This window comes from Panthera pardus, unplaced genomic scaffold, assembly GCF_024362965.1.
Source record: "Panthera pardus isolate Hobbes unplaced genomic scaffold, ASM2436296v1 HiC_scaffold_6, whole genome shotgun sequence".
NCBI classification, from domain to species: domain Eukaryota; kingdom Metazoa; phylum Chordata; class Mammalia; order Carnivora; family Felidae; genus Panthera; species Panthera pardus.
In genome coordinates, this window is record NW_026526991.1 from 18483181 (window position 1) to 18555269 (window position 72089).

The 72089-nt window shown below is 40.9% G+C and overlaps 1 long non-coding RNA gene across 1 annotated transcript; it reads right to left on the reverse strand.

The window, feature by feature from the left end:
* Nucleotides 1-13277: 13277 nt before the first annotated feature.
* On the reverse strand, nucleotides 13278-41012 carry LOC109265424 (uncharacterized). The gene is made up of 3 exons (XR_008419547.1): nucleotides 40308-41012; nucleotides 18402-18433; nucleotides 13278-17814 (listed from the first exon to the last, which is right to left on the reverse strand). It is a non-coding gene; the product is annotated as an uncharacterized LOC109265424 (long non-coding RNA).
* Nucleotides 41013-72089: the final 31077 nt, after the last annotated feature.

A 72089-nucleotide genomic window follows, 5' to 3' on the forward strand; every position in this document is an offset into this window, starting at 1 on the left:
GGCTGCACGCATGTCTGTACTCCACGTGGCTCTCCTTCATCACATCCAGTAGTATTGAAATTTCGTGTGGTTCTTTGGGTTCTAGCTTCTGCCTTGGACTCTAATCTCCTCAAGGAAAGGAAGTGGTGGACAATTGCTTTTATGGTGTCTAGACATTTGCCAGTGTCCTGGTAATAGGTCTGTTAAGGTATTGTTGTCATGACAACAGGCTCCTCAGGCCAATAAAAGACTGAGGCACAATTTTAGCAAATATTAACCACCCAAAAAAAGTGAAGAACCCTGAAGATTGTGACTAATTCAACAAAAATAGTATCAAATTGAAGAGCAAAAGTATGAAAATAAATCCTGATGTTATCTTATTAAAGTTTGGTATTTTAATATTAAAATTACAAGATTCCCTACCTTTGTCATATCCTCAGGGGTACCTCTTTGGACTCCTGAGTGGACCTATTGTGAGTATATTTGTATCAGTCAGGTTTCTGCTCTGATCATTCTGCATAACAAACAACTCCAAAATCAGCGATTTTTCAGCATGAGGCATTTGTTTCTTATTTATGTTCACTGGTCTGCATGTTGGGCTTGGCTCTGTTGGGCTCAGCTGGGATCGCCTCAGGGCTGTGGGTTGGGGTCTAGTCTGTTACATTTGTCTCCTGGGTCTAGGAAGAGTAACTACTTCGGGCATGTTTTTTTTTCTCGGTAAGACGGAAACACAAGAGGCCAAGGCAAACTCTGCATGTGCATTTAAAGCCTCTGCTCATCTCACTGGCTAGAGCAAGTCACAGGGCTTAGCTCCACATCAATGAGACAAAGAAACATTCTTCATTTACTCAAGCGGGAAGTACTTCAAAGCCTCCCGGCAAAGAATGTAAATGTTTAAATCTATTTCATCCTAATACAGTATAATGTTCTTAAAATACTTTGTCTTTCTCATTCATGCATTTGTCACAGTTGAAAATTTGCATTTATTTGTATTATTCTTTAGCCACTACCTGTGTTCACTTCTGGACTTTTGAAGGTAGGGATTTGTGTCTGTCTGCCTTCATGGTTGATCCCCTAGCCCCTAGCACAGTGTTCTGGACAATATCAAGTACTCAACAAATGAAGAACCATTGTTCAAATGAATTAGCTTATGATCTACCTAAAAATCATCTCATAAATGGAAATATATCTTTGTGAAAATTACTGAAGTGATACTAAGTGCCTTGTAGCAAATCTTTCAGAAATCCTCTTTTGCTATATTCCCATGGTGAGACGTGCAACCCTCTCCCATGCAGATGTGAGTTAGCAGAGGGGGACTGTGGAGTTTAATTGTTTGGGGTTCAGTTGCTTGATACATGGGAAAATATGTTCCTTTATATCTGTTTTTTTTCTTTTTTTTTTTTTTTTTTACTTTTTAGCTGGGAAGGATTTTTTTTTTTTTATTTCAAAATAAGGAGAATATTGAAACACATCCTATGGAACTTTGGATCTCTGTCTGGGATTTACACTACCTTTTTATCCTGTATACACAGATATGTATCCTGAGAAAATAACATTCATTTGATAAACAACTGGCTTGTATCAAACAACTAGGAATCACAGCGCATCAGGTGTATGTGCAGTGCTTGTCCGTGGCACAGTGTGCGGAAACTAGGACAAGAGTTCTATCTAAAATAAGCAATAAAAATAAACAATTGAGTTCATTCATCATGCAAAAGGCTGACTGGTCAGTGATGTTCTCCCCCATCCCACCTTGTACCCACTGGTTCCTAGCGCTCTCCTCACGGTGAGAGCCACAGTGAGTGTTGCTACAGCGTGCCTATGCATGTCTATAAATGACTGCAGTGTGCACATGGAGATGGTCGCCATGGCTGGCCTGTCCAGTTGTCATGGAGCTGTGGTAGCTTCCCAGGTTTCATCCTACCAGAGCTGTGTTTACAAAAGCAGGATTGGAAGAGAAAGAACCTTTCAGCCAACACTTAAATTTGCATCCTAGGGGCTCCAGTTGCCTTCCTTTCCTTCCTATTTACCACGGAGGGAATGGCAATGTCTTTTGGAGAAGACCACAGAGCTCACTGACACTGATGACATCCCAAGCTCCGAATTCCTGCTTGCTGAAAAGTAGCATATGGGGACTGCAAATAGGATTCAAGGGCAGAAATCCGGGGATGCGGGACATCATATTTTAGGAGTAAGGAAAAAGACCAGAGGGAAGGGGAGAAACATAACCTAGTTGAAAAACATGCCCTGGTTTTCTAACTGTTCTTATACACCACTAAACTGCAAGCACAGGGATCTAGACAAATAAGGCAGCTGAAGTATGCCGTTTCATCCCTTATTTTTCCATTTGAATTTCAGGCAGTTGACCTCTTAAGAATCTTTGCAACTAAAGGATTTCATGAGTCCCACTGTGTTGAGGACGGAAGAGACCCCGAGAGAGTCCCTGCACTGCTGTCACTCCACCACTAGTACCTTAAGGCTCCAAGAAGGCAAAGCTTTGTGGGAGGGGACCAGGGGCCCATTCACTTGACAAGCAGTGACGCAAGTCACAGTGAGGATCGGAGGTTGTTAATTAGCTTATAGTACAGACACGTAATGCCTCTCAAGCTTACAGACAGGTGCCACCTGGGCACATACCGCCCTCTTCTTCCTGCAGCTGAAGTGAGCACCGGGCCACCGTGAGGTCAGGGACTTGGCACCAGCTGGATCCTCTTTCAGATTGTTTTATCCCCTCTTTTTCTCTTCCCCTTTTTTCTTTCCACGTTTGTGTGATTTCAGAGGAATTCTAGAATAGGACTAGAACATTTTAAGATTTGTGTCTTTAAAAGATTTTCCTATTATTTGTCACTGTCTGTTTTATATTGACTATTATATGCTTTATTACCTATTATATATTATGTGTTCTATATTGTGCGTTGCACATTATATATTATATATAACATACCTTATATAATAGGTTGGGCATCCTGTCTAATATATGGCCATATATTATAGATCAAATGGTCCATATTGTATATGTGTGTATTCTAATTTTACACATTATATATTACATATACTGGCTGCCTTTGGTCAGGAGTCTGTTCTGAAAGCAACAGTAAAGAAAAACTCTTTACCTTCTAAGAGCCTGTCAGATAAGGAGGAATATAACCAATGGAAAATTAGCAAACAAACAAACAAAAATAAATCAAGTAATTGCAGGGAGTGAAAACTGCAATGCTGTGAAGAAGGTAAATTGGGGTAATCACGTCAAAGATTAAATGGGTGGCAGGGAGGATGTGGCCTTAGCGAGGGTAAGGTGGTCTGGGTAGACTTTGCAAAGAGGTGATATTTGAGCCTCGTCCAGAACTATGAGAGAGAGACACCCAGGTGACATCCTGGTTGGCAGAAAGTTCTTGGAGGCGCACTATTTAAAGCAGAAAGAGCAACCCGAGACAGACTGGGCTTAGCACATTGAAGAGTGGACAGGATGTGAACGCACTGTAGTGGAGAGCAAAGGAGTGGATGAGATGGTAACAGGAGCCACTAGATCACACGGGGCCTCACGGCCGATGAAAGGAGTTTGTCTTCTATATGCAAGGCAGAAGCCATAATGAGAGTTTATTTTATAGCAGGAGAAGAAATAATCTGAACTTCTTAAAGTTCACGGGGCACTGAACACAGGTTGAATTTTAGGGAAATAAGAGACCTTGAATCCAATAAAGAAGTTACTGGAATATTCCAGAGAGGGGAGATGGTGACTAGGACTAGGTTTGTAGCAGTTGAATGAGTTGGAGGAGGTGGTTAGACTTGAGAAATATTTTGGTAGTGGAGCTAATAAGACATATGATCGAATGTGGGGTGTGAAGAAAAGAATAATCAGGGAAGGCTTTTGGATTTTTGCCTCAAAAAAAGGATGCATGATAGTGGAGGTGGTAGGAATCTTGAGAATAGATTTTTGGTGGCAATCATCAGTGGTTGCATTTGGAGAATGCTAAGCTTGAGATGCTTAGTAGTTAATGTCATATTAGTTAGAACTTAGTCTCATGGTCAGACCTCACTGCAAGAGAGGTGAGGGAATGTCCACTAACTGGGCACATTGTGGCTTCAAACTAGTGCTCTATTACAGAGGGAGAGCAGAGAAAGAATGTGAGGGTGGGTGCCTAACAGTATCTGCCCCAGAAATAAGTAATAAAAATATGACCCACAATATGGCTTCCAAAAATAATTACGTCGGAATGATTCATAGGTCAAAGAAGAAATAATGACGGAAAAGAAGGAAACTACTCAGGATTGAATGATAATAATTTTAAAAACGTGAGATGTAGCTAAAGTGGTTCTTAGGGGATAGATTTATGCCTTAAATGTCATATTAGAGAAGAATGGAGGTTGAAAATTAAAGAGTGAGGCATTCAACTTAAGAGTTACTCAGACAACAAAATGAATTCAAAGGGAGCAGAAAGAAGGAACTAATCAAAGTAAGAAGAAAAAATCACTAAAATAGAAAACAAATGCAACTAAAGATAATTTAAAAAGCCAAAAGACTGTTATTTATTGGAAGGGGTGTATAAATGAGATAATCCAAGCAAGACTGGTCTAGAAAAAAAAGAGAAACAATATTATGAATGAAAAGGCAGATATAAGTACAAATACAATGGAGACTTATAAAATCCAGAGTCAATACTATATAAATAACTTGTGTCAACAATTAAAAACACACTACTGAGTCAATATTCATAAATTTCCATACCTTCAAAAATAGCATGCTAAGAGTTTTGTAGCCGAGTTTTATTAAAATTTCAAATGTGAGATCATTCTTATTTGGAGAAAGAGAAGAAGCCCCCTAAGTTAATTTTTAAAGTTAGCAAAACATTTAAAATAAAATGGGATAAACTATGGCTCAATCTTATTTATGAAGAATATTAAATTAAGAACTAGCCAAATTATATTCAGCAATGTATACAATAAAATACCAAGTAGAATTTATTCTAGGGATGCAAGAATAGTTTCATGTCAAAGCATCAATTCGTGAAATATATATTAATAGATTTACAGAGTAAAGTCATAGAACCATCCCAGTAGATACTTCAGCATTAATTTATGAGAGGAAAAAAATCTTTTTAGAATACTGGAAATAGAAGGGAACCTCCCTAACTCGAAAAAAATCTATAAAAATCTACAGAAAAAATAATTAGATTTAATGGTGTGTTTTTGGAAACATCTACATTAAAGTAAGGGAAAACAAGGGGCTCCTGGGTGGCTCAGTTGGTTAAGCATCCAACTTCAGCTCAGGTCATGATTTCACTGATCGTGAATTAGAGCCCCTTGTCAGACTCTGTGTTGACAGCTCAGAGCCTGAAGCCTGCTTCTGATTCTGTGTCTCCCTCTCCCTCTCGGGCTCTCTTTCTCTCAAAAATAAATAAACGTTAAAAAAATTTAATTAAAAAAAAGTAAGGGAAAACAAGAATGTTTACTCTCTTTGCTTCTATTCAAAAATGTCCTGGGGGCCCACGGCAATGAAATACAAGAAAAAAAAAAAAAGAGGTGTAAGACTTTTTTGGAAAAAAAGATAATATCTATTATGTACCCTCAAAATCTAAAATTATACTCATATTACAAAACTTATAAATTATTAAAACCAAAAGTATAAATTACTTTGGAAAAAACCTAACAAAATGTTTGTAAGACATACAAGGATGAAAGTACAAAGCATTACTTAAGGATATACAATGGAGGGTCTGAATACAGGAAGGGATGCTATGCTAATGAATGAAAAGATTATCACGGTACTTTGATGAAGTTAAAGAGCTGATCCTACAAGTTACATGAAAGATAAAAGACTAAGAAGAAAGAATTATGAAGAATAAGATATGAGAGCTTATCTGACCAGATATCAAAATTTTTTATAAAGCTACAATAAGACAATGAGCTATTGGCTCAAGAATAAGTTGATGGAATATAATAGAATACATATATCTGATGTGTGAAAGAAGGGACATTAGAGACTAATGGAGAATGGAAGTACTACCTAATTAATGGATCTGGACAACTGACCATTCCTACACAAAAAAAGTGAAATTAAATGCCTACTTCACACTATATAGCAAAGTAAATTTGGAGGGTTCCTGGGTGACTCAGTCAGTTGAGCATCTGACTCTTGATTTCGGCTCAGGTCATTACCCCAGGGTCATGAGATCGAGCCCTGTGTAGGGCTCCGTACTGAACATGAAGCTTGTTTGGGATTCTCTTGGGATTTTTGATAATGGAAGATTGAAAGGACATACATGTCCATTAACAGGAGAATGGATAAATACATTGTGGTCTATTTATACAGTAGACTATTGCAAGTAGCTTAGAGGAATGAATGAAAACTACATATATCATCAAGGATAAATCTCAATAACCTAATGCTGAGTGGAAAAATCAAGTTATAGAATTAACTCCATGTTTAGTGTGATAGATACTGTCATTTAGGGGATAAATTTATACGTCTTTGCTGTCCCTTCCCAGTTCAGAGTCATTTGAGATGTAGACTCACAAATCAGACAGATGGTGGTAAAAATATATTCCAGGTCAAAGATGGACTTAAGGACTTATTAGTGTTTCCCAAAATATAAACAGATCATATCATCTTCTGTTCGCAAACGGCAAATGGTCTTCGATTTCACTTCCAATAAAATCCAAAGTCTTTATTATGACTCCAAGACGCTATGCAGTCTGGGACCCACTACCCTTCTGACCTTGTCACTTACCCTTTTCTCTCCAGCCATTCACGACTTCAGCCCTTCATGGATACTTCCCTCCTAGTCCCTTTGCACTTATTGTTCTGTCTACCTGGAATGCACTTTGCTCCCTCCCTTCTTTCAGGGCTTGGCCCCACTTGCCTCAGAACCAGCAGAGCCTGGTCTGGAGGGACATGCAGGGCTGGTGCTCTCCTCGGTGAATGGATTTGAAATTACCCACCTGCTAGTCTGTGCCCAAGGATCTAAAATAACTGTGTCCAAATTTTAATTGCAAACTCTTAGCAATGAAAGAAAAGTTCCCATTTCCAATATATTTATATTTATTTATGTAACATATTCTACTCCATTCATTGGAATGTTATAACTATATTATAAATATATTATAAAATACGTATCCCATCAAATTTAAAAATAAATGGGACCAAAGTCAAAGCGAATATTATTTTTTCATGTCTGATCATGATCATTTCATACTACTTTTAATTAATATGCCAAGAAATATTATACACAAGGGTCATTGTTAAAACAGGATATAGAATCTTTATATAAAGTCTTCAGTAAGTCTTCTTACTAAATTTCAAATATTTTGGCCAACTTCTTGACAACCCATTTGAGATCATCATTTTTTTTTACCCTGTAATGTGGTGGATGAAGACATTATACTAGAAAAAAGAGAAGTGCTAACACAGCCATTTTCTTCAACTGATTAATTCAACAAATATTGATTCAAGGCCTGCTATGTGCTAGAATGTAAACTTTGTAAGGGCAGGGTGTAGACTATTTGTTTTACTTTTGGTTGTATCTCCTTACTTTTGGTTGGACGCCTGATACGTATTAGATGCTCAGTTGGTATTTGCCGAATAAATGAGTGAATGAGCTGGGCACTCTGCTGGTGCTGGAGATAGTCTGGTGAGCCTTGGTCCCTGATTTTCTACTGCTGTGTTTAGCTGTTGTTTCTAGCATGACCTTGCTTTGCTTTGCAAGCTCCCCCATCTGTACCACCACTTCCACTGGTCTTGTTTCCCAGCATGTAACCCCACACTAGATGGGATTGTTCTACAGGGTATGGAGTCAGCCTCAGTTGTTGCGTCCCTCCTCAAGGCATGGGGATGGAAAGGGGATTCCATCCAAAGAGCTTCCCACCAACTCCATCCTTCCAATGCTTGCTTTTCCTCATAGCATTGTTGGGATACAACTGTTGGTACTTGTGGAAAAAATTGCATTGCCTTCTGGAAAGTATGGTTTCAAGTGATTCCACATTTTCAACATTTAGCCAAATCAGTGATTGCACGCTAAGCACATATTTTAAAGTTATGTGCAATTCAAGGCTTGAATACAAGCTGTGGTGGTTTCGAATGGGAAAACATGGAGGAGAGTTGGTCATAAACAGGTTAGTAACTTGGAATGCATCGTTTCCATTGCAAGTATTAGGAATGAGCCAGGAAGTAGGTATGCCGTGGATGAGCTGAGGGCTGCGAGAAGTAAGGTAAATGTAGGGCAGGTCATGACACTTGTGACCTAGAAAAGAGCATCAGTTTCTCAGCAGGTGTGAGTCAGATTTGCACAGGAAGACATTTTCAGATCTTCTGTGAATGAGTAATTTGAGAAGTGGAGTGTCTTCATCTCAGCATGCCATGGTAGCAAGCTTGTTCTCTATCTCCTGTGTGATTTCGGCAGGAAATTAATCCTGCTGTGTCTGAGATGGTCTGGGGACACCTTTTATATTCAACTAAGTGCTTCTCCGGACGTTTAAGTGTGGCCCCTGGATGATTTTAGAAATGTTTGGCTTTTCTAATATCCACTATGAAAGTCTGAAAGGAAAAGAGAGGAATGTCCATTCACTTAGACCCAAAACCAATAGTAATTGGCCCAGATGATAACTGGCAAGTCAGTGCCCTACAGAAATGACACAAGGAGCTTATCTGCATCCCTGGAGGAGGTCCCACTAGAGACTCTGCTGGTGTCCAGGAACTGTCTCTGTCTGGATTCATAGGGTACGAGTTGCGTTGCAGGGTGGAATCATTGGCATAGAAACCAAATGAACACCCTCAGTTTTGCCTTTTAACAGACCTGAGTTGTTGTCAGTGTTAAATGAGTTGACAAGAGTTAGATGTTTCATTCATCCAACAAATTGCATTAAGTGAAATATGTACCAGGCATGGTTTTAGGCAGCTAGCAGTGAACAAAATAAAAGACTTTGACCTCATGGAGATTCCATTTCAGTGTGAAAGTCAGATAGTACATCAACAGGTCAGACAGTGGTAAGTACTATAGAGAAAAAGTAGGACCAGAGAATGGGTGCATGGGCCATTGTTGATAGTGTATCAGATAGGATTCTTATCTGCACTCAAGAAAAGCTAACTCTGGTCAATTAATCAGAAAAGGGAGTGAGCAAAATGAAACTGGGTGGTTTACAGGATCTTCAGGAGGGCTACGGAACCAGATCCAAGGGTGAGCTTCCAGGAACAGTGACTCCAAGTCCACTGCGCAGAACTGAGCTGATAATCTGCTGTCACCTCCACGCTTCCACAGCTGAGAACCAGATGCCCAGACCGCACTGCCGTCACTTCCATGCAACACTCTAACTTGCAGCAGAAGGAGAAAGAGCTTCCTGCCCTTTCTTTGCATGTTACTAGCTCGTGAGTCTGGCTGCTGCTGTCAGTGTCTGTGCCTTGACAGTGTCGGTTAGTCAGATTTATTTCAAGATCAAAAGAGTTAGGGCTTTCTCTGCCCGACCACCGCTGCACCGCCATCAGGGTCATGAGCCGTGTGCAGCCTATCAAGTTGGCCTGGGTCACCAAGGATGTGTGGCAGGACCGGCTTCCAGGGACAGTGCACGCAGGTGCACATGCAGTTCATGGACGACAGGAGACACTCCATCATCTGCAACATGAAAGGCCCCATGTGTGAGGGATATGGGCTCACCCTTTTGGAGCCAGAGTGAGCAGCTCAGAGGTTGCACGAACCTGTGGCTGGGTCCTGGATGTCTGGGTTGACCACTTGGCTCACAGGGATGATCTGTGATTGTTAATAAAGTGTTTATGTTGTACGTTAAAAAAAAAAAAGGATCAAATAAGTTAGGGTTAATAAACAACTTCAGCCAGGCTGCAGGACACAAAATCAACCAAAAAACCGGTTGTGTTTCTGCACGCTAGCAATAAACAATCTGAAAAGGAAATTAAAACAATTCTATTTACGTATGTATCCATTTACATACTTAGGAATAAGTTTAACCAAGGAAGCTTAGGTTTTATATGTTCAAAATTACTAGAAAATGCTGAAAGAAATTAAAGAAGACCCAAATAAATGGAGAGGCATCTGCATTCATAGATCAAAAGGCTTAGCATTACTAATATGATACCACTATCCAAAGCGATCGAGAAATGTAATGCGACCCTATCAAAATCTCAACTTTTTCTTTTAAGAAATAGAAAAAAGTCATCCTAAAATCCATGGAATCTCAAGGGACCCCAAATAGCCAAAACAATGTTGAAAAAGTACAAATTAGGAGAGCTCACACTTCTTGATTTCAAAACTTACTACAAAGCTACAATAATCTAAACAGTGTGGTACTGTCATAAAGACAGACATAAAGACCAAAGGAATAGAACTGACAGCCCAGAAATAAACCCTCCCAGATATGGTCAATTGATATTTGACAAGTATGCTAAGACCATTCAATGTGGAAAGGTCAGTCTTTTCAAGAAATTGTGCTAGAATAACTGGATATTCACATGCAAAAGAATGCAATTGGACCTTACACAATATATAAAAATTAGCTCAGAGTGGATCAAAGACCTAAACGTAAGAGCTAAAAAGGTAAAGCTCTTAGAATAAAACAGGGAAAAATCCTCATTATTCACCCTCATTGCCATATTTATGGCCATGACTTCTTAAATATGATATTATGACAGGCGATAAAAGAAAAAATGAGTTGGACTTCATCAGATTAAATACTTTTATGCATCAAAGGACACTATCAAGAGAATGAAAAGACAACCCACAAAATAGGAGAACATATTTGCAAATTTTTATCTGATAAGGGATTAATATCCAGAATATGTAAAGAATTCCTACAACTCAACTACAAAAAACAAATAATCTGATTAAAAAATCGGCAAAGGACTTGAATAAACACTTCTCTGAAGAACTTATACAAATGGCTAATAAACATATAAAAAAGATATTCAACACCATTAGCCATTAGGGAAATGCAAAAACAAAACCACAGTAAGATATTACTTTATACCCATTAGATGACCATTATTAGAAAAACAGAAAATATCAAATGTTGGCAAGAATACAAAAAAATTGGAACCCCCTGTGCATTGCTGGCAGGAATGTAAAATGGTATAGCTGCTGTGGGAATATGTCCAAATGAACTGAAAACAGAGATTCAAACAGATATGTGTGTGACAATCAGAGCAGCCCATTCACAATAGCCAAAACATAGAAGCAACTCAGGATCATCAACAGATAAGGGAATAAACATACTGTGATGTATACAAACAATGGAATATTATTCAACCATTAAAAGGAATGAAGTTTTGATACATGCTAACACACGGATGAAACTTGGAAGCATTATGCTAAGTGAAAAGTTTTTGTTTTAATTTATTTATTTTGAGACAGAGAGAGAGAGAGAGAGAGAGAGAGAGAGAGAGAGAGAGAGAGAGGGTGAGTAAGGGGAGGGGCAGAGAGAGAGGGAGAAAGAGAATCCCAAGTAGGCTCCATGCTGCCAGTGCAGAGCTTAATGTGGGGCTCGATCCCATGAACCATAAGATCATGACCTGAGCCAAAATCAAGAGTTGGGTGTTCAACTGACTGAGCCACCCAAGCATCCCCTGAGTGAAAATTATTGTATGATTACACTTACATGCAACACGTTGCCCCAAGGTCAGGAACTAATTGGGTGGCTTGTTGAATGAACACATAAACATTGGGTAGAAAGAAGAGGGGAACTCAAGGGCAGTTCTGTGGTTTTCACTCATGGAAAGAGAAAGAATGGAGCTGGTAAACAGGTCCTTGGACAGTCAAGTTAAGAAGGTCACTACATAAAGAGTAAGCATGTTCCAGGCAGAAAGAATGACAAGTGTAAAGTCCTGAGACAATAACAAGTCTAGGATATTGAGGGAATAGCAAAGCATCTGGGGTAGAGTCCCGAGGGGAGAGTAGTAGATGAAGTAAGAGCGGTAACAAGGACTTCACTCTTTGCCCGGCAGAGTCCAGGTTTATGCCTGTTGTTTCAGGATAATTATTAGTAGGCTCCCCTTTTATGCTAAAAAGCACACTGAATTGGTCAAAGTCATTATATGTGCGCCAGATCCTGTTCAGATTGTCTGTATGTGTGTGTGCAGGTACCAGTCCTAGTAAGTTCAGTAAGAAGCCATTGGGGATTGTACTCTGAATGAGGTGAGGAGCCACTGGGGGGCTGTGAGTGGCAGGATATGATTTCCCTTTAACAGGACCGTTCATCTGACTTCTGGAAGTGACAGACAAACTAGCAGGTGTGGATTTCCCCCCAAGAGAGGGGGCTTCTGCAGGAAGCATTCCCAGGGAGCTGTCCAGACTCTCAAGACATCCTCCCAGGTCTAATACCTGGAGCCTCAGTCAACACTCCAGGGTACCTACTTGAGGGTGTTCAACCCACTTCAAAGATGCGTTGCTTTTGAGGGAAGGAGGGTGACTTCAGTCGGCTCTGTGTCTTTTAAGCAATCCCATAGTACAGGATGGGTTGCTATAATTGGGATCATGTCAACTCTCTTCTGTGATACACTTTATGCCTGAGGATCAAGGGCTCACATTAACAACAATTTCAGGAAGACTGTGAGTGGCAGCCTCCCTCACTAATGGTGGATGTCACATTGTTCAGATGATTTTGGGGTTTTAGTGTTGAGAAAGGATGAAATAAGCCAGAGATAACCAGGGGGCAGGACAAGATGGGTTTCCAAAAGGCCAATTCACTTCCAGAGTAGAGTTTGGAATTACCATCGAGCTCTTGCCTGTATTCCAGGTTCCTTAGTAATGTGATGCTGAGGATGCTGGCACCTGCTTTCATATGGCTATTGCTAGACTGGGTGGCAAATGGAAAAAATGGTGAAGGGTGGTGATTATACAAGCAAACCCTGGGGTCAGTCTTGGCTTTGCTGCTTTCTGCTCTGTGAGGTAGGTCTTGCCTTCCTATGTCTTAGCTTCCTCATCTGCAAGATGGGATGATATTAGCACCAACCTCGAATGTTGTTGTGGGAATTGAATTCAACGTATCTCTCAAAATCAAATAAATGTTAAAAAAAAAAAATAAACCTGTTGTCCTTTTGTTTTTTGACTCACGCTAACTGATAACGAGTCTTATAGACTAATGTATTGAAGGCTGGTTTTTTGAGACTGGCCCATCTCGATCACTGTGATGGGGGTTGCTGTCGTCTTTCTGTTTGGGGAAGTAGGTGGGTTGTTTCCTGGGGAGGGCTCTGAACATCTATCAGCCAACACTGTTGGTTTTAAATAAAGCCAAGCTTAGCCTTTGTCTCAAATTTTCATTTTCATTTCAAATTTGAGGAAAATAAAACCAAACTTGTCAAATTTCAAGGTAAAACTTTTTTAAATCTGACAAGACAGGTAAAATTTAGAACCTCGGTAAACAGAAATGATGACATCAATTATCCTAAGAAAAATAAGGCAAAGATTCTCTAATATAGAAGGTGACATCATTACAGTTCATTATAATCATTAAAAAACTTTATTGAGTATGATCTGGATGTATTTATGAATCCCGTTTCGTCTGAGTAGTTTGCATGTTCTGTTAATGGGTTACTTATCACACAAGAAAGAGTACATCTCGAGGAAAGATATATTTGGATCCATTACTCATCATAAGTATAATTATTGTTTAACAATATTATGGAGGGCTAATGATGAGATGCAGGTGTTTAAACACGCAGTGCCAATAGATTTGACACGGTATTCAGTTCTAGGCATATACATTTTTAAAGGCTCCTATTCACCAGGGGGGACAATAAAACTCCACACAATGGTAAGTGTGTTTGCTAAAAACATGACGTGACTGGTTAAGTTTTAGTCTTTAGATTTTAAAATGGATTTTTTTTTCAGTGATACTTGTTTCTTAACTCGCTGATCTATACTTTAAAATTCAGAGTAAAAAACAAAACAGAGCTATAATGATAAAGGCCACTTCTCTGGGCCCTTCCAATCATATCTGGAAGGTGTTGGGAGGTTGGAGGACCCACGTGCAGTTCACCCTCAGTCTGAGCAAATAAACTCCAAAGTGGTGTTCTGAAGTTTTGACAAGTACTATTTACCTGGAATTATTGGTACCTTAGAAAGGATGCAGCTTCACCTTCTAGCTCCCCAAGTGAGAAGACTGAGTCTGGAAAAGGTCATGATTTGTCCAAGGAAACACGGCTGGCAGACCACACTTTGTAGACTCAAACCCGAGCCTTGAATTGTTGTGCCAGAACTTTTCCTAGTGTGCTATGTTGCCTGTTGTCAAACGTGAGACTCTAATTATATGAATTCTTGATTAGTACACCCGATCGATAGACATTTTTAAGTATTCACTATGTGCCTAATTGAGGCTCTGGGATCTCTGAAATTCTCAGACTTGGTTTTGATGTAACTATTTTGCTCTTTATTTTCTTATGTGCTAATATTGTCTTCATTAAGTTCTGTGAGGGTGTTAATATGTTTTTGGCTTGTCTTGAATCTTTAGCCCTTAATTGGGAAGGAATAGAAGAAACCAACACTTACTGCACGGTGCTTTACACTTGATATGTGTTACTTTTATGAAAAACTTACAAAGTTGACATTGCACCCTAGAAAAAGAGACGCTAAGTCATTTTTTAAAAACCTTTTTTCTTAATGTTTATTTATTTTTGAGAGAGAGAGAGACAGAGACAGAGCGTGAGTGGGGGAGGAGCAGAGAGAAAGGGAGACACAGGATCCAAAGCAGGCTCCAGGCTCTGAGTTGTCAGCACAGAGCCCAAGGCTGGGCTCGAACCCATGAACTGTGAGATCATGACCTGAGCGGAAGTTGGATCCTTAACTGACTGAGCCACCCAGGCACCCTGGGAAGCTAAGTCATTTGATAAGGTTTAAATATCTTTTAAGTGACAATGAAAGAGATTTGTTTACTTAAAAGTTAGGATAAGTGTCTGCCATTCAAACCACTTAAATTTTGTTGAATGAATGAATGATTGAATGAATGATTGAATGCTGGGCTTTGAACTCAGGTCTATGTGGCTCCAAAGATCTTTCCACAATATTTAGTTGCCTTCTTTGTATCCCCTAAGGTCAAGAATACAATGGCTTAAATATCAGCTAGCATATAAGCAATGGTTTAATAAATGTTTTTGCTTATGATGGCATATCAATTCCCTAAGGTTTAAAATACTTTATAGCTGTCATTATAGATTTCTTCTAAGAATAGAAACTATGCACCTAAAAAAATTAATTTTTGAAATTGTCATTGGAAGATCAAAGGACATAACAATGGCCATAACAGGGCTGTGAATACTACTCAAAATCCTGGAGGCATGAACATGTCCTCCAGGGATTGAGGCAGCTCTTTCTGCACCAAACACTTCTGGTGATTTTCCGTATCCATGAAAGGGTCACGGCACCCAGACTCCATTTAAACATTTTATGTGGACATATGATGTTAGTTCAATAATAGCTTACATTGGCCTGGGTTCAGCAGCTTTTTGATGTCATTTAATCTAATCATTCAACAGTATTTAAAAGCATGTCCCCATTTTACAGGTGAAGAAAGTTGCATTCAAGAATGGCTAAGTAGAGATTATATCCTATAGTATAAGCCCACTGGTATGTCATTTACCTTGGTTGTGGTTTATTATCACATTCCTAGCTATTTGCTGACTTATTAATTAATTAATTCATTCATTCATTCACTCATTCATTTAAAGAATGAGTATTAGTTGTTATTACATCATAGGAAGTGGAGCCAGAGAAACACAAGTCAAATTGTTGTCAAGAGCACATCTACACTCCCTCATGTATCAAGAAATATGTGAACAAGAAATATGTGAACAATTATTCATTGCAGTCTTCCTTAAGGTAGTCTCAAATCAGAAACAGCATATATATTTACCAGCAGGGACTGGTTAAATGCATTCTCAACACTATATGATACCATGTCCTTTGAAAAAGAATGAGGCAGAACACCATGGGCTGAAGAGAAAGCATGCCTGTGATGAATTCATAAGTCGAAGAAGCAAACTGTAGACAGTATCATATCGTGACAAGGGGGACAAGGGCAAGATGTGTGTGTGTATTCACAACCTTGACCTCTCCACTGGTTTTTGGAAGAGAAAAGTGCCTTTGCTGCTTGGGCCCACTAGCCATGTCCAACTTTTCATTGGATTCATCCAGTATTGGCTCTAGAGAAGAACTAAAAGAATCCTAGGAAGACTATTGATTTTGGAATGAGCTAAAGCTATGAAGGGATAAAAGTATATTCAGGGGAGGAAGGAGGAAAGGGGGAAAAACTAAAGCTAGCATGGATTAAAATTTGAAGAGTTTCTGTTTTTGTTTTTTGTTTTTTGATTTTGTTTTGAGTAGGGGGGACAAAGGGTGTGAGAGAGGGGAAAAGGCAGAGGGGGTGGGTGGGAAGGAGGGAGAGAGAAATAGAGAGAGAGAGAGAGAGAGAGAGAGAGAGAGAGAGAGAGAGAGAGAGGAGAGAGAAAGAGAAAGCTATCATGGTGTGAAGAGCAGGACCTTAGGGAGAAAGGGGAAGATGTGAGACATAATTTCAGAACACATTGCTATTTGCCATGCAAGGCAATACTTCTTTTATTTACTGATTGTTTATAATACTGATGTGAAGATTTTAACTTGCTTTCCTACTAGTTTTTGGATGTAGGGCCTGGCCTTGCTTTCTTTTGAGTGTGGCACCCATGCTGAAGTGGATGGACCACGACAAAACAGATTTATCTGGGTTCCATCGTGCTCTCATTTGTGTAAAAAAAATGTATGTGTATAATGGCACTCTATATGCATCAAAACTTTCTGAAAGCAACCCAAGAACATTTTTGTAATTTTAATGACTTCTTGAGAGTAGAGGGATCGTCATACTCATCTGTACTGTTTAAGATTTTTAGAGGGAGCATTCATTACTTTTATAATTTTAAAAAATATGTGTATTTTAGTGATACCACTTTATTTCTGGTAAATGGAATAGCAATATTAAGAGGAGGCGCTGCCCCAAGCAACAGTTATATTTCTTGCCTCTAAAGGCTTTAAATATGTAAGATTGTGGAGAAAACTGCTTCTGATGCCTATCTTAAGTTTAAAAAATTGCACCAAGACTTATTGGAAGGGGAGCAGTGCACAGACCAAAAGGAAGATGTAGCTAAACCACTAAGGGTTTAATTCTTCACAATGGCTCTAGGGAGTGTATCAGGGAGAATCTTTCTATTTTCAAATTGCAGAAAGGACCTGAGGGGTTCATAGCATCTAAGTGGATCTAGAAGCTGAGTTTGGAAAACAGCATGAAGGCATTTCTATAGGTTGAGAAACAAAGATATTTGCCAAGGGTTGAGGAGATGATGGAAGGTCTGTCTCTTCAATTTCTGCTGGGTGCTGCCTCCTGACATAGCGAAGAATTGGTTTGATGCTGAATAGACCAGGAAACAAAACAACCACCACCACCACAACCGCCAACAACAACAACAACAACAACAACAAACCAGACACGTGTTTATATTGGGGTCTAAGGGATCAATACACAGCTCTCATTTTTTCTTTGCATAATTTTGAACCAGGGAGAGACAGAGTAGCTGGCTGATAGACATCGAAATATCAAATAGGTTAGGAATGTGATTTAGGTGTGTGGCCAAAATGGGCTTTCTATTCAGACCCCCAGAATGGCAGCCTTGCCTGAACCAAGATGAGAGCTCTCAGAAATGGCAGCACTCCCCTGAAGGGTGGGAGACAACGGACACTTCCTGACAAGCTTCACTCATGACTAAAGGCAGACTGGAGTCAACCGATTTCTGTAGACCCCAGAGACGAAGGAGAGTGAACGGAGTCAACCACGCTCAATTCTTTCCTCCAAACTCCTCCATCAAGTAGGTCACTGCACCTGTAGAGAGCGATGAAAAGGCAGGGGTGATTTTTCAGGCAGAGTCTTCTCTCCAGTATAAAACTGAAGCATATTTTTTTTCTAAAAAAAAATCCTGAGAGGTTTAATGGGGGAGGACCTGGACGCTTCATATAAGAACTGGTGTCTTAGCATGAAGCCCTCTTGGGGCACCTGGGTGACTCCGTTGGTTAAGCGACTGACTTTGGCTCAGGTCATGATCTCATGGTTCATGGGTTTGAACCCCACATTAGGCTCTCTGCTGTCAGCACAGTGCCTACTTCTGATCCTCTGTCTCCCTCTCTCTCTGCCCCTCCTACACTTGCTCTCTCTCTCACTCTCTCTCTCTCTCTCTCAAAAATAAATAAACTTAAAAAAAAAAGAATAAAACCCTCTCATTCTGTTTGGAGGAGCCCCAGCCAGCCCACCCACCCACCCAGAAGTGAAGCCAGTCAGTTCACATGTCTTGGCTGCCTCTACCAAGCTCATGGTTATGGGAAGAAACCCCGAATTCTCTAGTAAGAGAAGCACATTTGCACAAACAGAAAGGAAATTCATCAACTAGGCTTTTATTCACAATACAGGCATACCTTGCAGATATTGAGGGTTCAGTCCGAGACCACTGCAATAAAGTGAATATCACAATAAAGTAAGTCAAATGAATTTTTTTGTTTACAGTGCATATAAAAGTTATGTTTACACTATACTATACTCTGTTAAGTGTGCAAAAGCATTATGTCTAAAAAAAACCCCATGTTTATACCTTAATTAATACTTTATTGCTACAAAATGCTAACCATCTGAGCTTTCAGTGAGTTGTAATCGTCAGTCACAGATCACTATAACAAACATAAGAATAATTAAAAAGTTTGAAATATTATGAGAATTGCCAAAATGTGACACGAACACAGGAAGTGAGCAAATGCTGTTGGAAAAATGGTGCCCATAGATTGTTGTATGCAGAGTTTCCACAAAACTTCAATTTGTAAAAAATATAATATCTGTGAAGCATAATAAAGCAAAATGCTATAAAGTGAGGTATGCCTTTACCAAGAACTACCAGAATTTAAGGAAAGCCAATTGCACAAAAAGGACCAAGAAGACCCAATACAGAAATTGACATTCGAAGAAACTGACATAATTGAGAAGCCAGAAGAAACTTTTCACTTTAGGAGATACCTAATTAGCGCCTTCTGGGGAATGCTGAGGAAATCTATAAAATAAGAACAGCTCTGTCCTTGAAAAAGAAGCACGGAGCAAGTAGAAAGAGCTCATGGAATCAAACATATGCCGGCTAAAAGTAAGTAGTTTAACAGAAGACTGCAAGAAGAAGTTGCAAAATATTTCCCAGAGTGTAAGGCAAAAAGAAAAAAATAAGAAAAATTCAAGAGGGAAAGTTAAGGCGTGGGGAATCAATCAAAAAGTGATCAAAGCAAACATAGAAAATAGGAAGTCCACAGGGTGGACCCAGCCTGAAGCACCAATGATTCCTTACTGGTGGATCTGTGAGTCTGGCAGCAGGAGGCTGTAGGGCCGCCAGGCCCAGGTACCGTCACTTGTCTCCTTCCGTCAAGTTCTCTTATCATCCCCTCTCCTACTTCCATTGTTCCCATTTGACTTCTGTTTAACAGAGAGCTTAGTGATCTGCCCCAGGTTGGAGCGCTCATTGTTAAGGCCTGAGCCCACAGAACTACCCTGACCAGTCAGTCCTAAGGAACCTTTGGCTTCAGGATGGTGTCAGAGGGAGCACTGCTGTAATACAAGTAGCCTGGGTATAAATCACACAGAATAAATTCTGGAAGCCCCAGGGGAAAAATTATTTGAGCTAAAGTTTAGAAGTTTAATATCTAAAACCAAATCCAATTATGAAGATGACTAAAATTGCGATTTTGTTAGATATACTTGTATGTGTGTGTTTGGAACAGTGGGAGCCATTTGGGCAGTTATTGCACCTCTGTGTGATTCATTTTCCTCCTCTGTGAAATGGGGAGAGGAAAGTACTGGCTTCATCGGGTTGCCATAAGGATTTGATGAATTCCTATGTCTAAAGTATTTAAAGCAATGCCTGGTCTATACCAGGTACTCAATAAAATGTTTGTTGCTACTGGTTTATAATGAGTAGTAGATCATTAATAAAAGCTACTCCTAAAAAAATAAAAATCTATAGAGAAGGACAAGCATGCTTTTTCTTCTAAAAAGCAGGTGACTCTTCATGTTTTGGAGGATCTCAACATTCTTGTCTGAAATTTTAGAAATTTAGAAATTTTTGAAATTTCCGAAATTTCACAACTTGATTTTCTTTTCATCCTCTTCATTAGATATGGGTTTATATATCAAACCTCTAACCCCTATTTCAAATAACTATTTCCCTCTGAGTTCCCCAAATTTATTCTGCATGATATATGCTCAGGTTGCTTGCTTGTATTACAGCAATGCTCACTCTGACACGATCAGCTTTGCCAAGAAGTGCTTTTCAGTCTTCAGGTTTTTGGTATTGTTTGGTAGGAAGCATTGTATTTATTTTCAACAGCACAGGATTAAGAAATAACACCTTACGAAAGAAAAAAAAAAAAATCTCACGGCAGAAGCTTACCATCTGTTTGTGCAATGACCTCAATAGGTAACTCTGAATCCCCTTTGGTAAACTTCCTATTAGAATTCTGGCTGGTCTACTTCTTATTTGTTAGAAATAACTTTCACCAGAGGAAATTGGGCCAAAAACCTTGCCAGCGTATTTAACTCTTGTCCTTTAAGAAATTATACTTTGATTTTCGAGGTTTGACTTTGCTAGATAATGAAATTATCATGGTGGAACAAGCCATAGAAATAATAAATACAGTAATTCTTCTTTGCCTATTGTGTGTCTTTGCTATTCATAAATTTTAGGGCCTTAGATATTAGATACACTTACGTAAGGCCTCACGAACGGTAATTATCTTTTGGCCAAAGAAAAAGCCCAAACGAATGCTAAGCTGCATTATCGCTTGGCTTCTGACATGAGCTGATAATCAGATTTTCTTGCTTAAATCCATGGTGCTCGAACAATGCTACCCACTGTCTGTGCTTCCCGATATTACCCTTAATTAGAAAGAACAGAAACACAAATCTGAATTATTTCAAAATCTGGTTTCCATGGTCAGTGGTTTGAAGGGCTTAACTTTATTATCAATAAACCTGGCTTTATTGGCTAATGAAATCTGAAATGTGAAGCCTGGGATACAGGGAGTGTAATACTCTGATGTTTACACATCAAAATATCCAGTGTGGGCAAAGTGTTTTGTAATAAATCTTTGGATAATTGAATTATGATTCCTTTGTCCGAGTACAATCTAAAACAGCACTGAGGTCCTTCTATGCAATAAAAGTTCTAGGAATTAGCTTCCCGCTTGGCTCCTTAGGGCCAAGCCTAAGGAGAACCTGAAAGGAACTTCAGTTTACGTTTCCTTGAGATGTGACACCTTTAGGCTTAATAATGTATGTACCCATAGCTGTCAAGGAGGTGTTGACCTTTTATTTATTTTCTTCCACTTTAGTAGGTTTTGTTTGACAAGTTAGGGCACATAGTTGTAAGTGTGTGATGGTCTGGCCTTGTACACATACACATACCTCCCTCAATGTATTAGTTTTAAATATTCACGTTGGGCCCTTTGTGCTACGTAGAATAGTGTTTGGGCTGGCATCTGAGGATAAAATGAGAGATCGGTTGTATTTTTATTTATGGTCATGTAAAAAGAAGGCCAGGATGCCTGACCCTGTTTGAAGGGCTAATCAGTAACTAAGTGAAGATGGTGACTTTGTTAGTTTCCTGGAAAACAGCATCAGGAAGCTAATTCCCAGAACTTCTATTGCATAGAAGGACCTCAGTGCTGTTAACAAATGTGTACACACATACACATCCCACGCACATATATACACATATGTCCTATTTTATACATAGCATATCTCTCTATATCCTGCTTCTCTGTGGCTGGTGGGGTCCTAAGTATCAGCGTGTTTGTAGACTGTGGCCTTGATCCCTTTCATTCTCCGTTTAATGGTATTTTTTTCCAAGACCTTATCTTTTCTTCTTTGTGAATATTATGCTTTTCCTTTCAACCCCTCATTAATATTTTCTCCCCACTCATCCCTTCATGACCTCTGTGCTACAGGTGCTTTGTAGTTGCTTCATCACCTAAACATTCATGGCAGCAGGAATTACTTTTCCATCTGTTTTCCAGAGGAAGATATTGAAGCTTAGAAAGATAGAATAATTTTCCTAGGATCACATATCCAGTAGATGGTGGAGGCAGGATTCCAACACAGATACCATTAATTCCAAATCCCATGATCTTGAGTACTCTGTTGTACTGTCCCACCAAATGGTATGTATGTTAGTTTCTTTTGATTTATTTCCTTTGTCTTCATTGCAGTTCTATTTCATTGGCTGGGCTAGATGCCCTCTTTCTCCAGTTACCAGGGACCAGACTGGATTGGATTTGTCTAGAGTTCAGGCTCCTGTGATTTAAGAGTTATCATGGAGCTAGGTATTTGCTTTAGATGGAGGTATTGGGGTAAGAAGCATCGCTTTTACTACTTCCTGGGATAGCAATCCTAAGTGCCTATGGCGCTCCTGGCAGGAAGTATCAGGAAGATGCCATTTGGAAAAGCTAGATGGATCCTCCAGGACTATGAAATGGATGACCACAGGGGGAAAAATACCATCTAACCTGGATAATATAGGAGACTGAGCAGTGAGGGGTGGCTGGTTAAACATGGTAGACTGACCACATCTACTTATCTCCTCTCCCTCTCTCCAAACGCCGCAGAATTAGCAACAGAACAAAGCCTCTCAGATGGTATGCTGCAAATGGGTCACACGTGGGCAGAGATATTAATCTATTTAGTCCTCTTGATAGTGTTATGAGGGCTGGGATAGCAAGTAAAGTCAGACCAGTTGGCCTTGGCCTTGAATAGTCTTATCCATTTACCCCAGTGTTCCCTACAAATGCCATCTACTTTTTGTCTTATGTGATTTTGAAAATAATTGGGAACCACTGCTTTTAAACAAAATGCATTCACTCACCAGAAAGAAAAACAAAGAGAGGAGATAACATCAAGTGAACAATTTGAACAATTCTTTTGAAAGCTGTGAAGTTGGCTAAAATGTGGTCGCTGACCTAAGAGAATGGAGTGATTCCCAACACAAGTCTACATGGGGGTCCTACAAGGAGAAGTGAATCAATTCATTCTACCACCAAGAAACCTGGGACTTGAAGGTTTCACATAGCGTCTAAAGCAGGAAAGGAGCAAGGGGCTTAAAACAAGGGGCTGGTGGCAGTCTGGATCCAGAACTCCACTTTTCCTTTGCTCACCCTTGCAGAGTCAGACAAGGATTTATTCTCTGGCAAAATTAAGGTAGAGTGGCTCTCAACCCAGGGACAGTGGGCTCAGAGATGAGGTGGACTCTCCAAATAGGGGTTTCTTGAAATTTTAGGTGGTAGTCTGTGGGACCTTCAGACCCTTTTTCCTGGTCTATCCCCAGAATTCGATCAACCAGACAAATATTTCCTGGAGCATTCTTCTGTGGAGAAACCAGAGAAATGCCCTTCACATTCTGACCTTGAGGGATCTGTCATGGGAAAGTCAAGCTCACTGCTTGTGATGCAACAGTGAAGCCGGGTAATCAACAAGTGAATCTAGAGTTTGCAGATAGCTTGTAGTGCCTTACTATTAAATATCAATGGATAGCCAAAATTGCAAATAAGTTTTTATAATTTTTAATTTTCAGAAGAATTTTTATGCTGATGCAACTGTTACTCAAGCTGTTAAGAGTATTTTTAGAGATGGTGACAACATTGGGACACATTTATGATAAATTGTTTTGAAATATAAATTTTAGTATGTCTAGAGTTGATTTTTGCAGACAATTTTTCTAAAAATATTTAACTCTTCATACAAATCTGTTTTGTGTAAATCTGAATTTAATTTTAAATTTAAATTTATACAATGGTATTTTCAGGTTTCCTCTGGACATTTCTGTAATTTGTGAAGGTCTTACAAGAAACTAAAAGTGGCTTGATGTTTTTCATATAATTCAAAACACTTGTTATGCAAGTCCATGTAGATCTTCCTACCTCACTGCACATAAGGAGGCTGGTTTTAGCTCCTTACACTGTGGTTCAGTCCATATATCGACAACAGAAAAATACCCTTTTATTTTAGTTGTAAGGGTTTGTAGCAAATATCATCTTTTTCATTTGGGGGCTAAGGAAATGACCTAGGATTTTTGGGCCCAGCTAATTGGAGAATGATGTCAACTAAGGCAAGGTGGGCCTCATCCTTATCAGTATCAGTACTGTCTTTATCAGAATTGATCAGTTTTACCAAGAGTGAAATAAACCATTCCACGACCACAGAATCCTCATATCACAAACAGGTCCCCTGGGCACCAGGCAGAACAGTCAAGAGAGTGCACTTCACCCAACTCAAGCCGTCCTATGCAAAAAGCAATTCAAAGCCAACATGTGCTTGCCTCATTGGTAAGGTGGCGGTGGTGGCCCCGGAGTCTGTAGTGTCCCACTGTCAAACCTTGATACTGGAAGTCTCAACAAAACCTCATGACATCCCATTGGTTCTGAATTTCAATCCCTGCAGCCAACAAAATGTAACGGGCTATTGTAATCAGATGTGGACATTTGCTTTATCCCTGAAGTCTGGGGGGAATCACTCAATGTAAACCACACGGATCAAGATTTGAAGTCATGTAGGGGTGCCTGGGTGGCTCAGTCAGGTGGCTCAGTCGGTTCAGCATCCCATTCTTGGTTTTGGCTCAGGTCATGATCTCATGGTTTGTGAGTTCAAGCCCTGCATTGGGCTGGGTTTCTCTCTCTCTCTCTTTCTGCCTCCGCTTGCTCTCTTTGTCTCTCAAAATAAATAAATAAACTTAAAAAAAAAAATTTGGAGTCACATGGATGCCTAAATACTTGTTCCTAGAAGTAGAAAAAAAGTATGTAGAGTCTGAAAAGTAACAAATGCCTTCCCCAGGGGTGATGGTAATGGAGGCTGTACCCCTCTCATTGAGTGAGAAGTCAGCTTTGGGCTAGAGAAAGGGCCAAAGTTTTAAACGTAGACTGTCCTTACACTCAGTTTTTCATCGACGTTGGCCCGTCACAGTGACTGGCTGCAGTGCATTTTACTCTAATGCTGAGTGGGAAGAGATTAAGAGCAGTGATTAAGACCACACAGGGCATGATCCTACTTCACCAAATGGTGGGTAATGCTTCACATAGAAGAAATAATCTTTTTATTCTATATTTATATTTAGACCCTCGGGGTAATATTCTAAGTGGCTATTTTCAATCACAATTCGAATTTCCTCTTGCTGAAATCCCATCCTTATTTCTTACTGTGGGTCTTCACGTTCAGTTAAAGGAAGGTTTTGGATTTCCCAAAATCAAGTTTAAGCACTCTCTGCCAAATACTACGGTATTGAGGAAATCCAAACCTTTCTTTCCGGACTGCAGCGGTGGTCCATTTTCATTATCATGTGGGGACACATACTCAGACAGAGAAGCCCCAATTTCTGTTCCTCTCTTCCCGTGTCTCTAATTACAGTTGCTGCTAGGTGTCCTGAAGTTGATGCTTCCCCTATAGATTTTGCCAGGAGAGAAAGAAAAGTCACCGTCATTGGCTACTGTACTTAGAATGGTTCCTAAGCCCAAGCAAGAAAACCACAGTGATGTTGGCAAGCAAACAATTGAACAGTACAGGTGCTGGCAGTAGGCACTGCCCCAAAATCAACATGACTTGGGAGGAGAGGGGGTTGGAGAACAATGAAAGGTGCTTTTCATTCAGAGAAATTTATTTCTTTTAAATATTTGCAATCTGCGGCCGATAGCACAGGAGGCCACTTGGCATTATTCCCCCACAAAGGGGAGGGCTGGGTGGTAATGAGCAGATGCTCGAGAGGCCTGTGGCGTGAGGTGCACCATCCGTCAAGAAGATCAATATTGACTGTTCTTGTATCTTTGTGGGGAAAGTTTGCTCTTCTTAAACAAAACAAAACACAAAAAAAGTGGGGGCTGTGCCTTAATATATAGAGCATGGATTTGACTTCAGGCAGTAAATCAACTGCGAATAGCAAGGACTTCAGAGGTGGAACTGAGTACTCCCCTCCCCTGCCCAGTGACGACACGTTCAGCGTTTTAAGGAATAAAATGTATCTGGCTCGTGACACTGATCGTCTTTGCTCCCTCCATTCTTTTTCACTCCAGTTAAATCAGACCTTGACGAAGATACAATACGGCTGTAATACTGTACTTCAAAATCTGTTTAAAAATATGCGTTAATGTAGTTCACTTTGACTCCATGTGTATCAATAAAGCAGCATGTCTTTTGCCGCAGGGAGTGTGCTATGCACTGGGGTGACCAAGGTGAAGAAGACAACTGCTTTTGGTGCCTCAGTTTCCCCAGTGTGTCAAACTTAGATCACAGCAAGAATGCTGGTCATGACTGGCCTCTCATACCATGGAAAAGATTTTATATTTGATTCTTTAGATCAACGTGTAGTCTACTTCTTTAATATGCATACAAATCAGGGCTGCCTAGATGGCTTAGTCAGTTGAGCGTCTGACTTCAGCTCAGATCGTGATCTCAAGGTTCGTGGGTTCAAGCCCCACATTGGGCTCCCTGCTGTCAGCGTGGAGCTCACTTCGGATCCTCTTTCCCCCTCTCTCTCTGCACCTCCCCCTCTGTCTCCTTCTCTCTCTCTCTCAAAAATAAACAAAATAAAACATAAAAAAAAAAAAACCCATGCATACAAATCAGCTGGGAACTTTGTTAAAATTCAGATTCTGATTCTAAGGCCAGGCCACAGAGTCTCCCTTTTTTTTTTTTAAATGTTTATTTATTTTTGGGACAGAGAGAGACAGAGCATGAACTGGGGAGAGGCAGAGAGAGAGGGAGACACAGAATCGGAAGCAGGCTCCAGGCTCTGAGCCATCAGCCCAGAGCCTGACGCGGGGCTCGAACTCACGGACCACGAGATCGTGACCTGAGCTGAAGTCGGACGCTTAACCGACTGAGCCACCCAGGCGCCCCCAGAGTCTCCATTTCTAACAAGCTCCCAGATGATGTTAATAATGCTGGTCCATGGACACACTTTGAGTAAGAAGAATCCACATATTATTGTACCAATCACCTGTGTGACACCTGTTAGCCATGTACATTCCTGGGCCCCCTTCTCAACTTTTTGAATCAAAATCTGCACCTTATTTACTTTTAAGTTTATTTATTTTGCGAGAGAGAGAGAGAGACAGAGACAGAGACAGAGAGAGAGAGGGAGAAAGAGAATCCCAAGCAGACTTTGAGCTGTCAGCACAGAGCCTGACGCGGGGCTTGATCTCACAAACTGTGTGATCATGACCTGCGCTAAGATCAAGAGTCAGAGGCTTCACCGACTGAGCCACCCAGGCACCCCAATCAAAATCTGCATTAACATGTTCTCCAGGTGATATTTATGCATACTAAAGTTAGTTGATCATCAATTAGTTGATGGGAAACCATTGAACAGTTAGGAAGGTGAGTGCTTTGTTTATTATTGTATTTATTATGTTGGATTGTAGAAGAGAAGGTGTAAAGGGAATCCCAGTGAGGTGAACCACAGGCAGGAAATGGGTGGAGAAGCTAAGACAGGACTGTAGGGGGGATGGGTCTGAAGGATACTGAGAGTGTAAGGCTGACAGGATTCACGCTTGATCTTAGCCAAAAGGCCGAGAAGCGATGAGGCTGACAGGATTCAGTTATGAGTGGATCTACGGGTCAAGAAAGTTGGGGGAGGCCACAGTGACCTTCTAGGTTCTGGTTTGGATGTCTAAATTGCTGGTTGTGCCAATAAGATGGGGAAGCAATGGGGTGCGGGGTTAAGAACACAGGCTGGGGAGTGGGAAAGAGTAGATTTGATGCTGTCTTTAACGCTGACTACTTACACAGACTTGGCAAGTTCATTTTTCATCAGCAAAACATGGACGATGGTGTTTGTGAGGTAATATTAGGCCCATTTTGCAAAGGTAGAAATGGAGGAGTGGGGAGGGTGAGTTGTCCCAGCTCCCCTGGGTGGAGAGGAGTGGAGGTGAGGTTTCCATATGGACCTTCACTGTTTCGCAGTCCCTGCTCTGAACGTTTAGCTCCAAGGTTTGTCCACGGAGAGATGCTCTCAGGTAGTCAGAGGTACTCACCCAGCTATGAAAAGTTCCTTCTCATTTCACGTTCTCTCGAGGTTTCTTACTTCACCCCTGAGCTACCCCTGCCTCTCTACAACTGTAGAAAGCCCTTCCCTTTCATTTCCCTTAGCTTATCTAAGATGATTTTCAGAAAGACTTGACTTAAGATGGAACAAATACTGCTAGAAAAAATGCTGGCAGTGGAGGAAATTTATAAGCTACAGGTTTCTGAGCTTGCCTCAGTTAATCTCTCACATCCTGTTGCTGGGGCAGCTGGCCTGGGGTACTCGGTTCCTGGCCCTCTTCCCACCTTTTAACAGATTATGTGTCCTCTTAAGTTTCATCCCTGCAGGTCTGTCCTGCTCCTTGGTTTGTCGTCATGGCCAAGGGAGAGTTCTTACTCATTTCTTCCTAAGATCCTCCTTCTCAGTGTAAAGGTTCTGGCTTGCAATACAAGCCTTTTCCTCAGGGAATGGATGGGCTGGGGGAGTATGGGTGTGGGGTGAAAACTTCACCTTTCAGGTAAGATCCTATTCCTCATGCAAGAGTGGTTTGGACTCATAGATCCACTGGGTTAACACCACCTTAAACATACAGCATCCAAGCAATAATACCCAATCATATCCAAGCAACCAATCTCACACACAAACATTAATAGGAAGTTAGAACTGACTACATGTTTGCTGAATTGTTTTATTTAAAATTGAATCAGATTGTCCTAATTTATGACCTTATTCATGTTAATTATCTGATACCTTTCTCCTCTTTATTTTCCATTTTTATTTTTTATAATATTATTTCAAGATGGCAAAGCCCAACCTGAAACCTCCTTTTGCTTCAATCTTCTGTTTTCCTTCCCTATGGCCTGTGTCTCCCTGTGCCCTGTGACTGTAGTTGGAATTACCCCCATCAAGAAATCACATGGCTACCCCGTCTCTGCTTTCGAATCTTTGCTTTAAAGCCCCCTTGTCCAAGAAAGCATCTCTTATTTCTGTATATAAATTAGTACACTATCCTTAACATTTTTCCATCCCCCTTACCTTGTCTTGCTTTTCTTCTTAGCAATAAAACAATTGTCATCAGATATATTATACATGTATTTATTTTTATGTCATCTCCACTAGAATGTCACTTTATGAGGACAGAGACTTCATCTATTACCAGTTTCTAGAATAATGTCTAGTATGTAGTATAACTCAGTAAAAATGTGTTGAATGGACAGATAAGTAAGTTAATTAGCTGCATGAATAAAATATATGGGAAGGATGTGCATGTATAGGTAATGGAAGTTCATTGCTTTCAGGATCATCTTATTTAAAGGATAAAGAAGCAAAAAAAATTTAAAATATCACTTACTTATGGAAGTAAGAATGGCAGATGGCATGGATTATTTTAGGAACCAGAGACCTAATTTTATTTTGTATATTTCCCCTCTACCTTATAGCCCAGCACTTCTCATGAGAGAACTTGCTTACCTTCCTTCAGATTCACTGATTATATGAAGAATTTCTCTGAATCTCTTAAACTTAGAAGTTTATGTTTTCTGCATTTTCAGGTAAATTAAGAAACAATCCCAAGAAAGACCAGAGTTTCTTTAGAAACTCTAGAATATGTACAAATAAAAGCATAAAGACTTTGTTGAGGAGCATTTGAAATGTTTCAAATAGCAACAATGAAGAATTCATTGGCTTATGAAGTTGGTAAATCCACGGGACGGACTGGCTCAAAGCATGGCTGGATCCACTCTTCACTGATATTATCATAATTTTCTTTCTTTCTTTCTTTTTTAAATCTCCATTTGATATAATTCTCACTTTGGGTTTATTTTCAGAATGGATAGCAATAATGGGTCCTGGCAGCTACAGGCTTATAAAATCCTTAGAGCTTCTAATTTGAAAAGCAGAGAAACCTTCTTTTGCTCTGCATCTTTAACAATCCCTACCTCCCACCCAGTGATTCTGCTTGGCCAGACTTGAGTCTCATGTTCATTTCTGGAGCAATCAGGTTTGTGGGAGAATAGAGCACACCGGTCAACTTTTGGTACTTTGGCATTTAACCTTGATGGCTGCATTAATTACACAAAATACATGTGTGTGTGAGGGGTGGGTGGGTGGAGAGGACAGTGGGAAGCATAGTTTCCCCCAAATAAATTGATACAGGACATTTTACTTTGACATTTTGTGTCAAGCCAAAATGATACATACATGCATTAATTATATTCTATACAATGCGGCCACCTGAAGTATTATGACAACTTTGGACCATTTCGCTGACCTGAAAAGATAAATGAATTTACATGTCCAGTTTCCTACCTAAGAGAAAATAAGTTTTTAGGGCAATTGATAAGGCTGATAATTGTTACACTCTCATTTGGACAATGTATCATTTTAGAATGTATTTATTTATTTACTTGTATTTATATAGCAACAAGTCTGTTGCTTATGTGTAGATACCAGGATTATTTGAAAGGTTTTGTTTATTTAATGATAGTTTCAAAGACCCGGAGTAATGCAATTTGAATGAGATCTGTTGAGAATCACACTGTGATGCCCACTCAAACTCTTTTTTTTTTTTTTTTTTTTTTTTTTTTTTAACAACACGTTAGGAAACTGAGTGGAAGGCAGACATATATTCACCTGGTTCAAAACCCCAAATATAAAAAGGTATTGTTCCCCTTTGCTGCAGTCTGCCTCATTCCCCTTCCCCCACAGGAAGCCACTTTTCCTGGTTTCTTGGGAATCCTTCCACATTTTCTCTAAGCAAATAAACGTGTATATATGAGCAAATAAAAGCGTGCAGGTAAGCTGCAGCAGTCTGGACTTTGCTGTCTTCACTTAACATAATAACTTGGGGGCTCTATACATAGCAGTACACTGAGAGTTTACTTTTTCTTTTTCTTACAATTTCAGAGTAACGTATTTGAAGAATATACCTTAATTTAGCCAGTCTCCTTGATGGACCCTGGTGATTCCCCCTCATTCTCTCCCCTCCCCAATTCCCCAATCCCAATGAAATAATTAGGATTTCATATTTTGGAGCCTTGATGGCATGTATTAAAATTTATAAAAAAATAAAATATAAAATAAAATTAAAAATTATTTAGATTTTTGACCCAGTCCACTCTTGTTAGTTTTATAGAGAGTAATTTGGGCTTAGTGCCAGCCAACTGATGTAATTCAATTCCAACCTCTTAATTATTTTCAAAATACAATGAAAGGATGGAAAATAATTGCCACTACTGGTCTCTGAAAAGTGTGTGGCTTCAAGAGTCGGTATACTAGAATTGGATGGTTTTGATGGGCAACCATACCTTTGAGAAACATCATGGTTAACAATTACATGGCTTGCTCTGAAAGCTCTAAATTCCTTGCCATGTTGATATTTGTCTTAAATTTGGGGACATGAAGTCTTCAGGCATGCTGGGATTGAAGGGACACCCCCTTGAGGGGTATATGAAGACAGCAGGGACTCTGCAGAGACGAGGGGCTTACTTGGCTGTAAACAGCACAGATGAGCAGCAGCCTTTGGTCCTGGGAACCATATCTAGCTAGGAGCAGAGCCCTATAAGTAGCAAGGAGGGCAGTTTGTGTTAGGCACCTGGGAGCAGAGGAGGGTCGAGCTAGTTTGGTTCGGTTGCGGTTGGGAGGCAATGGGGAAGCATTTCTTTTTTCTTTCTTAAACAAAGGGGTGATGTCATTCAATTGTACCTAGCAGCAGCCATAGGCAATGATTGAGGGGGCGAGCTTGCAGCCAGGAAAACCATTTTTGAGGCGATTACAATCATCTAAGTGAGGAACAAGGAGAGCAGAAACACAGCAGGGGAGTTAGAGGAAAGGGAGTGACCAAGAGAGACATTTAAGAGGGTAACATCCATAGGACGTGACCATGGATTACAGATGAAGACTGGGGGAGAGGGCCAAGTTGGGGAGGGTTATATATTCATTAAGCCTTTCAACAAAGGAAGATTGAGCACCTATTTGGTGACTGGCCCCATGCTAGCTTCTGGAGACATACAAGGTTTCCGTCCTGTTGGGATGTGTCTTTTGAGAAAGGCAGAAATTATCAAGTAAACAAATAAGCAAGATGGGTGAGTTGCCTCATGCCTCTTCACAATCAGCTTCTCCTCTACCCCCGTCTGAGACAACCACTGATTTATTTAATGTGCCTATAGTTTTGCCTTTTCTAGAATGCCATATGCATAACTGTGAAAATGGTTACAAATTTGTATGTGTTTGATGAAACTCATACAGCTGGACACTAAAAAGAATGAGGTCTACTCTATATAAATCACGCCTCAGTAAAACCCACATGAAAAAAGCCTGTATACCAAAAATGTAAAAAAATAAGAAAAAGATAAGGAAAAATGGATTAATGGATAAGAATAACCGGCATGGCAGAGGGCTGGGGGTATTTAAAATATGGAGGTCAGGAAAGCTGTCTATGAAGAGTTTACATTCTGCCCACGATTTGTATATTTCATGTGTTCAGCTGGGGGGGGGGGGGAGAAAAAGAGACCATTGTGGCTAGAATATAGTTAATAAAGAAGAGAGTTGCATAAACTGAGATTAAGAGGCAAGCAAAGTGCAGATTGTGAAGAGCTTTTTAGGTCGCAGTGAGGAGCTTTGGATATTATCCTAAATGTAATGGGAGGCCATTGAAGATTTTGGGTGGAGCTGTACCATCTTCTGATTTCCTTTTTTAAATGATCTCAGTGTTGTCATTTGGGTAATTAACTATAAAGGGAACAAGTGCAAAAGCAGGGAGACCAATTAGGAGACTACAGTAAAAGCCCAAGTGAAAGATGAAGGGGAACCAGATGGCCACTATGGCAGTAAGATGGGAGCAGGTGGGTGGGAGTTAGAAATAAGTTGTAGATGGATAAAACCAATAATCCTGCTGATGGTTAGGATATGAGGATAAGGGGATCCAGAGTGATTCTTATTTCTTTGGTTTGAGCCAACTGGATGATGGTTCTGTCACTTACCTGGTTGGAGAATTAGTGAGGATTCATTTTAGGGAGGAGAGTAAAGAGTAGAATAAGATCTTATTTCCCTCATAGACACAAAGAGAGTCACAAAGTTTGGGAGATTTTGGAGATTGCCATCTTGATTAGTCTAGATCAATCACATTCACCCTTGAAATGGCTTCTCCCAGATTTTGCCTCTCAACGCACTGTTCCTTGAATAACCCCAGTAATCTCACATCCCTGGATCTTTCAAGTTTCTATTCTTGTGGACTAAGGACAATCCACAAAATTACAAAAATGGCTACAATAATTCATTGCACCCCCAAAAGTATGCCTCTTTAAAATGTTTTTGTTTTTTTTTTTCAATCCTCCTATCAAGAGGTAAAGCTCATTTCTCCACTCCTTGAATCTGTGCTTGGCCAAATGACTTATTCTGGCCATTGGAACCTTAGAAAACATGACATAAACCGAATGTTGAAAAGTACTTGTACATTGAGGCTTGTCTGTCTTACTGAAGGAAACTCTTCCATCTTTCCATGAATGAGTTCAGCCTAACTTCCTGGATGATGCGAAACTTGAAGTTGTCACTCCAGCTAACGTTATCAATAGAACATTAGCCTTGGACTTTCCTTCCTGGGCTATGATCACAATGTCAGATGCCAGGCCCAGGATGGTGGCAATGGTCAAAGAAGGAGTTTTTGGAGTCCCAACTGGCCTACTAAGCAACCAGGATCTTCCCTTCAGCAGACAGATGGAATGTTCCTCTTGTAACACACCTAACCTTTTGGTTAAAAGCAATAAATGCACATTTACTTAAGTAACAAGAAGGAATTAGAGTGCTATTTTTGCTCTAAATGAACCAAACCCAAGTGGCATGAAGAGAAAAAGGAAGCTAAACCTATTTTCTTATCAGCTGAGCAGAAGTTAGCGAAGGAGACCGTTCTATCTAATGGAACTGAACAGACACATTCAAATGGGCATATTTATAGATGTTTTATTTGTTTGTGACTTAGAATAAAGCTCTGAACTCGAGGAAAATATTGTGAAGTCCTGAGAAGGTTGTAAGGAAGTCTTGGGAGCAGATGACCTGATTAAGAAAGGGAAGAAAATCTGGGGGCTGAGATCAGAACTCGAAGAAATAGTATTTAAGGAGTATGCACGGGAGGGGAATTGAGAAGGCAAGATCTAGAATGGTGAGGAAGAAGCAGAAGCCAACAAGAGGCATGGCGATTTGAAGTACCCAATTGATATTTAGATTTTTGAGTTTGAATTCCAGAGTAACCAATGACTAGCTGTGTAATGTTGGGCAAGTTTCTTAACCTCTCTTTTCTTTAACTTTCCTAAGTTAAAATGGGGGGATACTAATATATTTAACTCCTAAGGTTTCTTCCTAAGGTTTATTGTGTGGGATAAATATCACAATATAGTTAGAGTTTTTGGAACAGTGCCTGGCCCATAGTACATACCCAGTAATCATCAGCATTATTGTTATGACGCTTAAAGGAGGCAATGGGTTTCAACAAGGAGTGAGAAACTATCTGTCATCAAATACTAAGGAAAGACGAGTAAGAAACACACTAAGAATGTTTATTTGATCTAATAACTAGATGTGTTGGGAACACTGGCAAGAATAGTTTTCCCAGAGTCATAGAGCTCAAAGTAGGCTGCTGAGACTTGAGGCTCAAGGAGGAAATGAGACTTCTGGTGATCCAGGCTTGGCTCCATCGTTGGCTGTGTGACCTTGCACAAGCTTCCTAAACTCTCTGGATCAGTCTTCTCTGCTATAAAGCAGGAGGAGGAGGAGACTTGGTGATCTGTTCTCCATTTTGAAATGTTGTCAGTCAACCAATGGGAATTCAGATGGTCAGTCAGCAAAATGTTCTAGAAGTGATTTTTAAAAAATTTTTCAGATGGGAGGGTCGATGACCAGCCAAAGTTTATGGCTCCCCACTTCTCATTTTCCTTGGTGCTGCTCCTTTCAGAGCCAAACATACATGCCAATATAGTAATAAATGCAGACGAGAGTGTGTTCATGTATGTGTGCACCAACAAACACAAATTGTGGTCCTGAGACCCATACAACAAGACTATACATAAGCAGATTATGTCACAGACCACAGATTCGACCCTCCATCTACTAAAAACTTACCATGTTCTGGGTTTTCTGCTAGATATTGGGGGACACATGGATAAATCCATTAGGATGGTTGTCATTGAAGAGCTTATAATTTAATGGGATGATTAGGAATTTACCAAAGACAAGGTAGCTGACTGGTAATAAGATCTATGATACAATCCAACAAATATTTATTGAATGCTCTGTCAACAACTGTGCTGGGTACTGGGGAGAGAGGCCTGAGAAAAATAAGGAGAGTGTAAAATTATTTCTAATCAGAAGTCTCATAAACTTTCTGTTTTTTTTTTTTTTTTTCTATGAGGTACGTTGATTGATAGTCACCAGGTGATCTCAACATGTCACCTGGGAGGTCTGCTGCTGGCCTCAGTCTTTGCAGTAGAGTAAGGGAACCATGGGAAGATGGGGGTTGGGATGGGGGGAACAAGCTGGGATCTTGCTTTCCTACACTCACCCAGTTTCACTGGGAAGCCACCATTCTCTTTTCAGAACTGAGAGGGTAGCACTTCCCACATCCATAAGTGTGCTTTGGGAAGGTTTCTGTGATCACTACCCTGCTCCACTATTCTGTTGGCAGTGATATCAGCCTCAGCACAATTCACTGTCTGGAAAAGTCTCACCAAGTTTGGAGACCCCTGTGTTGGAGACCACAGAGGCTTCCTGGGGAAGACTCATTTCTGCTCTTCCCATAAGAGAGGAAATGGCTTCAAAATAAGGAGACATATCTCCTGCCAGTTCTCAGAATCACATTATAGCCGACTAAGGGTGGATGAAGCTGATTGGGTCTTGCAGGGTCTGTGTCCCTGAAGCTCTCTTGCTCTTTCTTTGTCATATCCAGAGGCTCTCATTCCTCTCCTACTAAAACTTGTGAGAAAACTCTCTGATTCTGACAGGACTCTTTCAGGTCACTTGCCCTCGTGAGGAAATGGTGGCTCCCACTGGAACCTTAAATGTACGGTTCTCACCACTTTCTTGCAAAGAGCTTGGGGTGAGACTTGCCATCCACCCATCCCTTGGTGAAAACCACTTTTCATGGGTTGACAGAAATCTGCATTTGGGGGCAATTTCCAGTCATTTGGCTTTTGAGAGGAAACGGTGCAAATACAAATCCAGGGATTAGTTCTTGGGAAATTCAGGAAGTGTTTGCAGAAAGGGAGGGAGAGAAGGACATTTGTCAAAGTGCCTGTGCTGCTAGTCCTCATATAAATGCTCTCTCTCCTTTGTTCCTACCGGACTCTGAAGAATACAACTCAAGCACAAAGCAAAGGAGGCACTGGCAAGTGAATGCAACAGTGTTTTCTAATCTGTGTGGATGAAAATCACACAAATTTTGATTCTCTAAAGAGTCTTCCTTAGCATGCTGGATTAATCGCATGGATTAATAAAACACAGTCGCCTCCACTCACTGGTGCCTCCTGGCCTTTGTACTTGCCTTTCCCCCACCGCCTTGCTTTTTAAAATTCTATGGAAAAAAAAAATTCTATGGAACTTTGAAGGAACAAAAGGCATTTCCTATAAGTAAATTTCTCATTTTCTATGAGGCATTTTTTATGCTGGCCATTGGTCCATCGGTTCAACCTGCCTAGAAGGTAGGCTCTCTGAGTTTCTCAGTGTGCAGAACCCTTGTTTGAGCTTGTATACCAACCTCTGTGCCTTGGGGAAAACCCAGGGTGTCTTTTGGACCCTACACTTTGCATAGTTTGCTGTGAGTGAAGAGTAGCACATTACAGAACAATGACTAAATTAAAGGCATGTAGTGCATGGTGAAGGATACTAGATAAGGGCTCAGTTAGGAATGTGTATGCTGGTCTCGACTCTGTTTTAACCTATTTAACTTTCATAAACCCAAGCCGCCTTGTTTTCTGGGATAAGATCATTCAGCCCAGGTCTAAATGAACAACAACTAATTTTCGATGAGTGGGACTGTGGTACCAGACGTTGTTTTACGCCTACACCTGAAGTATTCATTTAATCCTCAGAGACCTTATGAGGTGCCATGGTATTATTTCTATATTCTGAAACAGTAATTGGGACCAGCAATGTCCAGTATCTGACTGGAGTTCATGCCACTGCTGCGGGGTGGAACTGAGAGAAGGCTGAGATCCAGCATTCTCCCAAGCTGAGATCCTAACCAGTGGTACTTCCTTGCCTAGAGCTGGTTCGTTTAAGCCTTGTTTAATGGTGCCTTCATCCAGTAGATAGATTTCTATGCTTCGTCTGAACATTTCTTTAAAAAAATTTTTTTAATGTTTATTTTTATTTTTGAGAGAGACAGAGAAAGAGAGAGAGTGTGCATGTGCACACACACACACACACACACACACACACACATATGCATGAGTGGGGGAGGGCAGAGAGAGAGAGGGAGACACAGAATCTGAAGCAGGTTCCAGGCTCTGAGCTGTCAGCACAGAGCCCGATGCAGGGCCCAAACCCACAAATGGTGAGATCATGACCTGAGCTGAAGTCCAAAGCTTAACCAACTGAGCCACCCAGGTGCTCCCTTTTTAAAAAAAATTTTTAAATGTTTTATAAATTTATTTTATTGAGTCATCTAGGCACACCGAAGCAAGAGGGGGCCACAGGTGGGCTCCCCCTTTAGGAGCTACCTGCTACCCATCTTAGAATCTCCGGGTGGTGGGTACATGTGCCATCTTTTTCTTGGTCCAGCTTCAGCGCCCTCACTAAGATACGGGGGGCATGCCCGTTGTCTCTCTTTGTGCATATATGGGGTAGCTGGTCTCTTTACTTTTGATTCAAAATCGTATTTGCCGAGTGCCCACTCTGTGCCAACCAGTAGCAAGCAAGACACGGTCTTTGACATTTCAGAACTGGCTTTGTAGGAGAGGATGCAGCAAATGAAGCCACTAAAATGTATAAGTAACATAATTATGGATTGTGCAAAAACACACAGTAGAAGTAAACTTGGCACAACTCCCTGCAAAAGTGACGGTTAAGTCTGGATCAGAAAAATAAGGAGGACCTAGTTACATGAAGAGCTCGGGGAAGAAAAGTATGTTACTAATTTTTAGGGCAAGACCTAGGAAGTATATTTTTAATAAGATTTCCTCACATCTCTCTTTAAAAAAAAATAAAGTCTTCGGAAAGATCAATAGAATGTATCCAAGCTGAACAGAAGAGAGAAAACAGACTGCAAAGAAAAGAACGTTCTAGTGGTTATGTGGAACAGGTACCAAAGTGTTTATTGTTGGAAGCCCAGAAAGGGGGGAGGAAGTGGGGCTGAAGAATAATTTGAAGCAATAATGTCTGGAAATGTGCTAAATTTGGTGAAAAATGTAAACACACACATTCAAGAAGCTATGAGAATTGCAAATAGATAAACTCAAAGAAATCCACATAAAGACACATCCAAATTCAACTTCTGAAAACTAAAGATAAAATCACCATGATCTGTTACCCTTAAATGCCTGGTGTAAATTTTTAAAATTTACAGATTTGGGGGCACCTGGGTGGCTCAGTCAGTTAAGCATCTGGTTCTTCATTTCTGCTCAGGTCATGGTCTCATGGTTTGTGAGTTTGAGCCCTGCACCAGGCTGACAGTGGGGAGCCTGCTTAGGATTCTCTCTGCCTCTCTCTCTCTCTCTCTCTCTCTCTCAAAATAAATAAATAAATAATTTTTTAAGAAGTGAAAAGTTAGTGTTTTAAGGGCACAGAAAAAGTGATAACTGGTTGTATTAGTAAGGGCACAGCAAGAAATATTTGGCACACATTCAAGGGTTTCACAGATAATAATTCAGTGAAAGGGACAGTGGGCAGAGAGGGGTCTTGCCCATCTTGAGAGGAATGGCACATTCATTTATCCTTTCTTCTGAGGGAAGATTTTATTCATTTATTTTTAATTTAAAACAATTTTTTTAATGTTTATCTTAGAGAGAGAGACAGAGCATGAGCAGGGGAGGGGCAGAGAGAGAGGGAGACACAGAATCTGAAGCAGGCTCCAGGCTCCGAACTGTCAGCACAGAGCCTGATGCGGGGCTCAAACTCACAAACTGTGAGATTATGACCTGAGCTGAAGTCGGACGCTTAACCGACTGAGCCCCCTAGATGCCCCTGAGGGAAGATTTTAATCTGTCTGTACCTTTTCCTCCTACTGTAACACTCAGATTATAATAGGGTCTTATGTTAGCGGCAATCTTTAATATTTTATGAAATATTCTTCGATATGTATTTCTAGGATGGAAAATGTATGCAAAAAGTGTATTTTGACTTTTCCTTCATAAGCAAGGAATTTAGCAAGCCATGCTTATTCCCAGTGCCCCTTAACTTCCCAGTCTGTAGTTATGTCATTTAGAACTTGGATTACTATCTACTAAAGTAAATCTTTCATTTAATTAATTATAAGTACATTGATTTTAATTCAACTATATAGCTCCCCTGATGTGTTTGAACCATATTATTTACCATAATCATTTAAAACCAATTTTTATGCTTACATTTTGTTTTCTGTGTTCACCCTCAGCCTTCTGCTAACTCTGATTTTTAATTTTTTTTAAAGTTTATTCATTTTTGAGAGAGAGAGAGAGAGACAGAGCATGGGCAGGGGAGGGGCAGAGAGAGAGAGAGAGAGAGAGAGAAGAGACACAGAAAATCCAAAGCAGGCTCCAGGCTCTGAGCTGTCAACACAGAGCCCTACACCAGGCTTGAACCCACAAACTGTGAGATCATGACCTGAGCCAAAGTTGGAAGCTTAACATACTGAGCCACCCCAGCGCCCCACCTTTCATTTTTAATTCTTACTCTTGATTAACTTTTCAGGTTATTAGGGACACTATCAAGTAAAATTTTAAAGGAGTATACTTATTTGGTTTGTTCTTTTAAATTTTTTTTTAAATGTTTATTTATTTTTGAAAGAGAGTGTGCAAGCAGGGGAGGGGCAGAGAGAGAGGGAGACACAGAATCCGAAGCAGGTTCCAGGCTCTGAGCTGTCAGCACAAAGCCCGACACGGGGCTTGAACTCACGAGCCATGAGATCGTGACCTGAGCCAAAGTTGGATGTTTAACGGACTGAGCTACCCAGGTGCCCCTGGTTTGTTCTTTTTTTATTTCACAAGGCGTGAGCTTCCTGTTTGTCCTCCATACCAGAATTCTTTTAAATCCAACCAGCAGAAGCCTGCCAAGCGCAGTGTGGGGGCCTGCTTTCAAATTAGTTCCCCTCCCACTAGTAAGATAGACTTACCTTCTAGAAGAAGAGCTGTCTTCCGGGTGCGGTCATCTTCTTGAGCAAACTCCTCTACGGAGTCCCCAGCCGACTTGCCTGCAGGTCTCATCACATTTAACTAAGTCACGTGTCCTCCTCTAAGCCAATCACGGTGAACAGAATGAGATTATCATTAACAGAGATTTTTCCTCAAACTCGGGGTCAGGCTACTTCTCAGAGGTGTGGCTACCCGAAAGAAAGGTGGCTTCTGTTTGCAGACAACCTGGTGTCATGCATGCTGTAGCTGTTTTCACAACAGCATCTGCTGCATTTTCCTTACTATTAATTTGGGGGTTTTGTTTTGTTTTGTTTTTGTAATGTTGGTGATTCCGTTTAGTCGTCCCAAGAAGATCTTGATGTTGTTATTGGACACTTAATTTACTTGGAAGTGGTCCTTATCTCAGCCTGCTCTGTCTTGTCTCTGCTTACTAGCTTTGCCTGGCATCCTGTTGTTTTTTAGTCACCGAGTGCTCCTGTGCTTTCGTCTCATCCTGGTCTTTTGCAGGTTTCTGATCTTATTCAGTAAGGCTATGTTCTTCCCATTAAGGACGCTGAGCTCTGTTTTGTTGGTTTGTTCATTTGTTTTTTTCCTGACTCAAACCCTACTTAATCTTTCTCCATCAGACACTTTTATTTTCCTTCCGAATTCGCAGCTCCCCTCTCTGGAAATCTCTTCCGCTCTCCAGCGCACAACGGTGCCTCCCCTTCACGTTCATTTCCTGCCCTGAGCCTAAGACCATCCAAGCAGTTTGACAGCGATGTACCATCTCATCTTCCGTCGTTGAACTGGGCAAGCGCAGACGTCTTCCAGCCAGCCCTGAAAGCCCGCCTCCATAGAGCCTTCGAAACCCTTCACATCATCTCTCTCTTCCTCAAGGTCTCTCGGTGACTTCCAGTCTCACGTTCCAGTTTGTGAAAGGAGGTCCTGCTTGCAGGACTCTGCCTCTCGCCGGCCAGGAAGACCAGTCTGTGTCTACATCTCCAAGCTCTGTTTTTTCAAATTCCCCAAATGATTGGTTGCAGGAGGTGTTTTTGTGAGCCTTCAGGATGATTCATTCTCGCCTTCTTTTTGCCGTATGTAACTACATTTCCATTTTATACAGCACTATATAAAGTCATATTTTTTCATCTTTGAGTGAGCAGCCATCTGGGGTCCTTAGTGCTTTCTAGAAGACATGATGTACAAGTGCCATTTGCCTCTGTTCATTATCCACCCGGAAGCTGTTAGAATCTTTTTCAGGCCTACTGCTGACAAGTAGGTTGATGGTACAGGGCCGGACCTGTTCCCAGGGTTTAGCCTCCATCGTACCCCTAACCACACCTCCACCTGGTGTTGCTTTCCCAAGGTGAGGTGGGACCTCCCACCCACTGCCTGCTTTTCTGGTACTCCTAGATTGTAAGAGGGATTATAACTCCAGCAAGCATCGTTACCACGAAGCTAGCCTCTGTCCTAACACTTGACATATAGGATCTATATCTTTTGGGATAGGCTGTGCATCTGCTACTCTCCTCTGTCCCTCATAGATTCAAGCACGGTGTTAGGGCATGGATCAGAGAAATACATGGCCTGCCTCAAAATCTCGGTGTGCAGTACATAGAGGTGACTATTTGTTTTTATTTTTTTTCTGGCCCACAGACCCTTGTTATCTGGGCTGGGCTGGGTGGACAACTGGGTGGGGGAAATATCTCCCTCCTATTTTCCCATTAGCTGGGGCTCCTTTGTTAATCTTCCAAAGTAAGGCTATGGCATTGGCAGTTGCTCTCTTTCCTCCATCTCATTCTTCATAAAAATGCTCTTAGAATTCATCATACAGTGTCTCACAGGCTTAGCTTTTCATAAAATGTGAGGAGAGGCTGTACCGGGGAATGATGGCCAGAAGTTCACACTGTTCTTCCAATAATGGATTTTTACTCGGAAATGTTGAGATGATAGAACTTTTGCTGTGTAACCTCATTTTATAGCATCCACAAAAGTGGTAATTACATGGCACAGGCTGTCCATGACTCCGTGATGTCAGCTCTGAGATGGGCTGACAACAGCTCCTCCATACTTCTCATGGCTTGGTAAATCACTTCATTTTTCACACTGAGCTTCTCGCCCCTTTCTCTCACCATTAAGGCTTGGAATGAGACTACACAGATAAGCAAGAATGCATTTTTGACGTTATGTAGTGAAACTTGTCTTCATAAATACCTTGTGAGCTAGTCTTCGCTTCAACCCATGACTCTACCAAGATTCTGCCTGACATGACAGCAGATCTCACAGGAGCAATGTCACAGAGCATCTGGACACAGGAGGCCTACTTAGTGCAACCATGTCACTTGCTGAGGGATTCTGCCCAGGATGGCCAAGCCACTGGAAACCGATGCATTTGTGTAGGAGTGCCTCCTGAAGTCACACGGAGGCTTCTAGAGGGAATGAAAATTCTTCTTTGCTAACTACATCTGTTAGAGGCTTACTTGGTTTCAACATTTTCTAGCATGGCATTGAGATGATTTATAAAAAGAAAGCTCTTTTGTACATTTGAGTCTTGAGCAACATAAGTTTAAACCACATAGGTCCACTTATATGTGATTTTTAAAAACATAATATACAGTACTGTAAAAATATTTTCTCTGCCTTATGATTTCCTTAATAACATTTTCTTTGCACTAGTTTATTTTATTGTAAGAATGTAGTATATAATACATATAACATACAAAATATGTGCTAATCGGCTGCTTATGTTATTGGTAAGACTTCTGGCCAACAGTAGGCTATCAACAGTTAAGTTTTTGGGGAGTCAAAAGTTACTGCTCAAGGGCTGGTGCTCTTAACCCCAAGTTGTCCGAGGGTTAACTGTATATAGTTAAGTGCTAGTGTTTATAATGTTTATCCACTCATGCACCACAGTTATATGCTGCAATGAATTAAGGTGAGTTAGCCCACAGTTATATCAGCAATAACATATTATTTATTTAAAGATTTAAACTTTGACAAATTTTAATTTAACATTTAATGGAGTGTAATTAAGGAAAGTGATCACTGTCAAAACTATGGAGGAATGGGTACCTGGGTGGCACATTTAAGTTAAACATCCAACTCTTGATCTAAATGCAGGTCATGATCTCACAGTTTGTGGATTCAAGCCCCACATCAGGCTCTGTGGTGATGGCATGGAGTCTGCTTGGGATTCTGTCTCTCCTTCTCTCTGCCCTTCTCCTGCTTGTGCTCTCTCTCTCTCTCTCAAAATAGTAAACTTAAAAAAAATTCAAAAAAAGCAACACATTAAAAAAAAAACTATGGAGGATTATCATAAGCTTCCTCTATATTTGAAAACAACAGGACTTGTTTTCTATGACTTTTTCATCATTAAATGTTGGAAGAATCTAATTAATAGATCACAATATAATTATTTATATTATTATGAAAAAGTCATTGCAGAAAGTATGGCCAAAGCAGTGAGTTTTCAGATCCTCCTGACTTGACAAAACTTATCATTGTTTCAAAGACTTATTTAGACTTTCCCCATATGTGTAGGTATTACCAGAACTTCAATCATAGAAAATGTAAAGCTGTATATATTCTGCCCTAATTTACCATCACATCATTTTTCTCTAATGCCTCATCGTGTTGTCCAACAAACATTTTTTCATATTTTTTAAAAAAAATATTTATTTTGAGAGAGAGAGAGAGAACAAGCAGAGGAAGGAGAGAGAGAGGGGCAGAGAGAATCCCAAGCAGGCTCCATGCTGTCAGCACAGAGCCTGATGCAGGACTCAATCCCATGAACCTTGAGATCATGATCTGAGCCGAAATCAAGAGTCGGATGCTCAGCCAACTGAGCCACCCATGCGCCCCCATTTTTACCCATTCTTTTAATGGTTCAACAATGCTATACCCAGTTGGCTTTCCATCATTGAATTAAGCATGTCTCCCTTATGGGACAAACAGGTTGCTTTTATTCATTTTTTTCCTTTCATGAATAACTTTGAAATGCTTGCCTGGATAGAATTCAAGAACCACATTAACATAAACTATTGCTCTGTGTCAGCATATTTAATAGGAGTGTCAGCAAGAATAGCCCTAATGAAGCATCCAAGATTTACAAAGTCCTGAACGGAGGCAAGAATAATTCTATCATTTGCTGATGAACTAGCTTAATCTGCAAAAATGGTGATGTTGAAAGCACTGCCGGGTTCTGCAAAGCACTGGGATGACAGTAATAATAGCAGTAGTAATTAACAACAATGTCAACAATGCTAATAATGACAAATAAAATTTATGAGCCTTCACTTTATGCCAGGCGCTCTTCTCTGTGCTTTCTGTGTTCTTACAGCAACGCTGTGAGTTAGATATCGTTATTATTTTTATTTTGTAGAAGTGGAAACATACACAGAGAGGTTAATAATTCCTTATTATTGTAGAGCTGGTAGTTCTTGGATACCTTATGTCATTGACTCTACTAACTGCTTTACATGTAACCTTTTATTTATTCCTCCCCAAATCCTTATTAGGGGTAAAATTTCAATTTTCCATGTGAAGTATTTGAAGTCAAAGAGGACAAGTCAGGTGACTGAGGTCACAGTGCTTGTGAAGATCAATGCACAGATTTAAACCCAACTTTGCCAGACCCCAAAGTTGCTGAAGAGAGCTTAGCTGTGAGCTATACTGTCAGCATGGAACCAGAATTGAGCAAAGTCAAATGATTTATATGGAGCTACCTCATGAACAGCAGAAGATCCTGGGTTGGAAGGCATCTGCTTTCTCCTAGGCAAATGCCCTTTCCCGCACCCTGTTGTGATTTCTATTGTCTTTTCTCATCCTCTTTTCCGGGGTTGCTCACGTGCACTCGCTTTCTCTCTCTCTCTCTCTCCTTCTTACTCCATGCACACCTGCTTCACTCTGCTTCTGTAGACCACCTTCCTCTGCTGCACTCATACTTGAACTATCACAGGCAGCCCCAAGTGTGCCCTTGTCCCCGGGTCTACCAGACTTTTCGGCCAGTTGATTTAGTCCCTGGGTCTGGATTTCAGATTTCTGAGACTGGAGGGTCTGTTTGGTCCAATCTGGCCCAGGATTATCCAACCACCCACGCTGGGTGAGTGTGGGTCACATGGTACAAGGCTGTGGTGGGCCTGTTTCTCTCAGGAGGGGTACGGGCAGCAAAGCAGAGGGTGACGTATTTGTTACTGATTGGAATCAGGTAGGCAAAACTCAGAGCTTCCCAAGGAGACGACAAGGACTGCCTTGCCACCTACTGGTGCTTTTGTTGATCAGCCCACAGAGTTCTCACATACAGTGAAGACTCCTGGAAGACTTCAGCGTCCATTGGCCACGCTCTGGCATCATCACGACCATTTCAGCAGTGGCCCCCTTTGTGCCATGAGAACACAGCTTGGGGACATTTGATTAGATTAATTTTCGCCTTTGTGGATGAGGTCCGGCAGATTTCTTTATTTTGATCCAAGACCCAGCTGCCCCACCTTCCCTATTTATTTGTATAACAAAGATGAAAACCACCGAAAAACAATTTAGTTTTTTTAGAGAGAGAAAGAGAGAGAGAGTACGAGCGGGGGAGGAGCAGAGGAAGGGTGAGAAACAGAATATTAAGCAGCCTCTACACTCAGCACAGAGCCCAGTGTGGGGTTTGATCTCATGACCCTGGGATCACGATCCGAGCTGAAATCAAGAGTCCGACGCTTAACTGACTGAAGGAGAGGCTTCAGATGCATGGCCCTTCTCTATTGTGGTCACATCAGCTGGTAACATGCTTGAACTTGGCCACTACTTCTTGTCCAGATTTAAAGATGAAAAAGATAAAAACATTTTCTTCTGGATATGTACATTCAGGGCACATAGATATACTAATTGGTAGTGCTTATTGTGGTGCCAGTTCAATAAGTTTGTACCATTAAAACTAGCAGCCCTGGAGAAAAATGTTGGACTTTCTCCCCGTGATTCTATTCAAGCATTACTACAATTCTGGTTTCTGAAATGCCATTAAAATGCATCTCAGGAAGTATTCCTTAGCTGACCCTACTGCTTCTGTTAAGATGTTCAACTACATGATGACTTTTATAAATATTCTGTTTCAAATGGAGAACTTTGTCCACAGTCTGATTTGAGAAAGATCTTTGATTTTTCCCTTTTTAAAGCAAAGTTTTAATTTTGCGGCACTGAATCTTCCCCCAACCCCTCACAGGGTAAAAAGAAGTCAACTCGAATTGATTTTGTGCTTCAAATGCCTATATGGAAACAAATTAAAAGAAGATATTAAATATCTCCTTTTTTTTACAGGAAGTTATTTGGGGGAATCATTGTGTGTCTGCTGGAATATAGAAGAGCTTTGCTTTCATTCATGAGCATTAGAACTTCATTTTGTTATATAACATTGGCCACAAACATTGAAATTTTGAAAGTGGATCACTGTATTTGGATTTGTACTAAAATTCTAACAGTTATGTATTTTCCTTTTATTTTTTTCAATATTACAACATCTCTGACAGGTTTTTAAAGCTCTCTGCCCTCTGGACGCAGAGTAGGAGTTGTAAACAGGGGAGCAGGCAAAGTGCTCTCAAGCAGTGCCCTTGAATCTATCCCCGGTGCTTGTCTGGTTATTTTCTTTCTGGCATCTGGAAGGGTGGCAGAGACCTGGTGACAGGACAATGAGGTTTTCCTATCAATGCTGACCCTCAGAAACTGACATCATCTCTGTAATTTAATTCATCCAGCTGTCTCTGCATTCTGTAGCCTCTATCGTGGAGTTTTGTTCAAGAGTGGGCTTGTTTTTATAGAAAGATAGAGGAAAATGTGTATGTGGTCTTTGAATTTGCATTTTTTTTTATCTTCAAAGAGCAAGGGTGTTTTCTAGTTAACAAGTTTTCAGATTAACTTCGCTCAAGTTTCTTAAGGAGCATGTATTATGAGGTAATAATACTCAGGTACATTTGAGGACTGGAGATTGTATATATAGAATACCTAGTTCGGTGCCCAGTACAGTAGGTTCTCAATATATATTCATTTTTCTCTGTCACCTCTGTATTTGAGCATCATTTGTAATGGGATCCGGTAAGGCATCCTTCCTTGTCTAGATCTCCATAATCCCAGACTACACGGGATGAGAGATGAAGTGTGACACCGCTGCTTGATCTCTTTACAAGCTTTTCAGTCTTAGGAGATTGTTTCTTCTGTTAAAAGGTTGAGAAGGCCCATAAGTGTTTTGAGTATCTACTGAGTCTTGAGGTTCATCATGTGCCAGAGGTATCCAACCCAGTACCCTTCTAGCCGGGAGATCTGTAGAAATGCAAACATGCTTGCAAATTGATCAGTTTGGTGTAGATGTTTTATCCATCTGTCCAGCCAGCCAGCCAGCCAGCCATTTCTTTCTTTATCTTCTTCCTTTTTTTTTCTCCCTTCCTTTCATCCTTCCTTCCTTCCTTCCTTCCTTCCTTCCTTCCTTCCTTCATCTCTTTCTCTCTTTTTCTTTCTTTCTTTCTTCCTCTCTTTTCTTTCTTTCTTTCTTTCTTTCTTTCTTTCTTTCTTTCTTTCTTTCTTTCTTTCTTCTAGTTTTTATTCTTTCTCCTCTTCCTCTTCTTCTTTATCATCATCATCTATTTATTTATTTGAAGTATTGATTATACTAGCATGGTAGGTAGTGAATATCATAGACTAGGAAGAAACTGAAAGATGATGGGCCTATAACACCAAAGTACATTCCCTCTAGTTAAGGGAACTTTTCTCTCTTTCTTTTTAAAATGTAAAATGGACTTAAGCTAGGCAATCTTTTAATCAAGGCATAATTGGCATAAAATAAACTGCACATATTTAAGGTACACAAATATAATAAATTTTGACCTATGTATACACCTGTGAAACCTCCAGCTCACTTCATGACAGTGAACATATCCATCACCCCCCAAGTTTCCTCGTTTTTCTTTTGTAATCCCTCCTTCCCATCCCTCCATGCTTTCCTTCCCCAGGCAACCACTCATTGGTCTGCTTTCTGTCACTAAAGGCTAGTTTGCATTTTCTAGAATTTTATGACAGTGGTGTAACAAGCAGTATGTGCTGTGTTTTTTTGTTTGTTTGTTTGGTTGGTTGGTTGTTTTTTTTGCGGGGGAGGGGACCTGTCGTCTTTCAGTGTCATTATTTTGAGATTCATCCATGGTGTTGCACATACCGGGGGTTTGTTCCTCATCCTTGCTCAGGAGTGTAGCGTTTTGTAGTACACACGGTTTATTCATTCACCTGTTGAAAGGGATTGGGTTGTTTCCAGTTCAGAACTATTACAAATAAAGTTAGTGCAAACGTTTGTGTACAAACCTTCATATGGACATATGTTTTCATTTCTCCTGGGTAAATACCTATTAGGGGAATGGTTCGATTGTCTGGTAGTTTAACTTTATTTCTTCACGTTGATCTTTGTAAAGTTCCAGCAGCAGTGGTGAAAGTTCCAGTTGCTCCATAATCTCCCCCAAGGGTTCACTGGTTTTGATTCCCATTCACACAGGTGAGTAATGGCTTAAATTTGCATGTTAATGACTAATGTTGAGAATCTTTTCACATGCTAATTTGTTATCCACAGATCTTCTTGGGTGAAGTGACTGTTCAAATTGTTTGCCAAGGTTCCCCTATTGGGTGCCACCAGGGTGCCAAGGCTCAGGGCTCTGTGAAGGTGGTAAGCTGGACAGTCTCAAGGATCACCTCCGCCTCTGTCACCCCTCCAGTGTCACTGTGCTTTCTGATTTACTTGTAAATTTTTTTCCCAACAGCTTTTAAGAAGTCTTCTCTGCTTCCCAAGAAACACTGTTCAATGCATTTTATAATGTGATGATAGTTTATTTTACTTAAATTCCAATGGAATTATTTGAGTGCAGTGGATCTTTTGAATATCACTTGCAGTTCTGAAATAAATATCCTTGCTAGAGAAGCACGAAGATGAAATGTAAAGTCAAATACTATGTATATTTGAATTTACCCAATAATATATGGATCTCAGTATGTCATCCTACCTTAGAGACCCAAAATGGAAAAAAATATTTATGTCTTAAATTATTCTTATTGTGAAAGTTAAGAAAAGAGAAGTCTTCTAAATGTAATCTGTTTGGAGTTTAAAAATCAGGAAAATGATGAAACTTGGGCATATTTACATTAATTAATTCAAACAAATATTCCAGATGGCTCTTCTAAAAATGTGCTTTTCTGGGGCACCTGGGTGGCTCAGTGGGTTAAGCGTCCGACTTCGGCTCAGGTCATAATCTTGAGGTTTGTGAGTTCGAGCCCCACGTCGGGCTCTGTGCTGACACCTCGGAGCCTGGAGCCTGCTTCCGATTCTGTGTCTCCCACTCTCTCTCTGCCCCTCCCCTGCTCATGCTCTGTCTCTCTCTGTCTTAAAAATACATAAAACATTAAAAACGTGCTTTTATATCAATCTTTACTGTAAAAGAGACAGAAGTTCGTGCCCTGAGACTAGGTGGCTTAACAGAATTGGATTCAGCTAATAATTTGGTAAAAGTGTTGAACAATTAGTCACAATGTCTCCTGTCATTGTCCTCCTCTCTGGTCCCCACTCCTGCCACCCTGCTTCCCATTCCAACCTCTCTGTCTGCAAATGGATATATCACCAGCCTTCATGAACTGAGAATCAGCCAGAGGATCCACCAAGCACCTCTGTTTTTGGACACGTGCCAAGGACCCAAGAACTATAGGCAACGAGGTGAAGCTGTGGTCTGAAAACTGAAAGGAGTAAAGTGTTGGAAGAAAATAGAAACACATGAAGAAGCTCTTACCTTGAGAAAGGGCTTTATGAAGCTGTACAATCTGGAAGGACAGGATTCTAAAGATTAAATGCAACAGAGCAATCCCAAGTGACCAGGAAACACTGCTTCAGTCCTCATTAGAACAGCTTGCTGTACAGAAGCCAGACGCTACTCTGAACTTTGCCAGGATGACATCAGTTTCAAGTGCGTCAATATAGCAGTAAAACACAGAATCTGAAATGTCGAGTTCCAGGTGTTGGTCAGAGAGTTGTTAATAGATTTTCAAAGGCAACCAGGAAACATGGGGCTGTTTCTTTGTCCTGTTAGAGAGTATGGTTGTCCTCTGAAGAGAAGAGATAGGGCAAGATACAAGGGAGGGTAAAGTCTCTAAGGAAGGATATACCAAAGAAGAGACAGAGCTTTGTGGCTGTGCTGCTTAAGATACTAGCCACTAGTAACATCTAGCAATTTAAATGCAACTTAAGTAAAATAAGATGTAAAATTTAGTTCTTCAGTTGCACTAACCACATGTCCTGTATTATCAGCCACATCTGGCTAGTGGCTGCTGCATTGGACAGAATATTTCCATCTGTGCAGAAAGTTCTCATACAGTGCTGGTTCAGGAGATGCTTATGTTTTAGACAGGTGGAGGGTTAGACAGAGATGGAAGGAGAGCCAGTAGACAGAAAATGAGAAAATCAGAAATATGGAGGGTGAAGCAGAGAAGGCAATGTCTATAGAGAAAGGACAGTCGTGGAAGCAAGAAACATACAAAATGGCAAAATGCTGCAAAAAAAAAAAGTACAGTGAAATGCTGCCTGGTGGACAAGAAGGAAGAGGACAGAGAAGTGGTTGCTGGGCTGGGGGACTGTGGTGTGGTGATGGACATCAGGAGAACAGTGTCAGGAGTGGAGGCAGAATTCAAATAGAAGGATTAAGGACTAAGTTGGGGGTGAGAAAATGGAGGCATTCAGAATGGAGAGGACGCCCTTTCCCCAAAAGTTTTGGTAGTACAGGAAAAAAGAAAGGTCAGATAGCAGTATCAGAGCTAAAAGATCTGAGTTGTCTATAGGTACAGAAGAGATGGAGATTTCCAACAGGAATGGGGACAGTCGACACAATGAGGTGATGGGAGAGGTAGCAGGGGATGAAGGGAAGAGGCCAGGTAGAGGCTCACCTGTGTCCTGACAAGGAGGAGAGGACAAAGAGTGGCTGGGTAGAGGCAGACAGAGGAAGTCCATAAAGGGGTTCATGGTAGAAGGCTTAGTCTACTGGGCGGGGTAAGGCTCAGGCTGGAGATGAGGTTCTGGGTTTGAGGAAAGCAGAGGAAGTTTGCATGGTTACCATGGCAAGTCCACAGAGATGAAGTAGAGTGAGAAGGAACCCATGCAGCATCCCCTTCCAAATAAAATGTTGGCTTTCTAATGGAGAACTTCTAGAGGCAATATCTTAACCCCAAGACCATGAGTATTTAAGAGTAAGAATTCCAGGGTAACCTAGTGAGCCCAAGTAAAGACACATGTTGGGACGGGCAAGGGGACCTTAGAGCACAGGTCAGCTCACCGCATGTGCGTCGGGACCCACTCCAAACTCTGTAGTATTAACCCCGATTGTCACCTCCCATGTACCCAATCAGCCCGTTTGAAGCAGGGCAGTCTTCCTCAGGGGAATATTCAGAGAATCATTTTTACACAGCAGTCATTTAACCATGGATTAGGGAGGCTGGGTAGCATGAGCATGGAGAGGGAAGAAGAGACTGGGCTTGGACTGGTGGGGGGGGGGGCATGGTGCGTGTGGCTTACTAGAGGCGACCCAGCTAGGGGGACACAGTCCAAGGGAGAAACCACATCTTACATTAAAATTCCCTGGCCCTCCCACGTTCCTGTCTGCTCCTCTGCATGGTCCCAGACCCTCGTCCCCAGCCCTACACCAGGGACTCCTAAGCTGCCGGCTCGGAACAAACTTTTCAGCTGTGCACAAAGGAGCAGACAGCACCAGGACAGAGGAGGTCTGCCAGCAGTGATCTTCTCAGTTACAGTGGACTTGACACTTTTGGCTTTGGTTTCTCCTTGAATACCTTTCTCGGCTATAGACCGATCAGAACAGCAACTCTGCTTTAATAAGTTTCCAGCTCATTTCACTGTAACTTTGCAGGATCACGTTTTTGGTTATGCAGCAGAAGTATTTCCATTAAGAGCAGTTTCATTGGCGAAGCACCCCAACTTTCCCTCAAGGGCTGAACTTTGAACCAGGTTTGATGCCCACCAGCAGGATGAAGGTAGGATGCCAGAGATTTGAGAATCCTTTGTCTGACCAAGGTTTTGCGAATTCTCTTCAAGATGGAAGCAGAAGGGGGCTTGTTTCTAATGCCCTGTGTGAGCCATGAAGAGGGCTACTTTAAGCTGTTTCTTTCCCCAGTGATGCATTTTTAGTGTTTTATGAGTTGATAACTTACGGGCGGCGGGGGGGGGGGGGAGGCTTGGCTCAAAATAAGAGAGTAGACCCATAATAAACTCCTTTCATGTTCCAAGTTAGCATTTATTAGCGGTTCCTTCAAATAAGAAATTCTGGGATCAGACAGATTTGATGTTTTGAGAATAAATTCATTGATTGTGAACTCAAAAATAGCCAAGCTTTGTAATCTATATGTTCAGCACCACCCTAAGTAGTTTGCATAACTTACATTTTAATCCACAAAATGCCACAAAGGAGGTATTATTTTATTTGTTTCCTACCACCTTTTATCAACAGATAGAGAAACTGAGGCTTGGAGGAATCAAGAGGGAGTTAGTCAAAGGTGAAGTGTGGAGTGAAGCGTGAGATATATGACTTTCAAATTATGCTGTTGCGCCTAGATTTTCTGGCCAAAAAATGTATAGAAAACACTATATCAGCTGCTCTCTGACCAAAATAGAGCATGTTTTTTAATTTTATTTCTTTTTTTTTTTTTTTACAATTAGAGTTTTAGAGCAGAAACACAGGAAGACTATAATTATAGGCCAGTGGCAGTCAGAAGGACAATACCATTAAATAGATGTAATGTTCAGTATCAACTTACTGTGCCCACTGGCAGAGTTCCAACTGTGATCTATAAAATGCTCATGGGTCCTAGACTCGTCTGGTGTCATATTCAAGATGATTTAAAGTATTGGGGCGCCTGGGTGGCTCAGTCAGTTAAGTGTCCGACTTTGGCTCAGGTCATGATCTCATGGTTCGTGGGTTCAAACCCTGCCTCGGGCTCTGTGCTGACAGCTCAGAACCTGGAGCCTGCTTCAGATTCTGTGTCTCTTTCTCTCTCTGCCCCTCCCCTGCTCATGCTCTGCCTCTCTCTCTCAAAAATAAATAAACATTAAAAAAAAGATGATTTAAAATATTGAAAGTGTTTATTCAACGATTGCTTATTGAAAACGTATCCATCGTAACCCCAACCATCTAGCTGGTACTGAGCTCTAGCTACTAAGAATACAGCAACGAGCAAAAAGAAGCAAACTATGTCTCCAATAAGTTTATAGTTTAGAAGAGGGTGCAGGTATTATTCTAAGAGATCACAAACATAAAAAGAGAATGACAGTAGTCATTCACTGTGTCTGGCACTGATTCACAGTTTGCTTGTGAGATTCCTCTCAACTGTCTCATTAAGTCAGTACCCCTCTGGTGATTTATTCCAGCAAGGCCTTTCTTTTTTTACCTGCAAATAAGAGGGAGGATCTTTTGGAACTTCTGCCATGGTACAATGGTCTGCAAACTGAAGATATTTGAGAACCACTGACCTATAGCCGGACTCTGAGAATTGCATTAGAGAACATGTCAATTGCCTATCTTCTTTTTTCTCAGGGTTTGTAATGTTTGCATGCAGAGAATGTGAAGGCCAAGGTCAGAAAGCAGTCAGATTCAAAAGGAAAAAAAACACAAACAACTCGTCAGGGGTAAATCCATGTTGTTGCCCTAGAAAATGCAAAAATGGGTGCAAACTTAGGTATTTTTGTCTTGCAGCATCTATACTAAATGCATGTTTATTTTCTGACTGTACAAAGATCTTTTTCTCTTGAGAGAAATTATCTGCCTACTCAGGCTTTTACTCTTGGGGTAGTGAACTTGAAATCTTAACTGGGTTCTTAAATCTTCCCACTAAAGAACATCAAGTGCATTTTCTGTTGGAGTAAGGAGGTAGGTGTTTATTTAAAGAGGCCAAAAAGTGCATCCTGCTTGAGACAGCCCTAATGGCATTCAACCTCTTATGCATCAAGGGCAAAAAGCATGCGGGTACTCGGCTTTGACGTCCCAATCTTTATATGGACTGCATTCGTCACTTTTTAAAAAAGTAGAAAGCCATTTGATTAAAAGAAAGATTTTTGGTTTTGAAATCTAGGCTTCTCCCATTGGGTTGTGGAGTCTCATTAAAAAAAAAAAAAAAATTACAGTTTGCTCCTAGACTGTCACCTACTTGAAAGGAAGCAGAGCGAAAGAGACAGAGCTTGAAGCTGGAAAAGAAAAAAAAAACCCAACTTTTGTTAATGTATAGGCATTCAGCTCCCACTGTTCATTAACACACATATTGCTAATGCTTGGCAATGAAGCGGACATTTTTCTTGAGTGGGGTCGAAAAACTCATTATTCGCCATATGGTGGTTGGCCAGCAACAATTGCTGAAGCCGTGGAAGCAAAGGGAAGTTGGCCGAGCGATTTCTTTGGGCAGTTTGCACAGCTCTGACTCTCTTGACATATGCCATTCATGTGGCCTCTGGAGAACAGATGGACCAGGGCTGGGAACGGAGGGGAAATCATGGCTGGGATCTGGTGGCAGCCCCTGTCTCTTTATCCTTCAGAATGACTTGGAGTCACATGGCATGTGAAAATAACAAGCAGGGGATTGTACTCAGAGGATTTCCCTGCCTTCTTTTATAAAGCCACAGCGTAATTTTGACTGCCTTTTCGTATTTTGTTTATTAAAGGGATCAGGGTTTTAGATGAAAGAGATTCCTTGGTTGTGGGTAGGGTCTGGCCTATGCCAATGACACTTGCTCATTGTCAGCAGGAAAAATGCTGGCAGTTTGATAAGGGATAAGAAAATAGAGGGTTTTTTAAATTAAAATTTAAATTACTCTTTATTTGTTCTCTTCCCGTTTGTAAATCTCACATAGGCAAGTTAAGATAAGAGCTGGTTTAGATTCGGGATACTCAAACCTCCTGAAAGGAGTTAGTGTGGGCTATTTTTTTTTTTTTTCCCTCTCCTGAGGATCGAGTGCAGCAGGAAAGCCAGGGGTAATGTGGACATCGTGCAGGCACAGCTTGGGTGCTTTCTGGATTTTACATTGTCCAAAACAAACCAGACGGGAGAAGGAGAAGATGTTGCCAGTTAGAGATTAACTGGGCATTTACATGCGTAAAAACAGCTTTACCTAAAAATTGTTCACTCAGCAACTGAAATTTTAATTAAGAGACACTTGCGGTTAGAGCAGCAAAGTTACGGCCCCAGGAAAGTATTTACTGCTATTCTTATTTTCAGTTATAGCCCTGCTACCTCCTAAATATGAGGAATTATTCTTGGTCTTAATTCTGGAGATTGACTTCCCAAGCGAATTCCTCAGAGACACATCCTGATTGTCAACTACAGTGGTTTACAATTTGTGAGCAAAATCACTTGGTGATTTGAAATGGAAGAATTATAGGTCTTTTTTTTTTTTTTTTTCTTTTGACTTTTTAACATTTTGAATGTCTAGCATGGCACGTTTGGCTCTAAGACAACAAGATAATAGAGAAAGAGGACACTGGGAGTTTTTCAACTCATCCGGGAAGTTGTTCTGAGTTCTTACAGTGAGAGCACAGTGTACCTGCTTAGAGCTGAACGAGGAAAAATGGGTTTTGTTCTTCCTTACATTTCTTCCCTGTTTCCAAAATTTATTTTTAACCTTTGGTAAGGTTTGGGCAAAAGGCCATTACTCTGTTCTCGAATTTGTGTACTTTTCCTTTGTGGCCCAATGAGACAAGCATTTTATGGTTTCGTTTCTTGCCATCCGAAATCCCTCTCTTTGTTGTCTTCAAGCTCCGTGTTATGCAGTTTGGAGTGGCTTCCTGACTATTTGATTCTCAAAACAGAAGCAGACCTTTTAATCCAAGGTCAGCAAATTTTTCCGTGAAGGTCAAGATAGTAAGCAATTTGAGATCTGCAGGACACAGGTGGGCCAGATTTGGTCCGTAGGCCATAGATTGTGGATTTATGCACTGTTGCTGGCCAAGTGTTCTAGTTCGCTCAAGTATTAACATATTTTCAGCCAGGTCATTTTTCATTTCGGGCTTCTTTTGCTTGCTGAATCCATCCTTGAGATTGCCTTAAAAACAAATGTTTTCTAGCCCCTCCCTCACTGCTCAAAGTATGGTCTGAGGACCAGCAGCTTGGGCATCACCACTCAGGAGCTTGTTGGAAATGCAGCCTCTTACCCAGATCTCCTGAAACAGAGTCTGCTTTTTAAAGGTAAGAGGAAGCACTGGTAGACAACAGGGCCTGCTCAGAGATGTCAAATAACTACCCAAAGTCACACAGCCAATAAGAAACCAAGCCCAGATTTTTCTTAGGCCTGTCTCATTCAATGTTTTACTTTTAACCATTCTGGTATAGTGCCTACAGATCTAAAACTCTTGAAGTTGAGGATCCACAATGGGAATCTTCCCAAATTGGAGTGAATCCTTTCAAGAATGACTTTTCAACTTTGAAACAGAAACTCAGACTGGTTCCTTCATAACGAGTCCTGTTGATGCTTCCAATGTACCTCCTTCCCATTCTTTCCATCCATTCCCGCATTCAACTCTCAATTCTTTCAACTTGTATCACCTCACAGTTCATTCATTTAAATTAAAAAAAATTTTTAACATTTATTTATTTATTGAGGGACAGAGAGAGAGCGGGAAAGGGACAGAGAGAGAAGGAGTCATAGATTCCAAAGCAGGCTCCAGGCTCTGAGCGGTCAGCATAGAGCCTGATGCGGGGCTTGAACTCACAAACCATGAGATCATGACCTGAGCAGAAGTCAGATGCTTAACCTGGATGCTTAACTGACTGAGCCACCCAGGCGCCCCTATTCATTTCGAAGACAGTTGTCAAGTGCTGTCTTCATTTCCTAGGGCTGCCATAAAAAAGTAGCCCAAACCAGGTGACTTACCCAAGTTCATTCCCTCACAGTTCTGGAGGCTGGAAGCTTGAGGTCAAGGTGTTGCAGGGCATTGCGCTCGCACCAGGCTCTGGTGTCTGGTGCTCTCTAGCAGTCCTAGGTGTTCATTCCTTTATTTGCAGGTGAGTGGCTCTAATCTTCCTCTGTCATCAAACCACCTTCTGTCCCACCTTCTGTCTGTGTATCTCTGGGTCTCTTCTCCCTGTCTTAGAAGGACACTGGTCATTGTAAATTAAAGGCCCTCCCTATTTCAGTGTGAGCTCATCTTTTTTTTTTTTAATTTTTTTTTTAACGTTTTATTTATTTTTGAGACAGAGACAGAGCATGAACAGGGGAGGGTTAGAGAGACGGAGACACAGAATCCGAAACAGGCTCCAGGCTCCGAGCCGTCAGCACAGAGCCCGATGCGGGGCTCGAACTCACGGACCAAGAGACCATGACCCGAGCTGAAGTCGGCCGCCTAACCGACTGAGCCACCCAGGCGCCCCCAGTGTGAGCTCATCTTAACTTACGTCTTGATTACATCTCTAGAGACTTTTTTTTTTTTTAAGTTTTATTTATCCATTTTGAGAGAGAGAGCAAGAGAGTATGTACTTTCATGAGCAGAGGAGGAGGGGCAGAGAGAGAGGGAGAGAGAGAATCCCAAGCAGGCTCTGTGCTGTCAGTGAAGAGCCCAATGTGATGCTTGATCTCACGCCCATGAGATCATGACTTGAGCAGAAACCAAGAGTGGGACGCTTAACCAACTGAGCCACCCAGGCTCCCTGACTCATTTGTTTTAGTTGTGTTTTTTTTTTTTTATGTTTATTTATTTTCGAGAGAGAGAGAGAGAGAGTGTGTGTGTGTGTGTGTGTGAACAGGGGGAGGGGCAGAGAGGGAGACACAGAATATGAAGCAGGCTCCAGACTGTTAGCTGTCAGCACAGAGCCCGATGTGGGGCTCAAACCCACAGACCGCGAGATCATGACCTGAGCTGAAGTTGGATGTTTAACCTACTGAGCCACCCAGGTGTCCCAACTCCTTTCTTTTAAGTTAATTAATTTATTTTTAGAGAGAGAGTGAGACAGAGTGTGCATGCACGCATAAGCAGGGGAGGGTCAGAGAGAGAGGGAGAGAGAATCCCAGTCTGGCTCTGTGCCCAATGTGGGGCTTAAACTCACAAACCGTGAGATCGTGACATGACCTGAAATCAAAAGTCGGACACTTAACCAACTGAGCCACCCAGGGACCCCTAAAGACTCTTTTCAAATAAGGTCACATTCCCAGGTGCCAGTGGTTAGGACTTCAACATCTGCTTTCTGGGGACACAATTCAAACCACAAGTGCCCACCATGGGACAGGCATTACTGAGGATAAGTGACAAATCAGCCACACAGAGTCCTGCCTTTAAGGACGCTCCATGAACTAGAAAGATAAGCACATAAAATATTTTGAGATAGGGATGAGTGCTATTTAGAAAATCAAGCAGGGGAGGCACCTGGGTGGCTCAGTTTGTTGAGTGGCTGACTTTGGCTCAGGTCAGAATCTCATGGCTCGTGAGTTCGAGCCCCACGTCATGCTTGCTGCTATCAGCACAGAGCCCACTTCAGATCCTCTGTCTCTCCTCTCTGCCTCTCCCCTGCTTGCACTCTCTCAAAAATAAATAAACATTAAAAAAGAAATAAAATCAAACAAATATAAGAACTCAAGTGACTTTTTTTAGTTGGGGAAGTCAGTTAAGGCCTCCTTTGTTCCCCCAGATTTATTGAGGTATGATTGACAAAAATTATATATATTTAAGGTATATATATATAAGTATATATACTTAGAGTATAAGATGCTGTTTTGATATATGTATACACTGTGAAATGATTACCGAAATCTAGCTACTGAACACAGCTATCATTTCACATAGCTTCTATCTCTGTATCTATGTATCTAACTATCATCGATCAATCTATTTATCTATCTATCTATCTAGTTGTGGTTTAGTGTGTGTATGTGTGGTGAGGACACTTAAATCATACTCTTGTAGCAAATTTCAAGGATGCAATGCAGTATTATCCACTATAGTGGCCATGCTGTACGTGAAATCTCCAGAACTTTTAATCTTGTAATTGAAAGTTAGTACCCTTGGACCAAGGTCTCCCCATTTCTTCTACCCCCCGCCCCGGGCCCCTGGGAAGCACTTTTCTACTCTGTTTCTATGAGTTCAGCTTTTGAGATTCTACATATGAGTGAGATTGCACATTATTTGCCTTTCTGTGTCTGGCTCATGTTACCCGGCATGATGTTCTCCACACTGCCAGGTGTATCCATGTTGTTGCAGATGACAGACTTCCTTCTTTTTAAGACAGAAGGTGGTTGTACATACATACCCCATTTTCATTGTCCATTCATCCACCGATGCACACGTTGCATCCGTACCTTAGCTGTTCTGAATAAGGTTGCAGTGCGCATCGGAGTGCAGGTATCTTCTCAGACATCTTCACTCCATCTTCATCTTTTGGAAATATCCTCAGAAGTGGGATTGCTGGACCATATGGTATCTTATTTTAAATTTTTTGAAGAACATGTATATTGTTTTCCATGAGTGTACCAATTTATATTCCCACCAACAGCGTAGAGGGGTTCCCTCGTCTCTACGTCCTTGCCAACGTTTGTGATCGTACGACTTTTTGGTAATAGGCATTGTAACAGGTGTGGGATGGTATCTCATTGTGGTTTTGATTTGCATCTCCCTGGCGATTAGTAATACTGAGCACCTTTTCATGAGCACCTGTTGGCTATTTGTAGGTCTTCTTTGGAAAAATGATTATTCAGGTCCTGTGCTCAATTTTTAATCAGTTTGTTTCAGTTTGTTTTTGTGCTGTTGGGTTGTATGGATTCCCTTTTATACTTTAAATGTTAACTCCTTATCGGATACATGGTTTGCAAATATTTTCTATTATTCCATAGATTGCCTTTCGTTGACTGTTTCTTTTGCTGTGCAGATGCTTTTAGTTTAATGTAGTCTCCTTTGTTTATTTTTGCTTTTGTTTCCTATGCTTCATGATCCTTTCAGTTTGCTAGTACTTCGTTGAGGGTTTTGCATCTATGTTCTTCAGGGATATTGGCCTGTGATTTCATTTTCTTGTAGTGTCCTTGTCTGGTTTTGTATAAGGGTATGCTGGACTTGTAAAATGAGTTTTGAAGTGTTCCCTCCTCTTAAGTTGTTTTGAAAATTTTGAGTACTGGTATTGATTTTTCTTTAAATGTTTGGTAGAGTTCACCAGGACCAAAATCATCTGGTCCTGGGCTCTTTTTTTTTCGGGGAGAGGGGAGAGATTTTTGATAGTTAAGGACTCTTAAATGTCAGCAACCTCCCCATACTGTCCTTCATCTCACACTTCAAATTCACCTTGCACTTCATTGCTCAGGGAATTTGCCCCAAAACACTGATTTCACCATTCTGACTTATTACGTCTGGAATAAATTGGTGTGGTGAATGAGCCAGAGAGGTCACCACTTACTTTATGACCTTAAAGTAACTTTTGAAGAAAGCTTCAGTACTGTTATCAGTGAAATGGTAATATTGTGAAAGTTAAATGAGCCAGCTTGCATATGGTACCAAGCCCAGAGCCTAGCTCTCAGGAGCGTGATAAACAATTTCTCCACAGGGTACAATTTTTCATTTTCTTCTTTTACCTCTCCTTTATACTTCCTTTTGCACAAATTGCTTTCATTGTCATTCTCTTAATTTCTGTATCTGTATGTCTTTCCTAGAATTCTCCCCTCCCAATTTCTATTAACTGAAATCCTCTCCATTTTCCAGAGCCCATCTCAAATGCTGAGCATCTTTTTCTGTACTCCCCACTGTGGGGAGTCAGAACCCATCTCTATTCTAACTCTCCATAGGACTTCATGCCTCGTAGCCTATCCTGCTACACGGTATCTTAACCTGCCTTCCTCTGTGGGCAAGAACTATCTCTACCTCCAACTCATGTATTTAATTCTAAATGTCTAGGCTAGTGACGCATTTGCCAAGACCCTACACGACTTAGCCCTGCTCACCTCCTCAGCATCCTTGTTCTTCACGGTGTACTCCCATACTGGGCTCCCCTCACGGCCCTGTTTTTCACTCCTACATTATCTCTTGCCTTCCATCTTTCACAGTGCAGTTCCCTCTGTAATGTGACGGCTTCCACCCCTTTACAATCAGTGAACTGGGCCACATGCTCCTCCTATGTTCCCCTTTGGCTCCCTGGGCTTACCTTATCTTCATACTTTTTACATTGTATGAGAATTGCTGTATTTCCACCACACATAAAGAAGAAATAGCCTTCCATAGTCTCCTTCCATATAACGATTGCTCAAACATTTTATGAAGAAATGAGTGATTACTTCCTTGCTGTTGAAGTAGCTAATGCTTTCATCAGGGTTATCATGAACTCTTATGTCATATAACATATATTACATCTTACATGTTGACAATTTGCTTGTTTTTTAACAAAGACCCACCAGTTAGCAGATGTGAGTCTTATATATATTATACTTGGTTGTTGCCCATACTTTTTTTATAAGATAAATAGTACTTATTTGATAATGGACTTGAACATCATGAATGTCATAAGGGATTTTCTGAAAGTTAGAACTGTTGAGGGGATGCCTGGGTGGCTCAGTCAGTTAAGCATCTGACTCTTAATTTTGACTCAGGTCATGATCTCATGGTTTGTAAGACTGAGCCCCACATCGGGCTCTGCTCTGACAGTGTGGAGTCTGCTTTCATTTCTCTCTCTCCCTCTCTCTACCCCTTGCATGCTTGTGCTCTCTCTTTCTTTCTCTCTCTCTCTCAAAATAAATAAATAAGTAAATAAATAAATAAATAAATATTAAAAAAGTAACTTTACTTGAAGCTGTGGATTGGATATATTAGTCGGATTCTCTTTCCATAAAAAATATACAGTTGATGGCAGTGGTTCTACAGGCCAAATTTGGCCAATAGATATGTCTGGTTTTCCTTGTAAAGCAGCTTAAAATAGAAGGAAAGAAAGAAGAGACGGAAGGAAAGGGAAAGAGAGGGAAGGAAAGGAAAGGAAAAAGAAAAGAAAAGAAAAGAAAAGAAAAGAAAAGAAAAGAAAAGAAAAAGAAAAGAAAAGAAAAGAGAAAAGAAAAGAAAGGAAGAAAGAGAACAATACTGGAAAGAAAGTGTAACTAGGAGGATATTAAGGTTTTTTAGTTTTTGTTTTCAGAACAAGTAACTTACATGTTTCTATTATTTTTTTAAAAAATGTTTGAGAGGGGCGCCTGGGTGGCTCAGTCGGTTAAGCAGGCGACTTCGGCTCAGGTCATGATCTCGCGGTCCGTGAGTTCGAGCCCCGCATCGCGCTCTGTGCTGACAGCTCAGAACCTGGAGCCTGTTTCGGATTCTGTGTCTCCCTCTCTCTGACCCTCCCCCGTTCATCCTCTGTCTCTCTCTGTCTCAAAAATAAATAAACGTTAAAAAAAAATTAAAAAAAAATGTTTGAGAGAGAGAGAGAGCGCGAGCATGAGCAGGGAAGGGGCAGAGAGAGGGAGACACAGAATCTGAAGCAGGCTCCAAGCTCCAAGCTCCAAGCTCCCATCACAGGGCCCGACGAGGGACTGGAACTCATGAACTGCGAGATCATGACCTGAGCCAAAGTCGGACGCTTAACCCACTGAGCCACCCGGGGGCCCCATACTTACATGTTTCTGTTTGTAACTCCTTGTCTATAGGTAGGAACATGAATATGAACATGAATTGAAGCAATATGTTAGAACAAGAGCAATGTGTTCGATAGTTTACCAGAAACTTTCTTACACATTGTCACCTCCTTCTCACATCAAGTTCCTGAGATAGATGGCAATAGTTATTTTTGTTTTATGTGTGATATTATTAAGGTTAGGAGAGTTTTGTTTCAGTTCACCTGTCATGAATAAGCTAGTATTCACCTCCAGGTCTTCTGTTGCTAGGTTTAGTTGTACCCCTACAGTCCTGAATACAGGTAGTAGGTTGTTGTTTAAAACATTTACTGTCCTGAATTGTGGGAGGTTCATGCTTCTCTGCCTCATTGACGTCAGGATTGGCTATGTGATTGTTCCAGTGAAGTATGAACAGAAGTGTGTCACTTCTGAGCAGAAGCTGTCAGAGCCACGGCCTCTTTCCCCTGTGTTATGATACAAGCAGTATCCCACATAGAGACTGCTCCTTCTACATGACACCAGAATGACACCAATGTGGAGCAGAGCTGAAGCCAACTTGCTAATGAACATGAATTGTGAATTAACGAGAATAAATTTTTTTCTGTGAAGCACTGAGACTTGAGGGTTGTTATTGCAGCATACCCTAGCCTTAACCTGACTGATAAATAGAACCTGAAATCATATGCTAGGTAATTTCCCATGAGCCATAAGGTCTAGAAGAGAGGTTCAGAGAATCATAGTATCAACATGGGGTGAAGCAATCTGACAGAGGCCTTAGGTAATAATGGATGACGTCCTCAATCATCTTAGCTTCCTTTCCTTTCCAGGATAAATGAAGTCCTATGATTCCGCAGAGGTACCATTCCGTAGTGCAAATGCAGTGGACCAGAGCTTTCTCTAGCTCTGCGTAATGATCTTGTGTCATTTAACTTTGGGGAGCTTAGTGTTTCTGAGCCTCAGTTATCTCATCTGTAAAATGGGAATATTAATGTCTGCTGACTCTGTATTCCAGGGCTACAATGAGAGGCTCCTATCCTACTGGTGCAGGCTTCCATGACAGCCTTTGTCACACCATGTGGTGATTATTTAGTTATCTTGCTGTCTCTAGGCTGGAGCCTCTGGAGGGTAGAGATTGGGCTTCATTTATTTATCGGTTTAAGACCAACATGTAGCACAATGCCTTGCATGTAGTAGATGACAACAGTGCCTTGTTAGGTGAACTTTGAAAGTTGTAGGTCCTCTTTGTGAGTGAGTGTGGCATGGGATCAAGGCCTTTCCATGAGGTGATGTGTGTGTGTGGTACAGGAAGCTGATTGCACTCTCACTGAAGCCATGTCTGCCTTTGTGTATTTCCATAGAGTGGGAGTGATAGAGGTTTGGAGGTAGGCAGTCACTAATCTCTCCCCGTCAAATTGGCAATTGACACAGGAGCCAGAATAGGACCAAAGCCTCAGTTTGATCAATGAACGGTAAACCCGGGTGGGAGAATGTGGCAGTTTGGCCCGGTGTGCTTATAGCATGGGTAATGGAGGCACCAGTGAGCCTGCTGCACACACGAGCAGGCATAGAAGAAAATAGGAGTGTGGCAGGAGGCATAAATCCTATTTTCCTGCTTTGGGGTACAGTGATCCCTATAGCTGATAATCTGTCCAGTCTTGAAAAAGGGAGAAAGAGAGAGGACTGGTAAGACCTTGACATTGAGTTCCTCCTACACTTAAGTTTAGATGCATCGAAACAAAATAGATGAGGAAGACATAAATAATCCTTGCAAACAAAAGAATCAGGTAAGGACACCGATCCCTGTAGTTCAAGATAATACAGGTGATGAGAAATAAAGCCCCATGGGGAGTTAGAGCACAGAAAGATCACAAAAAAATACAATTGCAAAGCAGAAGATGAGGATTTGGGAACAGTGGTGACAGTGGACAAATGGCCTTCATCCTTCCCCACAGAATCATGCTTGTCTTGGCCAACTGTCTGAAATAAATTCAGATCCAAATAGTGTTTCTATGTTGTGGCCTGAGCAGCCAACTACATCAGTTTAAAGTTAATGGTTACAGATTATCCACACTTTGACACCAAGGGATTTATTGAGACTAATGGGTCTAATCCTATTAGAACTCCCTGTGCCCTCCTGGGTGCAATTCCTTTACCTCCAATGGAACTACCTCCTCATTTTTGAATTTACAAAATAAGATAAGATAATCTGAAAATCATTACTTATATTTAACACACATGGACATCTGTGAAGTCAAGAACCACAGCCTCTGTATATAGGTCCATCTGGAATAAGATTGACTCATTAAATTCTTTTCAATGGAGTATTAAAAGTAACTGATATTCATCCCAACCCACCACTATAAATATAATAAAGAATGCTTTGATGCTGGTCTAAATGTGAAGGAAGACATTATGAAATCACATGAGAGTTATTTGTTAATTATATTTCATAACTGCTTCTATACTTGGAGAGGTAAATGAGCAAAGGAAGTCCAATGACATTTTTATCTCTCTTAAAGTTTATGGCACTTCAATTTTCTTAAATTTTTTGGAGTTGTAAATCTCAGGCTGTTTTGAATTTGACGTCTTTGCCTGCCAAAATGAGTCATTTCACTTGACAATTTCTTTTTATTGCTTCTGTCAAAAAGACTGTCCAAAAGGAATGGTGATATTATCATACAGCAATATTATAGAGTCATAAAAAAGTCTTCAAAGGAAATTTATTGGCATTGGAAGTGTCTAATGATGGAGGGTTAAGTTAAAAATAGAATATAAAATCATCTATATTACTATTGGTGTCATATATATCTCCATGGACATACACATCCATTATACATTTTATATATACCACATTAATACATGTATATTACAATGGTCTATTTTTAGACAGAGAAAGGAGGAAGATTGGATAAAAATAGCATAAGAGTGCTAATAGTGGTTATGTATTTTTCCCCTTTTCCCATGTCTTTTCTTTATTTGCCAAATTTTGTACAATGAATATGTATGCTTTTATTAGCAAACTAAAAGCCTTTATGTTTTATAAAGAGCGATGCGATGGCTCATCATTTAGTCTCTTTTGGACTATCTTAGTAACCATTGAAATGGCAAGGTGACAAACTAAAAGATGTTGCAAATCCTCGCACACAAACATATGGCCCCTGCATTATGAAAAGCATAGAGATGAGAGCCCTCCATGTGGCCCCCTTGTGTTAAGTACCATCTCCTGTGCTGCCATAGCCTTGAATGCATATCTGCCTCACTATACCCATCACATCATTTTATCATCTCTGCATTTTGTTTTCTCTCCCTCACTAGGTCAGGATAGTCTGAAGTACATGAACCATGCTTTAGTTACTTTTGTCTTCCTGGTTTGGGGACACAGTAGCGGGGACATACTAGCTGCTCAACAATCATTTTCAATTCAGAAACTTTCAAGAAATACAAAGGAGGTCCATCTCTCTCTCTCTCTCCTTCCAAGGTACTGAGTTCCTAGTGTTGGACTGGTCTGTGAAACTGACCCACCCTCACCTAGAACAGGCTGCCTTCCTCTATGACTTGCACAACCCTGGAGGTGGGAAACCACTGCCCTTAGAGGCAACCTATACCACCATCGTCTACCTGTATTTATTAGAAAGGTTGTCTTTCTAAAGAATTGAAATGTTTCCTGTTCAAGAACTGTTTTCACTCAGTGGAACTGAACAGTGGGAAGGGGGCTGATTTGGGGAGGTGGGGAGACGCATCTTCCTAGTGTGAAGGAAGAACTTGTTGAAATTGTGAAGGCATAGCTGGAGCAGGATGACTTTAATAAAAGGGTGTTAGCATGTGTCATGCTATTAATATCACCGATGTAGACTGAACTTGAAATATGGGACTCTCTGGTATTTTATCTGCCCAGCATCCAATACCCTTTTTTTTTTCTGGTAACACCACCCTTCTCCCCCACTTTCAGTCCCTATAATTTGGGTGGGGCTGACCCTACTCCCAATTTCATGAGCACATGACCTCAAGAGTCTCATCAGAGCACTTGATTCTCCTGGGCACAGTAATATTGGTTTGAGGGTTGGCATCTGACCCAAAGCAGGCCATGAGATGATGTCCTTGCAATTTTGCTGAAATTACTAAGAAGAAGAATCCTTTTCTCCTGATTAGATTGCTGACATGCTAGGATGTTGGCCTGGAACACAGGTGATCATTTTATCACCATGAAAGAGGAGATTGCCTGAGAAGGAAGCCAATGCAGGGCAAAATAGTGCTGAGACATGGATCTGAATCCTGATGACATAATTCCTACACTCCTGAATTCACTCATTCCTGAATCAAGAATGTCCTTTTTTTTTTTTTTTCAGTGCAAAATAACAAACCCAGTTTTTTGCTTAAGCCCATTTGTGTTGGATTTTGGTTACTTTCAATGAATGGAGTCCCGTCTAATACAGAGGAAGTCTGTCTGGTCTCATCCCTTCTGGCCTACTGAATTCTTAGTGTTGGAGCAGACTTTGGAACCAATCCACACTCACCCAGAACAGACTCCTTTTATCAACATTCATTCAAGTCTTTCAACAGTATGGCTTGCACACTCCTGGAGGTGGAAAACCACTGCCATGAGAGGCAATCCGTTCCACCATTGCCCACCTGTACTTACTGAAAAGATGGTGCCAACATCTGGTCTTAGTTCTATCCTCTAGAGTCACAGAGACTAAAGATCTTTTTCTCTTCAGATATTTGAGCATCCCTGCAAATTACATCTCTTTCTCAATCAAAATTATTTTCTCCAGACTGAATATCATCACTTCCTTTACCACAGGGTTTTTCTCTAAGTGTGACACATAATGTTTTCAGATAGAATGTAGGACACTCAGTTTATCCTCCAGATTAATTTTTAGTATAAGCATGTCCCCTGCAATACATTGCTTATCGGTTAACTAGGCATCCTACGGGTTATTTGCTAAATCTGACAACCTTATCCACATATCACCTGAATAAGATTCATCTAGGAGCTTCCCACGTTAGCGATTCTGACACTAAAGTGCATTGTTTTTCCCTGGAGTTTGAGGACCACTTCTTTAGCCATTTCTTACACTCCTACCTGTCCTGCTTTGAGCATACTTGTGTTGGCTAGTGTTCCAAATTTTAGAGAGTTTTGCCATCTTAAGCAACATCAAGGCTCTGGGATAATTTGTAGAATGTATTGAGTGTTTTTTATATGGCAGCATAGGTCTAGGCAATAAACAACACTAAGGATCCTACCTTACAGAATGTACATTCTGGTGGGACAGCCAGACTACAAACAAGCGAACAAATAAATATTTCATAACATAATTTCAGGAACTGGTAAGTCCTGTGAAGACAAAATGAAAGCAATAGAAATAAGAGACGCCATTTTATTTATTTATTTATTTATTTATTTATTTATTTATTTATTATTTATTTATATTTATTTATTTTTAAGAGATGCCATTTTAGAGGAAATGATTCAAGAAGACCTCTCAGAGGGGGCAGAGAGCCTGGAGGAGACAAGAGGTTGAGCCAATACCAAGGTCTAGAGAAATAACATTCTAAAGGACAGGCACCAGCAAAGGCATGGAACCTGGGTGGGAACAAGTTTGGAGTGGTCAAGAAGCTGGAATGGAGTTGCAAAGATGGAGAGTAGCAAGGTATGTGGGCAGAGAGATGAGAGGGGCCTACATTGTGTAAGGCTTTGTGACTGTGATAAGACATTTTGATTTTTTAGGTAAATGCAATGGGATGCGATTGGAAGGGTTTTAGTGAGGAAAACAGGATCTGATTTAACTTTTCAAAGGATCCTTCTGGTGGCTCTAACGAGAATAAACTGAAGAGCACAAGAATGGACACTGGACCCCGGTTGCGAGGCTATTGGCAAAGTTTTGGTTCTTGCCTTTGACAACCTCTTCTTGTCTTGCTGATCTTTCTCCAGTTTTTTCAAGAGCACCACAGTATAATGGTGAAAGAATATGGGCTCCGAAGCCAAATGGCCTCGGGTTTGAATCCCAACTCGGTCAATTACTATCTGTGGGATGTTGGCCAAGATTTTTAACTACCCTGGGCCTTGTTTTCTTAATTTGAATAAAATGAGGGCAATAATTACACCTACCTCATTAAGTTGTTGTGGGGAATTAAATTAGTTGATACAAGGAAAATGTTTTGAACAGTTCCTGGCACATCATGAGCGCCCAATAAATGTTAGAGACCATTATTGAGCATAACATGCTCTTTTTTGCCTTAGGACACTATTGTCCATTTCCCCTCCATCAGGCTAATTTCTGCTCATCCATCATGCTTTGAGTTGGCACAGGAAGCCTTTCCTAACTTTAACCACATCCTTGTGGGCAAAATGAGTCACATGACCAGCCCAGATTAAGGGGTGGGGAAACACACTCTATCCTGACATGGGGCAAAGTCATGCTGCGGAGGAAAGGTGGAGAATTAGGGCCATTTGTGCAATCTACCACCAGACATGCTGAGAGAACTATTGTCAAATGCTGCCAGGTCACTCACGTGCCCAAAGGACCCTGCCTCAAGACGGTTTCAGCATCATGTTGTGACCTTCAACCTTGGCGTGGCAAGACTCAGCTTTCCTGCTGTCCAGAATGCTGGCTATTCTCTTGGCTGTAGTCGCTACCTTCTGGATGGAGAAGTTGTCGACAGCAGTGTGGGTGCATGAGAGCGTGATGGGAGGTGTGGAAGAGAGAGCCTGTGTCCCAGCAGCTGCCTGCTCTTCGGCCAGCTGATTCCTCAGTGGAGAACCCTCCAGCTTGATGCCAGATCTCAAGGGCTCAGGGCCATGGGGCCTTGAGGTCTGTAAACATCAGATGCTTTTAACGCTGCCATTCTTGCTTTGCCACAGGAGCGGCGCTCAAAAAGGGAGTCCCTCCCTCTGTCCATGAATAAGGCCTGCCTGCCAACACCAATTCCAGCTGTGAACATGTAATCAGCTCTTCTATGGCCCGAAAAGGGGAGTCCCAGAGGCCTAAATTTAATTTTCATGCATATTTGTCTTCTCCCTTTACTTTATGCAAACACTATTTTGTCGCCAGCACAGGCGCCAACTGTTTTGTTTGGATAATTGCTCGAAGTCAACCCCAAACTACAGGGAGCTCGGTTTTTTCAGAGAGCGCATTTTGGTTAATTTTCGGTTAACCAAATGATCTCTTCCTTCAGCTCTGCCTTCAGGGTTCCGGCGACGATTTCTGTAAACATTTTATTCATTTCGAAGCAGTTCACCACCAGCGTCAGGTCTATTATCCTCTGTCCTGGGTCGGTTGGAAGGAGCAAAGAAACAGGAGTTCCGCAGCCCCACGGATCATCTGCTACTGCTGTTTTTCTTTCAAATAATTCTCTATTCATCTTGCCACAATCAGCGGGTCCTAGAGTGGCTGTAATAACCCAAGTAGAGGTTCGTGGCTATAATAGGGATGAGGGGAGAGGGAAAAATGAACTCTTGTAAAACAAAGATCTTATTTTTATGGAAATGAATAGAAACTCTAAGTAAGGATGAGACATATGGAAAAGCATAAAATATGAACAGAACGTTTTAAAATAGAAGGTCTTCAGAAATGCTCCATATGGCCCAGCAGTATTTAAGGTAACAGAAAATAGCTCATGTTGCAGCTGCTGGCGTTCATTCCTGGGGTTCAGGACTCAGTCCACAAAACTGTACTTTCCAATTTGTCTTGAAGAATGCTTCCTTTGTCTAACTCCTGGGGCTAATTCTTTTAGGGTTTGGGGGAGAGTTAAATGCAGTAAGTTATTAATTAAGACCTACCATTTTAATTCATTGTATTTCATTCTTGACGAAGGGAGAAATTACTCATATGTTATGTCTCTTTCTACCTTACGTGATAATCAATAGTTACGAAATAGTTATGAAAACTTCATGCGGTTTTAGAGCCTGTTTGGAGCTTAGGGGATGTAGATACTAGAGCACAGTGATAACACAGCCCTCGTAATGGAAACATCATTCTAAAAGTGACACAGGACATTAAAATGACATCTCCTAAAAGCCCAGCCCGCATACAGCACTAATACTGAGTAGTCAACAATTACTACCTAAAGAGTCAACCAAAACAGTTACGCGCTTTACCGAGGATTGTCAGATTGTTGCCATGGTATTAAAAATGACTTGGGAAAATCAGTGTGGGAACATCAAATGAGTTTTGTTATTCAGAATTCTCCACAGATAATATGCATCTCAGTATACTTCTTGCCCGGTCGAAAATGAAGGGAATATTTACTTCACCAGATATGAAACGGAATCACATTGAGTGATTGCATCATGATATGTCATATGCCAGACTTACTGTAGGAAAGCGCTTCTTTTTAATATCCTGGACTAATATGTGACTCAGATCTGTGGATACTGGCTTGGATTTTTCTTGATTTCCATCTTCAACTGGAATGTGGAAAATGAAATAGAAATAACAGAGGAAACAGAGGAACGTAAAACTCCACACAAAATTAAGGAGTCTATTTTTGTTTGTTCAGTAAGACCTTTTCATTTTTCTGACAGCTTCAGCAGTCTCACTCTTACTTTTCTTGCCTTTAAGTTTGTAAATTCTGCCAGGACGTTTACCATGCTATTGTAGGGCCATTTGTTTCTCGTTTTATTTTGTCTGCACAGTCCTGATCAACTAATTTCATTTTTTCCTGCCGCTAAACCATTTTTTTTTTTGGGCTGAATTGACTGGATGTTTGGCTTTGTGTAGACACAGCCTCACTGTAAGTTGGCCCCCTAATTCAATAATTCACCATGAAGACTGGTTTTCATCCTCAGTGTGTTGAACAGGCATCTAATCAACCATTAATTTCCTTTTTGTTGGATGAACATAGTAACTATTTCTTTCCCTCTGATGAGAAGCAGAGGCAGAGAGGATTAGAGGTTGCCCTAAGTCAGAAAGGGAGGTTGTAGAAGTCAGCCTCAGGAATACCTACATCTTCAGGAGTGATGTGGTGGAGAAAGGCCAGAATTGGGAGGAAAAATTGATGGAGAAGAACTGATGGATAGGTGCACCTGTCGGTTGCTAGACATGGCGTTTGGCACTTTAAATGGAGCCTAGAAGGTTCTTCTACCAGTGAAGAATTGGACAACCTTGCACACGTCTCTCAGCTTCTCTAAAACTCTTTCTTTGTCATCCTCGAGTGGAACAGAGCAAATTTA